Raw genomic sequence first — 72089 nt, 5'->3', positions numbered from 1 at the left:
GTCCGGTCTAACCGTTTTTTCCAAAATGTGCTTAATCTCCCGGTTAGAAATCTCTACTTGACCACTCGTTTGAGGGTGGTAAGGTGTAGCAACCTTATGAATGACGGAATACCTAGCAAGGACGGATTTTAGATAACGATTTCGGAAATGAGATCCGCCATTACTAATGATTGCTCGGGGCGTACCAAAACGACTAAAGATGTGAGACTGAATGAAATGGATCACGACTTTATGATCATCGGTTTTGGTAGCCTTGGCTTCAACCCATTTAGACACATAATCCACCGCTACAAGGATATACTCATAGCCATAAGAAGATGGAAATGGTCCCATGAAGTCAATCCCCCACACATCAAAAATTTCAACAATTAAAATGTTGGTGAGGGGCATCATGTCTCTTCGGGACATGGATCCAAGTTTTTGACATCGTTCACACGATTTGCAAAAATTGTATGCATCCCGAAACAAGGTAGGCCAAAAGAATCCGCTTTGAAGAACTTTGTTAGCGGTCTTTTTGGCACTAAAATGGCCTCCACAAGCAAGAGTATGGCAAAAATTTAGAATGTTTGTGGCCTCGGTTTCAGGAATGCATCGCCGTATGATTTGGTCCGGGCAATACTTGAATAGTTCTGGATCTTCCCAAAAGAAATGCTTGACTTGGGAGAAAAACCGGTCCCTCTCTTGTTTGGACCAATGAGCTGGAATTTTGCCAACCGCAAGATAATTGACAATATCCGCAAACCATGGAAGAGTAGAATGTGAAACTTGAAGAAGTTGCTCATCCGGAAAGGAATCACGGATGGCTGCAAATTCTGAAGATTTCTCAATAAGTAAGCGAGAGAGATGATCGGCGACAACATTGTCGGTCCCTTTTTTGTCCCAGATATCAATGTTAAACTCTTGAAGTAAGAGGATCCATCGAATTAAACGGGGTTTTGTCTCTTTTTTCGCTAACAAATGCCTAAGAGCGGCATGATCTGAAAAGACGATGACCTTGGAGCCAAGAAGATAAGAGCGAAATTTATCCAAGGCGTACACCACAGCGAGCAATTCTTTTTCAGTGGTGGTGTAGTTCAATTGGGCATCGCAGAGAGTTTTGCTAGCATAATAAATGACATGCGGAAGTTTATCCACACGTTGGCCCAAAACCGCCCCTAATGCATAGTCAGATGCATCACACATGATCTCAAAGGGAAGAGACCAATTAGGGGGTTTCATGATTGGGGCGGAGGAGAGGAGAATGCAAAGTTTGATGAAAGCTTCCATGCAAGCGTCATCAAAATTGAACGGAACATCCTTGGCTAAAAGATTACACAAGGGACGTGAGATTTTGCTAAAATCTTTGATGAAGCGACGATAGAATCCGGCATGGCCAAGAAAAGAACGGATTTGACGGACGGAATTCGGAGGAGGAAGATTAGAGATTAACTCAACTTTTGCCTTGTCTACCTCGATTCCCCGCTTAGAAATGACATGTCCTAAAACAATGCCTTCTTGGACCATGAAGTGGCTTTTCTCCTAACTTAGAATGAGATTCGTCTCTTTGCATCTTTGGAGCACAAGAGATAAATTTTCGAGACACGAGTCAAAGGAGGAGCCAAATACGGAAAAATCGTCCATGAAAACTTCCAAGAACCTTTCAACCATATCGGAGAATATGGACATCATGCACCTCTGGAACGTTGCCGGTGCATTGCATAGACCAAAAGGCATGCGTCGATAGGCAAAAGTACCAAAGGGACATGTGAATGTTGTTTTCTCTTTATCTTGGGGGGCGATTGCCACTTGGTTATAGCCGGAATAACCATCAAGAAAACAATAGAAGCTTTGGCCGGCTAACCTTTCTAGGATTTGATTAATAAATGGGAGTGGGAAATGATCCTTCCTAGTTAATGAATTGAGTTTTCGATAGTCAATGCACACACGCCACCCGGTGGTGGTTCGTTGTGGCACGAGCTCACCCGCTGAATTTTCAACAACGGTGAGACCGGATTTCTTGGGGACAACTTGTGTGGGGCTCACCCACTTGCTATCAGAGATAGGATAGATGATTCCCGCATCTAGCAATTTGATCACCTCTTTCATGACCACTTCCTTCATATTTGGATTTAACCGGCGCTGGACCTCTCTAGTAGGCTTTGCGTCATCCTCCATATGAATGCGATGCATACAAATGGAGGGGTCAATTCCTTTCAAATCTACCACTGTCCAACCAATAGCTTCTTTATGCTCTTGGAGCACCGCTAAAAGGTTGGTCTCTTGGTCTTTTTGAAGATCCGAGGCAATAATGACTGGAAGGGTTTGCTTTGGACCAAGGAACACATACTTGAGATGGGCCGGGAGCGGCTTAAGCTCAAGTTGTGGCAGAGATAACAATGATGGGACCGGAGGAGTGGTGGAAAGTTGGGGAAGTGGTTCTTTTTGGAATTTTCCAAGGAGGTACATCCATGATAGCATTAATATCAAGCAAGGAATTTACTTCTTGAATGGCTTGATCAACATCAAAGTTTGAGAAGTCAAAATGGGACATGCAAGTTTCAAGAGGATCTTTGCTTAGAATGAAGGGGAGAGATTCTTCGACCACTTCATCAATGACATCCACAAGAAAACAATCATCCTCATTGGAGGGATGTTGAGTTGCATGAAAGATGTGGAGTTTGACTTGCATGTTTCCAAAAGCAATGTCCATCACCCCGGTTCGGCAATTAATTGATGCATTAGCCGTAACTAAAAATGGCCTACCAAGGATCACGGGAATGTGCTTTTTTGGGTCATGGACCGGTTCCGTATCAAGAACCACAAAATCTACCGGGAAGTAGAATTTGTCCACTTTGATGATAACGTCCTCGAGAATACCTCGTGGATGCTTGACCGATCTATCGGCAAGTTGCAAAACCACAGAAGTCGGCTTAAGATCTCCCAAACCAAGTTGTAGGTAGACTGAGTATGGAATTAAATTCACACTAGCTCCAAAGTCAAGGAGGGCCCTCTCGATTTTGCTGTCACCAATGACGCAAGAGATTGTGGGGGCACCCGGATCCTTATACTTCGGGGGAGTGCTGTGCTGAATGATAGCACTAACATTTTCAATCAACCTCACTTTTTTTAGCAAATGATTTTTAGAAGTGCGCTTTTGAGTGCACAAATCTTTGAGAAATTTTGCATAGGGAGGGATTTGCTTGATAGCATCCAAGAGGGGCAAGTTAATCTTCACTTGCTTGAAAACTTCCCACATGTCTTGAATTTTACAATTCTTGTTCCCAAAATGTGTCGACTCTTGAAGACGTTGAGGAAACGGAGCTTTTGGCTCATAAGCAGTTTCCACATTTGGGGTGACATGTGTGGGATTTCCGTGAATGGTATTTGGACAAGAATTTGGATTAGAAGAGCTTGAATTTGGATTTTTCAAAGGAGAAACTTCCTCTCTTTTGTCTCCATCGACCTTGTTGTCAACCACTCTACCACTCCGAAGGGTGGTGATAGCTTGAACTTGTTCATGAGTCGGCCCACTCGGAGGAGGGGTTTCGTCAATCACATGCATTCCTCTAGGATTTTCAAAAGGTTGAGAGGGAAGCTTGCCCTTGTCCTTTTGAAGCAATTGATTCACCGAGTTAGCTATTTGGCCCACTTGATTTTCGAGATTAGCTATGGATTGAGTATGAGAGTGAACCATTTGGAGAGTAGGCTGCAAGGATGTCAAGAGTTGCTTGTTGGCATCCATTATTTGCTTATTTAGTGATTCCATCATTTGCTTGTTTGCAGCTACTATCTCGTCAGTTGGACACACAGGAGGTTGATTGGAGACATTTGGATTGTAAGGAGGACGGTAGCTTGAAGAGGCTTGGAAAGGTCTACCCTGATATTGAGAAGAGGGCTGATTTTGCCGCCCTTGGTTTTGGAATTGGGAATTTTGTGGGGCTTGTTGCCGCCACGAGAAATTCAGATGATCTCGCCAACCCAGATTGTAGGTGTTGGAATATGGATTGTTCCCGGGCCGCGAGAACATGGCATTAGCTTGCTCTTGGTTGGGATTGGGAAATTGATCCGGTGTGGGGCAATCTTCCGAGAGATGGAATGGACTAGCACATGAAGCACAAACTGAACTTGCCGAATTTTGAGACAATGAAGGAGGAAGATCAATTGGTAGAATTTATGAGCGATGGCATCCACTTGAGATGATTCCTCCCTTATTGACTTTGGTTGACAAGGGTTGGTGTTGTTTGGAGTGGTTGCGGTCGGAGCCCTACGAGAATTATGTTGAAGTGAATTTTCACTCAAATTCTCAAGTAAGGTCCAAGCCTCATCCGCATTCTTGGACATGAACATCCCACCACAAGAAGAATCAACCATGAATCTATGGGTTTCGGTCAAGCCAGCATAGAAAGCTTGCACTAATTGCCATTTTGGGATCAAATGATGAGGACATTTTCGAAGAAGATCTTGTAGCCTTTCCCAAGTCTCGTGGAGTTGTTCTCCATCAACTTGAGAAAAGCTTAGAATGGAACGCCTCATTTGGTTGGTTTTACTCACCGGATAATACTTCTTAAGAAATTCTTGTTGCAACTGAGCCCAAGAAGTAATAGAGTTAGGAGCGAGGGAGTTCAACCAATATTTTGCCCTATCCTTTAGGGAGAATGGGAAAAGATGGAGATGAAGTGCATTGTCCGGAAAACCTCTCAACCGGATGGTCGAACAGATTTCAAGGAACTCATCAAGATGCTTATATGGATCTTCATTATCAAAGCCATGAAATGATGGAAGCATTTGAATGGTACTAGACTTGATCTCATATTGAGCTGCATCGATGTTTGGCATCACTATACAAGAAGGAGAAGCATAGGTGGTAGGAATGAAATGATCTCTAAGAGTCATTGGTTCTACATTAGGAATTTCAGCCCTTTCATTCTCCGGATTTCCTAAGTTATCCCCCATTATATTGAATTCAGTTTCAAGATCCCTTGTAAGAGTGGGTTCCCTAAGGTTCCGTCTAAGAGTTCTTTCAAGTGAATTTATATCAATAAGCGAGTCAAGTGTGGGTAGAGAGAGTGACCTACGGCCAAACATCAACAATTCACAACAACATTATCACAACAAATCTTTATCATCAACTCCACATACGATGTTCCCTTTCTCCTCAATTATCAAGACAGAAAATAAATGGCCACGACAAGGACCGATGCTTGGAATTGAAACTACACAATTGAAATAGCCCCGACAAGGGCTTGTAATTTCTCTACTTCTAAGCTTAACACATGCACGATATTCACAATTCGAAACTAAAAGTCACGAGACTTACCTGGGGTCCTCTAGACTTACAATTTGCTAGCAATCCCACGGCGAGCTTCGAGTCCCTAGAATCTTACAACACGAAGATGATCAAAACACACAAGGAATATTCACAAGACACAATATGCACAATCAAACTAAAATTTAACCCTAGAACTTTGGTCGCTAAACCGTTTGCAATCCCCGGCAACGGCGCCAAAAATTGATCGGTTGATCAACTATACATCAACATTCGCAATAGCACGAATCATTGTAAAATAGGGCTATTGGTCGGGTAAGTCGAACCACTGGGACTGCGCTAGTCTTACGGCAACCGTAGTGTCTAGAATCTTTTTAGAATGATGAGGGGGTGTTTATAAAGGTTTTGTTTGTTGTCACTTAAATTAGGAATTCAAAGCGCATAAAACACTAATTTGCATGGAATTTAGGATGAAATAGAACAATAGAGAAAAGGAGACTAGGGAAGTGAATCCACCTCCATCCCTATACATATGCTAGATTAGACCTAAATTTGGGGAAAAACAACATATGATGGTCAAGACTTACATAGCAACACATGGTTGCCATATAAGTAATCAAGAGGTACATTAGGTCTCAAACAAGTATAATCCATCAAAAGATAAACATGCTTAGACTACCTAACTAAGGTGTAGCTTATACACATTTACTTAAATGAGAGACTATCAAGTTCTTGACAAAATGATAAAGCACATGGAGTTAGAGATTAAGCATCCACCATCAAAGGATTTCCTAAGCAATGGTCTATCAAAGTCACCTATCAACATGCCATGAAACCATTTCATAACCTTGCTTCCACTCTCACCATGAAAAACTCATGCAATATGATTACTCTAAGACATCATCTAAAGCAAGATAATCAACTTAAAAAAATCATCCATACATGTATCAACATTCATTACAACAAATGAGGTGCTCTTGGTTATGAAAAGACCATAAAATATACATGGAAAATCCCCAAAATAGATTATCCTAGGACATGCTTACAAGGGAGGGACTTCATCACCTCCCTAGAGAAAGAGTTAGTTACCCATTGCTAAGCTAGAAGAAGGAAGAAGCTCCATCTTCATGGCCATTTTCGTGCAACCTTCTTGGTGCTTAAAGAACACACCTCTTTTGCTCCCTTCTCTCTCCTCTAATCTTGTAGAAAATGTAGGATAGCAAATGTGTGGCCTTTGGTAGCCTTTTATCCTCCAACAAAACCCCCTCTCCCCTCTAAGGAACACCTCCAACCACTTCATAAAGAAGGAAGATGGCATTGAGGAAACCAATGTGCAAGTGGCTGAAATTGAGCCATTTCCGAGTGCAATCTGCCTGATTTTCGAGCACTCGAAAAGTGGTCTCGAGCACTCTAATTTAGTGTAATGTGCAACATGCTCTTCTTGCTCAGCACTGACCTACTTTGGTAAAACTGCTATAACTTTGTGCCCCAAACTCCGAATGATGATCTGTTTGAAGATTTGGAGAGCTGATTCAGTGCTTTAAAAACTTCATGTTTTGATGAAGACCCAATTCTCAAGTCTGGTTGGTCGAAAATGGGGAGAAAGGCAGTACTTCAGTGCTGCCAGGCAGTTCTGCGCACCTCTGTTAAGAAGATCATAACTCTCTGCTCCGAACTCCGAATAATGAACTGCTTGAAGATTTGGAAAGCTGATTCAGATATCTAAATCTTTTATGTTATGATGGAAGTCCAGTTCTTGAGTTTGCTAGGTCGAAAATGGCGACAAATGTCAGGATCACTGCTGCCAGAAATTCAGAAATGGCACCCTTTTTGTTCAAAATTCCACAAGGCATCATTTTTGCTTCCTTTTTGCACTTTAACCTGAAAATGCACAAAAACATGCAAATGTAGTTAATCTTCATAAAATAATCACTTAATGGACTTTGTTAATGTAATTTAGGGCGCTTGAATATACAGTATTCAGCGTTTATCAGTAGCACGTAGACACCGTCACGGCACCAAATGCAGACTTGACGACGGGGCCGGTCCATCTCATGTTCGGGATCCTATCCCTGAGCATACACAGAAAAGAGTCCGATAGCGGACAAAGGAGACTACACAGCCCTCCCATACAGAGGAGCCATTACACCCTACTCCACCCCAGTCGCCAGCTCTTCCAGCATTCACTCCATCACCATCTCCACCGCATAGAGGCGATGAGCAGCCAGTTCAGCCAGCTCCTTTACAACGCGACAGACTCGCGCCTCAATATACACACATAACTTTCGACCACGAGTCATCATTCGACACTGCATTGTTCTCCAGACTGGTGCTGACTCGATCTGCCTACCAGGACATCATTCAGCGGGGCCTCTCAGCTATTCTTACCCCAGTCACAGAGCTGATCTACCCGCGACTGGTACGATTGTTCTACCAGAACCTCCGACCGTCGCTGCGCACTACAGCCGAGCTTATCACCTTTATCGATGGCCATGAGATTACCATTACAGTGGATACTCTAGCCCGTTCGACTCGCTGTCCACATCGGTGCCCGCCCGAGCTACAGGAGACATATCCCAGGCTCCACAGGCCTTCTTACGCCGATATGGCGGTTTTTCTCACAGGTTACCATGCCGGTGGTGAGACTTTTGCCACCCGCACATATCTTCCAGACGACCTTTGGTTCATCGATTCCGTGCTTTTCCGGAACGTATACATGGCCAGACACAAGATTCAGAGGCGAGGTGACTATCTAGAAGCCCTGTACGCCTTCTATACCGGCCATTGGGTGTCTATTCCTGCGCTTATCTGGAGCATGATGAGGAAGCTCTACGATGAGTACGTCAAAAATGAGGCGCCCAAAAGGGCCAAGTCTCTTCCATTCAGCCACCTCATCACCCAGATTCTAACAGACCAGCGCTATACAATCCACCCGTAAGAGGATCCCGAGAAAGGTTCCTGTCACTTCCTCAAGAAGGACTGGGACAAGAGCTACAGACCTATTATCACTCGTCTGCAGACCCATGCCGTACTGGCGGCTGCAGAGCTGGAGTTAGAGGAGGAGGCAGCAGCACAGGCAGCCCCTGCACCAGCAGAGCCAGCAGCAGCAGCTCCCGCAGCGGACTATGCACCAGTCAATCCAGCTGCTGAGCATAATGACATTGATATAGACATTAACTTGGAGCACTCAGCAGATGACGCAGTTCAGCATTCTCCAGCCGCGTCACCTATCCACGAGCAGGAGCAGACCTAGGAGCTGTCTTTTGACTCCTCCATACCAGACTTGACCCCCGGCTTCGGAGTGCATCTGCAGATGCTCGAGGACACTGTTGTTGCCATCAGAGATGACCTCATGGCCCACAGAGCGGAGTTTGCTACCTTCTGCACGGATGTCACAACCATGTTCAGAGATTTATCCAGAGACATCCATGGAGCAAGACCTGCCCATCCTACCTCATCTTCCTGAGCTCCCACTCTTTTTTATCTTATGATCCCTCTCTCTTTTTGATACTTTATTATTGTCACTGTATTATTTTTACAGCCGGTCTGTCGACTTTGATATTTTTGTTGTACCTGCACTTTCTCTATTTTATATATCTATTTTTGCTATGGATGTCATCTGATTGTATTCTCATATCTGTATGTTTAACTCCAACAGGTGCATCACAATGACTTCAGTGAGAGAGTGTTACCTAATTTTCAAGACTACCCTTATACCTCTCTCATTTCATTTTCTGTTTATCCCATTTACAATTGCATGTTCACTGTGCACTGATTATCCCATTTTGTTATCTGATGAGTTTATCCAAGTGCCAATTTTCAGGACCACAGTTCATCCCAAGTTTGGGGGGGCCATGCCACCCACTTCGGATACTTCAGTCCTGACATTCTTGCCTAGTTACACTGGTAAACTCTTTCCTTTGTTCTCTTTGCACATTGAGGACATTGTGCAATTTAAGTTTGGGGGGAATGGTGCTCTATAGTGATAGTTTTAAATTCAAATTTTTAGCATGACTCATGTATTTAAGGGATATTTCTATAATTGGTCCATACTTAGCTATGATTTTGATCTTCTGAGGACTATATTGCTTAAAATTTAAAAATTACTTGACTTGAGAGTCCAATACTCCTTGTATGCCTTATGAATACCATTTAGGAGTAAATTCAAATTTTTAGCATGACTCGTGTATTTGAAGGATATTTCTATAATTGGTCCATACCTAGCTATGATTTTAATCTTCTGAGGACTATATTGCTTAAAATTTAAAATTTGCTTGACTTGAGAGTCCAATACTCCTTATATGCCTTATGAATGCCATTTAGGAGTAAATTTTTCAAAAGATTGATATCTTGCTTGCACTTGTGGTCCACATCATCTTAATTTTGTGATTGTTTTGAGATTCACTCTAGTCTTCTACACTACCACAGGCGCACACTAGCATTCATTTGTGGGGTACATGTTTTGTTAATTATTGAATTAGTTATATCCCAATTGAGCTAGTAGTGCATTGAAAGCTTTCATTCTTGATAAAGGTGGATAACAACCCATTTTCACTAAGTAGCCGGGATTCTAGCCTCATCAAGCACTGAACTTCTCGCGCTGAAAGGTGGAGGGCCCAAACTCTAAGTTAATAATTGAACTTGTTTGGTCAAAAAAAATAATAATAAAAATAAAAATAAAAAAATAAAAAAAGTGAGGACTTCTCCCAAAAGGTGAGAAGTGGGAAATGATTAGATGGAAGTTGTCTTGATTTGTAGCCTAGTTGATTTGAGCTTGTAAGTCCGAAGGGGTATTTGAATGCCTAATGCCCTAAAGCCCTCTAGTTTGGGAGTCATTGACCTAACGCTCGATCTCATGAATCGCTAGAAAGCTTAATAGATCAATACATTGCACTATGCTTCCATCTTTGATCCTATATATATATATATATATATATATATATATATATAAGATTAAGCCCACCTAGAACAATAAAACTTTAATAAAAGGTCCATTTTTTGTCTTAATGATCGGGACTAGATTTGTGTGCTAGTTTGAGGGTAAGGATGTGATTAATTCTTTAGTTGACTAAGATGGCAACACACTGATGCCGGTCCACTCAAAAGAATTCTCTAGTTGTTTTGATTTGCATGATCATTTTCTTAATGTGTGGAGGACCATACTTGCTTGCTTGATGTTGAGATTTTGTGAGATTGCTTGGAAAGGGCTGAAAAATTGCATACTTGAGGTAGTTTTCTCCCAATGCTTGTTTGCAATATTGGTACCTCTTTTGAAAAAATGAGCTTAATGTTTGTGGGTACTATTTCTGGAAACCCTCACGAGACTTCACTCGTCCACTAGGGGTAACCTAGGGGTTTAAAAGGCTTGTTGTATATGCTAAATGCAATCGTGTTCCCTACGAAAGTGGCATTATCCATTTATTGTTTTCTAGTTTATAGTTGTATAGTTGTTCATTTCATTCCTTTACTTTCTAGTTCATTGCTAGGGACTAGTAATATTTAAGTTTGGGGGTGTGATGAGCACTGAAAAGTGCATATTTAAACCCCTTAAGCTTAGGCATTCTAGTACCTTTATCTATCTTACTTTACCGTTTTACATTGATTACGTATTATTTCCATTTTCAGGCACTCGTCCCGAAAATAAGCTAACTCAGCAAAATAAAAGCTTAATTGAAACAATTCTGAGATTAAACAAAGAAAGGAGCAGAGTGGAGGAAGAAAGAAGCAAAATGAAGCAAAGCAGCAAGTTCGATCGATCCAAGTCCAAGGTTCGATCGATCGAACATTGATCGATCTTAGCACTTCAAGATAGATCCAAGCCTTGACCCAAAGCACTTAAGTCCAAAAGTTCGATCGATCTAATATCATTCTTCGATCGATCGAACACCTTTGTCCTTATCCAAATGATTGATCATATCAACGGTTGTACCACACACCAACAACTTTTGTCCTTTTCCCATAAATATCTCCCATAAATATCTCGGATTTGTCTTTTTCCAAAAAAACTCAGCCAGTTGCATCGATCCAGCCTAAGTTCGATCGATCTCACTTACTTTCGATCAATCTCACTTCCTTTCGATCGATCGAACTTCCTCCAATACAAAAAAGTTAAAATTCCAGCTCATTGAAAGTTGTCTTTTTTCCAATCATTGGAGAATATTGTGTGCACGACCCCAGCTCATTTTGGGTGTCATTTTGACCTACCTATATAAGGAAAAGGATTGCTTTTTCAAAGGGGAGCAAACATTATTTTTGATATCATCTCTTGGAGAGGAAGTTTAAAGGGAGGAGGAGGCTAGAGACACCATTGGAGATCTTCATCAACAAGGAGCAAACCTCTTCCATGGAGTTAGCCCTTGAGGGTTGGAGCATCCTCACCATGAGTGGCTAGACATCCTCTTGGGGCTAGAGTTAGCCCAAGCATGCTTCCTATATCTTAATCTTGTGTATTATTGAGGGATTAGTGTTGTAATTAATGTTTTGACACTTTGATATTTATAAATCTTGTTTAATCAATGATTTGTGTGGTTTAATGCTTCCAATTGATCATTTCATTCTATCCATATGTCTATGTATGCTAGAATTGATGTTCATGTTCTTATCTCTAGATTTTGTGTTGTTGATGCATGTCTATGTGTATGGATGCCATGGATTTAGGGATTGTCAAAACATAGTGCTTAAAGGAATGCTTTTGTGATTCTCTTGATGGTTTATGCTTATCTCTTGATGGATTGTGCCTCTCCCCTAGTTTATTTTCATGCTAATAGCTTAGATGTAGTGTAGTTGTAGTGTAGTGTTAAATGGGAGGACAATCTATGCTTATTGTTTGATGATCCAAGCTTTTGAATGCAATTAGCATATGTCCCTATCCTTGTGTTGTATTTGGATTGTGAGCCTAATGAAAGGATTAATAACTTGTTTTGATTTATTGTACCTTTCACATGTTGTTTAGATAATATATGCTTCATTATTTAGATATATTGTGCCTTTCACATGATGTTTAGACAATACATACTTAACTAGTCATTCTTGCTTGTTGAATCAACCAAATACACACACACACCAACATTGCAACACCCTAATTGCCCTCATTAATCACTTGTCAATAATATAGAAATGCATTGTTTGGTGGTGATCTCTAAACCCCGAGACTCTCTTCTCTCTCTCACTTACTCTTAATTGCACTCTTTTGCTATTACTTAGTTTAATTTAGTTGCTCTTTAATCAACCAACCAACCAATTGTTTGATCATTCGACCTACTAGCCCTAATTGCAATTCCACAATCAACTCCGACATTGCTCAATCCCCATAATCCCTTGGGACGATCCCTACTCGCCCTAGCTATATTTTTAGTGAAGGTAGTAGTGGCTTTATAAATGTAAAACTTGGCCCTCGCCTAAATTGCATGCTTCTCCAAGCTTGTGGTCACCGCGACCTACAATATAAGGACCAACACAATGTGGCCAAGTTTTACATTTAGAAATTGCCACTACTACCTTTCACTAAAAATATAGATAGGATGAGTAGGGATCGTCCCAAGGGATTGAGGATCGTACTAGGTTGAGGAATCAAAATTAGGGTTAGTAGGTCAAGTGATCAAATAGTGGTTGGTTGGTTGAATTAAACTAGATGCAAATTAAACTAAAGTAAGCAATAATGCAATAAAGAGAATAAAAGAGAGAGAGATCTTGGGGTTTAGAGATTACCACTATGCATAGCTTTTCTACACCTTTAATGAATGATTAATAAGGGGAAGAACATGTATTACAACAAAATATGTGTGTGTGGTTGTTTCAACAAGCATGGATAAAAAATTAAGCATATATTGTCTAAACAACATGGTGGATAGCACAACATATCAAACTAAGCCATTAATCCTTTCTTTAAGCACACAATCCAAACACATCACAAGGTTAGAGATACATATAACTTGCTTTCATAAGTATGGAACATCAACAACAAGCATGGATTATCCTCCCATTTAACAACTACACTACAACTAAGCTAATGACATGAAATTAAGCTAATTAAACTAAGGAAGAGGTACAATCCATCAAGAAATGAGTATGAACCATCAAATAAACCACAAGAACATGACATTAAGCACTATGTCTTGAAAATCTCAAGATCTATAGCATCAACACACACAGACATGTATCAATAACACAAGAAATAGAGACAAACACATGAACATATATTCTAGCATACATAGACATATGGATAGAATGAAATGATCAATTGGAAACATTAAACCATATAAATCATTGAAGAAACAAGATCTATATATATAAAAGTGTCAAGACATGAATCACAATACAAATCCACTCAAAAATACATAAATCAAGAAGTAGAAAGCATGCTTAGGGCTAACTCTAACCCCAAGAGGATGTCTAGCCACTCATGGATGATGTCCTCCAACCCTCAAGGGCAAGCTCCATGGAAGAAATCTGCTCCTTGGTTGATGAAGAGTCTCCAATGGTGTCTCTAGCCTCCTCCTCTTCTTTGCTTCCTCCCTAAGAGTTCTACAAGGTATGATATGATATGGTGTAAAAAGTAATCCTTATCTTTATATAGGTAGGTCAAATGACACCCAAAATGAGCTAGGGTCGTACAGCAAATATTCCCCAATGATTGGATAAAGGACAACTTTTTGTGAGCTGGAAATTTAACTTTGTCGCACTGGAGGAAGTTCGATCGATCGAACTTAGGCTAGATCGATCCTCAATGGCGGTGCCTTTTTGGATAAAAACAAATCTGAGATATTTTGAAGATATTTTTGGGAAAAGGACAAAAGTGGTTGGTAGGGTGGTACAACTGGATAATATCAATCATTTGGATAAGGACAAGAATGTTCGATTGATCAGAGAAGGAAGTTGGATAGATCGAACTTTTGAGATCTTTGAACAGGGACAAATATGGCTCAGATCTATCTTGAAGTGCTGAGATCGATGAAATTTGGATCGATCGAACTTTTCTTGAGATCGATCGAAGTTGCTGAAATTCCACCCCTTGCTTCCTTTTTCTTTACTTTGCTCATTTCTTTGATTCATCCTAGAATTGCATCAATTATGCTCTTATTTAGCTGAGTTAGCTTATTTTGGGGATAAGTACTTGAAAATGGAAATAACACGAAATCAATACAAAACGGTAAAATAAGATGGATAAAAGTTCTAGAATACCTAAGCTTAAGGGGTTTAAATACGCACTTTTCAGCGCTCATCACACCCCCAAACTTAAATATTGCTAATCCCTAGCATTGAACTAGAAAAGTAAAGGAATGAAATGAACAACTATGCAACTATGAACTATAAAGTAATAAATGGATAACGCCACTTTCGTAGGGAACACGATTGCATTTAGCATATGCAACAAGCCTTTTGAACCCCTAGGTTACCCTTAGTAGACGAGTGAAGTCTCATGAGGGTTTCCAAAAATGATACCCACAAACATTAAGCTCATTCTTTCAAAAGAGGTACCAATATTGCAAACAAGTATTGGGAGAAAACTACCTTAAGTATGTAATATTTCAAACATTTCTAAGCAATCTCCTAAAATCTCAACATCAAGCAAACAAGTATGGTCCTCCACACATTAGGAAAATGATCATGAAAATCAAAATAACACTAGAATCCTTTTTAAGTGGACTGGCATCAAGTGTGTTGCTATCTTAGCCAACTAAATAATTAATCACATCCTTACCATCAAACTAGCACACAAATCTAGTACCGATCATCAAGACAAAAAGTGGACCTTTTATTAAAGCTTTATTGTTCTAGGTGCGCTTATTCTTTTCACTCGATTTTTTTTTTTTTTTTTTTTTTTAGGATCAAAGTTAGAAGCATGGTGTAATGTGTTGATCTATTAAGCTTTTTAGCAATCCATAGGGTCGAGCATTAGGTCAATGACTCCCAAACCAGACGGTTTTAGGGCACTAGGTGTTCAAACACCCCTACGGACTTACAAGCTCAAATCAACTAGGCTACAAATTAAAACAATCTCCATCTAATCATTTCCTACTTCTCACCTTTTAGGAGAAGTCCATTAAGACAACCTCCATCTAATCATTTCCCACTTCTCACCTTTTGGGAGAAGTCCTCGCTTTTATTGCTTTTGCAACTTTTTTCTTTTTTTTTTCTTTTTTTTTTTTTTTTTTGAAGTTCATTTATTAACCTAGAGTTTAGGCCCTCCACCTTTCGGCACGAGAAGTTCAGTGCTTGATGAGACTAGAATCCTGGCTACTGAGTGAAAAGGGATTGTTATCCACCTTTATAAAGAATGAAAACTTTCAATGCACTACTAGCCCAATTAGGATATAACCAATTCAATAATCAACAAAACATGTACCCCACAAATGAATGCTAGTGTGCGCCTGTGCTAGTGTAGAATCCTAGAGTGAATCTCAAAACAATTACAAAATCAAGATGATGTGGACCACAAGTGTAAGCAAGATATCAAGTTTTCAAAAAATTTACTCCTAAATGGCATCCACAAGGCATACAAGAAGTATTGAACTCTTAAGTCAAGTAATTTTTAAATTATAAGCAATATAGTCCTCAAAAAATCAAAATCATCGCTAATATGGATCCCAAATCTCAATCATACATTTAAAGTCTAACACTTACGAAGAATGTAACAAAGTCACCTTACCCCCAAACTTAAACCACGCATTGTCCTCAATGTGCAATGAGAACAATGGAAAAGATGGAAAGAGTATACCGTGGTGATGTAGACATGAACCCCGGTAGCGATCTAATTCGAAAAACGTCTCCCCAAAACTTGGAATCAGCAACCTACTTGATTAACCACACTAGGAAACTCACATCAAATATCAAATGGGATAAGAATAATCAAATCATGCAATCTAAGGCAATATAACACAAGATGAAAGAGAGCTATGAGATCAAGCCCTAATTAAAGCATGAAAGTATGAATATACATAAGGGCATAAGATTTTTTTTTTTTTTTGAAAAAACAAGAATTTAAGAAAGTATGAACAATGATTGTTAAGTTTAACGTCTCTAATTAGACGTAATGCTGCTTTGAATAAATAAGTTTGAAATTCAAAAAGGGAAGAAAAAGGTCCAACCAAAGATGTTCAGATTAATCAAGGCAGATCTATCACAAAAGATTTTCGATTGATCGAACATGCATGAACCTATAGGAAAGTTCTAATGATGAGACAGAGAGGTCTTTGGATGCAGGTGGATGCAGGTTCAAAATTTTTCTAAGTGTTGGAACTCAAGATCGATCGAACTTGAAGTTTAGATCAATCTAAGGACTTATGATCGATCTGAGAACAAATTCGATCGATGGGACAGGGAGGTGATTTAGATGCAAGTGGATGCAGGTCAAAAATTTTCTAAGTGTTGGATGTAGGCATGATGTTCGATCGATCGAATAGACAAAAACTCTTCTATTTGCATTGCATCCCTAGATATCTTCATACACAGGGTCTATTAGATGTGCAGCTTCTAAATGTCTTTGGAAGACCTGTCCCTCAATGTATGGTTTTAATCTCTGTCCATTAACCTTGAAAATGTTCCCTTTTTTCAAATTTTGAATTTCAACTGCCCCATACGGTGCAACAGAGATGACTTCATAAGGACCCTCCCATTTGGTTCTCAACTTCCCCGGAAAGAGTTTCAATCTAAAGTTGAAGAGCCAAACTTTTTGACCGGGTTTTAAAGACTTCTTCACAATATGTTTATCATGAAAGGCTTTAGTTCTTTCTTTGTAGGGTTTGGCATTATCATAAGCATTATGTCTCAACTCTTCCAACTCACTCAGTTGTAACAACCGGTTCTCTCCGGCCTTATCAAGGTCAAGATTGAGCTTCTTAACCGCTCACAAGGCTTTATGTTCCAACTCAACCGGAAGATGGCAAGGCTTTCCATATACAAGTCTATAGGGAGACATGCCAATGGGAGTCTTATATGCCGTCTCGTAAGCCCACAAAGCGTCATTTAACTTCCGTGACCAATCTTTCCGGGTGATGTTAACCGTTTTCTCAAGAATATGTTTAATTTCCCAGTTAGACACTTCTACTTGCCCACTTATTTGAGGATGGTAAGGAGTGGCTACTTTATGAGTAACGGAGTACTTAAGAAATAAATGCCTTAGGAATTGATTACAAAAATGCTTTCCTCCGTCACTTATCATAGCCCTAGGTATACCAAAACGAGCAAAGATATTGGACTTGATGAATTGAATAACCACGGAATGGTCATTTGTTTTGGTAGCACATGCTTCCACCCACTTGGAAACATAATCAATGGAAAGAAGAATGTATTGAAAACCATAGGACATAGGAAATGGTCCCATAAAATCAATACCCCATATGTCAAAGATTTCTACAACAAGAACGTTGGTCAAAGGCATCATATCTCTTTTCGACATTGAACCCATCTTTTGACATCTTTCACATGACTTGCAAAAATTATAGGCATCTCTATAGATAGTGGGCCAAAAAGGCCCACTTTGAAGAACCTTCAAGGCGGTCTTCTTTGCACTAAAATGCCCACCACATGCAAGTGTATAACAAAACACAAGGACACTTGGAATTTCACTTTCCGGAATGCATCTCCTCACAATTTGATCCGGACAATAACGGTACAAGACAGGATCTTCCCAATAGTAATTCCGGATGTTGGCAACAAAACGATTCTTTTCGTTCTTTGACCAAGAAGTTAGAAGTTTGCCAATTGCCAAATAATTCACAATGTCGGCAAACCAAGGCATTTGTCCATTAGAAACTTGGAAAAGTTGATCATCTGGAAAAGAATTATGAATTGGTGGACTAGGGAAAGGTTCTATCGATAACCTAGAGAGATGATTGGCAACCACATTATCGGTGCCTTTCTTGTCCTTGATTTCAAAATCAAATTCCTGAAGAAGCAAAATCCATCTAATCAATCTAGGTTTTGTTTCTCTCTTTGTCAAAAGATGTCTCAAGGCAGCATGATCAGAGTAAACAAGCACCTTAGACCAAAAAGATAGGATCGAAATTTATCAAGAGCATACACTATGGCAAGTAATTCTTTCTTGGTAGCGAAGTAATTCAATTGAGCTCCCGAGAAAGTTTTACTTGCATAGTAGATGGCACAAGGAAGCTTTCTTACTCTTTGGCCCAAAATCGCTCCTATGGCATAATCAGAAGCATCACACATAATTTCAAATGGCAATGACCAATTGCGAGGTTGCATGATAGGAATAGATGACAATAAATCTCACAATTTATGAAAAGCGTCTAGGCATGCTTGATCAAAGACAAAAGGAGTTTCCTCGGCAAGGAGATTACACAAGGGTCGAGCAATTTTGCTAAAGTTTTTTATGAATCGGAGATAGAAGCCGGCATAACCTAGAAAGAAGCGAACCTCTCTCACCGTTGAAGGTGGTGGCAATTCAGCAATAAGCTCCACTTTCGCTTTATCTACCTCAATCCCCCTCCTTGAGATGACGTGACCCAAAACGATACCCTCTTGATCCATAAAATGGTTCTTTTCCCAACTAAGAACATGCTTTGTTTCATAACATCTCTTAAGCACTAGATCCAAATTTTTAAGGCATGCATTAAATGAAAACCCAAAGACAGAAAAATCATCTATGGACACTTTTAGATACTCTTCCACCATATCTAAGAAAATTGACATCATACACCTTTGGAATGTGGCGAGGGCATTGCACAAACCAAAAAACATCCATCTATAAGTAAATGTGCCGAATAGACAGGTAAAGGTGGTTTTCTCTTGGTCCAATGGGTCAAGGGCTACTTGATTATACCCCGAATAGCCATCAAGGAAGCAATAGTACTGTTGTCTGGCCAATCTTTCTAGAATTTGATCAGTGAATGGCAAAGGGAAGTGATCTTTTCTAGTGGCAGCATTTAATTTGTGGTAATCAATGCATACACGCCATGAATTGGCGGTACGCTTAGAGATTTCCTCACCCTTTGCATTCTCAACCACGGTAATCCCCAAATTCTTGAGAACTACTTGAGTTGGACTCACCCATTTGCTATCGGAGATTGGGTAAATGATTCCGACATCTAAGAGTTTAACAACTTCCTTTTTGACTACCTCCTACATGTTGCGGTAAAGTCTTCTTTGGGCATCCCTAATGGGTTTTGCATCCTCTTCCATAAGTATGCGATGCATACAAATAGAAGGGTCAATTCCCTTAAGATCCGCCACACTCCATCCTATGGCTTCCTTGTTTTCTTTAAGCACATTTAAGAGAACGTCTTCTTGGTCTTTTTCAAGACTTGAAGAAATGATAACCGGAAGAGTCTCTTTTGGTCCTAAGAATGCATACTTGAGATTGGAAGGTAGAGTTTTAAGCTCAAAAGTTGGTGAAAAAACTAAAGATGAGACCGGTGGAGTGCTAGAGAGTGGAGGAAAAGGTTCTATTGGAGTTTTCCAAGATGGAAAATCCAAGCTCGCAACAGATTCCATGAGATTGCTTACTTCATCCATTGATTTTTTATCATCAAACCCACAATTTTCATACATTTTAAGAAGACAAGAAGCAAGAGGATCATCGAATATGAGAGATGAAAGGTTATCCTCAATTGGTTGTTTTATGACCATGGTAGGAATTGATCCCTCAACAATCTCATCCAAAACATCTACAAGACAACACTCATCTTCATCTATGGGATGTCGACTTACGTTGAAAACATTAAGCTTGACCATCATGTTACCAAACGAAAGGTCCATAACCCCATATCTACAATTGATGGTTGCATTTGCAGTGGCAAGGAATTTCCTTCCCAAGATGATAGGGATGTAATTGGTGGGATTGGCAACTAGTTCGGTATCAAGAACTACAAAATCAACCGAAAAGTAAAACTTATCAACTTTGATGAGGATGTCCTCAACCATGGCCCTAGGTGTTTTGACGGGTCTATCGGCCAATTGAAGAACCACCGAGGTTGGCTTTAACTCATTCAAACCTAGTTGCACATACACGGAGTAAGGAATCAAATTAACACTTGCACATAAGTCAAGAAGAGCTCTACGAACTTCATGGTTCCCAATCACATATGAGATGGTTGAAGCACCCGGATCTTTGAACTTAGGTGGAGTGTTTTGTTGAATAATGGAGCTCACTTGTTCTATGAGGAACACTTTTTTAGGGCTTGGTCCCTTGCTCTTCCTCTTTTGTGTGCAAAGTTCTTTCAAGAATTTTGCATAAGGTGGAATTTGCTTAATAGCATCCAAAAAAGGAAGATTGATGTTTACTTGCTTAAAAACTTCCATCATGTTATGTATTTTCCCTTCTTGCCTCCCATAAGGCGAGGTTTCTTTTAAAGCATAAGGGAATGGAGCTTTTGGCTCACAAGACTTTGCAATTTGAGGAGATGATTGAGAATTCCGGTTAGGAACATTTTCATTCAAGAAAGTAGGAGTGGAATTGGGAATTGGATGGGTGACAACTTTAGGTTGCACCGATTCACTATCTTCCTTTCGTAGTTCAACCCTATAGTCCATTTGTTTACCACTTCTCAAGGTGGTGATGGCTCGCACTTGAGCTTGGGAAGAACACCCCGATGTAGGGTTTGCTTCCACACAAAATTGGGCTTTTTGGATTCCTCTCGAATTGACTAGGTAATCTCCCAATTTCTCTTGCATTCAGTGCATTAGCTATAGTCCCTATTTAGGCTTCTAGCTTTGATATGGATTGAGAATGGGAATGGAACAAGTTGGTATTCATCTCTAAGCTACCCAAAGCTACCAAAACCTTATCTTCAAATGTAGAATTGCTAGAAAGTTCATAAGGATAATGAGAGTAAATTTGCGAATCATACATTTGAGGATGTGAAAAGTGATTAGTTCTTTGATGAAATGAAGAAGAAACAAATCCTTGGGAACCTCCTTCCCTTTTATGAGGTGGAATATATTTGCCTTGAAATTTCTTAACTTGATGGAAATTCAAGTTTTCATCCCACATTGGAACATATGCACTTGAGTAAGGGTGAGTGAATGTAGCATTGACTTGTTCAATGCGTTCATTGAATGCATGTCCATAGGGACAAGCGAAAGTGGTATGTAAAACACTTGAACATGTCATGCATGGCTTACTAAAATGAGAAGTATGATGAAAAGAATGTGACTTTATAACTGGTTTTTGACTCAACAAGAATTGATCAAGTTTTTGAGAGAGAGTCTTAACCTCGGCTACAATCTCTAATGGATTCTCTATTTGACAAATTTGCAAGTCTCTTTTCTTTTCCTTTGAACTATGGTCAAACCGAGAAGTATAATATTTTTGCAAAGAGTTTTTGCTCATTTTCTCAAAGAGGTGCCATATGTCTTCCTCACGTTTTCCAAAATATGATCCTCCACATGATGTATTGACTATATCCTTATGAATGTCGGATAAGCTCTCATAGAAATATTAAACAACTTGCCATTTTGGAATGCCATGATGTGGACATTTGCTTAGCAAGTCATTCAATCTTTTCCAAGCCTTATGCAACCACTCCCCTTCCCTTTAAGAAAATTCTCTAATTGAAGCACGTATTACATTAGTCAAACTTATGGGGTAAAATTTTTTCAAAAATTCATTTTGCATTTGTGCCCAAGATGTTATTGAATTTGCCCCCAAAGTATTGAACCAATGCTTTACTTTGTTTTTGAGTGTGAAAGGGAAGAGAAGTAGCCTAAGAACTTCCTCCGGGACATCCATATATCTTACGGTGGAACATATTTCAAAGAATTCATTTAGATGTTTATAGGGTTCCTCATCATCTAAGCCATAAAAGAGTGGACACATTTGAATAGTCTCAGGCTTGATTTCATATTGATTTGCTTCAAAATTAGGTAACACAATACAAGTAGGTGCATGATATGCATGAAGATTGTAATGATCACGAATGACCATTGGAGGAATTGGAGCTTGAACTCCGGGGCCATGTTGATTAAGAGGGGGGTTTTGCATAAAACGTGGGTCAAAGTAGCCAAGATTATGCTCTAGATTTTCCATGTGAATGCCTAGGAGGAGTGATATGACAATGAATACCCCAGACTTCTAGTGACATACAAAACACAACAAAACAAGCAAGCACTTCTCATTCACAACAAATCAACAATCAACAAACTTCCTCCACATACAATGTTCCCATACTCCCATGCTTTAACAATATGCAAGAAAAGTAAATTGCCTCCACGCGGGCTCACGATTTATCTAAGAATTGAAATCCTAGCCTCTACGCGAGCCGATGATTTAACTAAGGGATGAGTAAAGAAAAGCTCACAAAGGTCCTTTAGCACTTCAACTCCAAATTTATAGCTTTGCTTAGCAATTTTTTTATGATTTTAGCATTTTTTCCTTTGCTTGCTTAGCTCATTTGCTTGGATGCTCCTTTGCTTGCTTCCTAGCTCAATGCACCTTGTCAAACAAGAACAAACACAATAAGTAACAAAATTGAAAACAAAGTAAAGACACGATCAAAAGAGTACTAATTCCTAATTGATTCCATAAATACGACGTTGCCAATCAATCAATCCCCGGCAACGGCGCCAAGAACTTGGTGGTTTGCCGCACACTGAACCAAAGTTTATGCAATGTGGCCAAGAATTATATTTAAAAATTGCCACTACTACCTTTCACTAAAAATATAGCTAGGGTGAGTAGGGATCGTCCCAAGGGATTGAGGGTAGTACTAGGTTGAGGAATCAAAATTAAGGTTAGTAGGTCGAGTGATCAAATAGTGGTTGGTTGGTTGAATTAAACTAGATGCAAATTAAACTAAAGTAAGCAATAATGCAATAAAGAGAATAAAAGAGAGAGAGAGATCTTGGGGTTTAGAGATCACCACTAAGCATAGCTTTTCTACAACTTTAATGAATGATTAATGAGGGGAAGAACATGTATTGCAACAAAGTGTGTGTGTGTGGTTGTTTCAACAAGCATGGATGACAAATTAAGCATATATTGTCTAAACAATATGGTGGATAGCACAACATATCAAATTAAGCCATTAATCCTTTCTTTAAGCTCACAATCCAAACACATCACAAGGTTAGAGATACATGTTACTTGCTTTCATAAGTATGGAACATCAACAGCAAGCATGGATTGTCCTCCCATTTAACAACTACACTACAACTAAGCTAATAACATAAAATTAAGCTAATTAAACTAAGGGAGAGGTACAATCCATCAAGAAATGAGTATGAACCATCAAATAAACCACAAGAACATGACATTAAACACTATGTCTTGACAATCTCAAATTCTATAACATCAACACACATAGACATGTATCAATAGCACAAGAAATAGAGTCAAACACATGAACATCTATTCTAGCATACACAGACATATGGATAGAATGAAATGATCAATTGGAAGCATTAAACTACATAAATCATTGAAGAAATAAGATCTATATATATAAAAGTGTCAAGACATAAATCACAATACAAATCCCCTCAAAAATACATAAATCAAGAAGTAAAAAAGCATGCTTAGGACTAACTCTAGCCCCAAGAGGATGTCTAGCCACTCATGGATGATGTCCTCCAACCCTCAAGGGCAAGCTCCATGGAAGAAATCTGCTCCTTGGTTGATGAAGAGTCTCTAATGTTGTCTCTAGCCTCCTCCTCTTCTTTGCTTCCTCCCTAAGAGTTCTACAAGGTATGATATGATATGATGTAAAAAGTAATCCTTATCCTTATATAGGTAGGTCAAATGACACCCAAAATGAGCTGGGGTCATACAGCAAATATTCCCCAATGATTGGATAAAGGACAACTTTTTGTAAGCTGGAAATTTAACTTTTTCGCATTGGAGGAAGTTCGATCGATCAAACCTTGGACTTGGATCTATCAAACTTGGCTGAGATTTATCGAACTTAGGCTGGATCGATCCTCAATAGCGGCGCCTTTTTGGATAAAAACAAATCTGAGATATTTTGAAGATACTTTTGGGAAAAGAACAAAAGTGGTTGGTAGGGTGGTACAACTGGATAAGATCAATCATTTGGATAAGGACAAGAATGTTCGATCGATCAAAGAAGGAAGTTGGATCGATCAAACTTTTGAGATCTTTGAACAGGGACAAACATGGCTCAAATCTATCTTGAAGTGCTGAGATCGATGAAAGTTGGATCGATCGAACTTTTCTTGAGATCGATCGAAGTTGCTGAAATTCCACCATTTGCTGCCTTTTGCTTTACTTTGCTCCTTTCTTTGATTCATCCCAGAGTTGCTTCAATTATGCTCTTATTTGGCTGAATTAGCTTATTTTGGGGATAAGTACCTAAAAATGGAAATAACACGAAATCAATACAAAATGGTAAAATAAGATAGATAAAGATCCTAGAATACCTAAGCTTAAGGGGTTTAAATACGCACTTTTCAGCGCTCATCAGCAAACAGTATAGGTAAGTTTTCATTGTTATTTTTATAACAAATTAATAAGTCCTGAAGATATCAGACTTACCCTGTGTACCGTTCCACCTCTGCATTATTGAACAAGACATAACGGTGAGCAATCTGTAACATATCATTCGACATGATTTTCAAAATTCCCTTCGAAATTGGACGGCCATCTATTGTTGTCTCACCTTCAAAATCCTCATTTTGAGAATGTCTCACCCGTATTTTAGAAGTTTGTTTGATGTGCTCACTACAAAATTTCACACACTCATCAGCCAAATAGCCTTCAGCTATGCATCCTTCAGGTCTCGCCCTATTTCTAACATATCATTTATAAACCTTCATCATCCTAAAATACATAAAAACAAAAAAAATTATATATATGTTATAATATTAAGTATCTAACTACATAAAAGAAGGAAAAGTTGACATTAGTACCTCTCAAATGGGTACATCCAACGAAATTGTACTGGTCCACAAATACGAGCTTCGCGTGCGATATGAATAGTCAAGTGAATCATAATGTCGAAAAAAGATGGAGGAAAAAATCTTTCTAACATACACAATGTCTCAGCAATTTCATTTTCCTATCTTTCCATTGAGTTCCTATCAATCACCCTTTGGCATACTTCATTAAAATATATACATAGGCGAAATATGGCATTCCTTACACCCTTTGGTAGAATTCCCCGTAACGCTACCAGTAGTAATTGTTGCATTAGGACATGATAATCATAAGATTTCAAGCCTACAACCTAGCATTCATCTATTGATATATGTGTCCCAATGTTGGAACTGTAGCCGTCTGGTAGCTTTAATTGTTATAATCGCTTACAAAAAAGCTGTTTTTCTTCCTTCTTTAGTGTATGAAGTGCTGGTGGCAAGAAATGTTTCCCTTTTGAATCTTGTGGGCGCAAATCCCCCCTGATGCCCATTTCCTCCAAATTCCTACGAGACTTGAGTCCATCCTTTGATTTTCCTTTTATGTTCAATAGGGTGCCAATAATACTCTCATAAACATTTTTCTCAATATGCATGACATCTAAGTTATGGCGAACGGGTAATACCTAAAACACAAATAATGGAATAATAGTTTTTTTAAAACATATTATAAACTTAAATAAATAATATTTTATTTTTAAAAAGCTGGGATCAAAAAGGAAACATCAGAAGAAGGAAACTGGAAACCTGATGCATCTAGGACTTCTTGAACTGGTTCAGCCATCTTGAACCGGTTCAAGATGGACAGTAAAGAATCCCACGGATTCTTGAACCGGTTCAGCCCTGACCATCTTGAACCGGTTCAAGATGGACAGTAAGGAATCCCACGAATTCTTGAACCGGTTCAGCCCTCTTGAACCGGTTCAAGATGGTCAGTCTTGAAATTTTAGCATTCTGATGTAGTTGAACCTGTTCGATAGATCTTGAACCAGTTTAAAATGGATAGAATGTAAAACCTTGTTCCGAACCTTTCAAAACCCTTCCTAAATGTTCTCACTACCTCTCAAAACTTCTTATAGCGTTGTTCTCATCATCTCGGAGTGTAGTATACCATGAACACTTGACCTTCTTCAAATCCGCATCCGATCTTTAATCTTTGAAATTTCGTACTGAAAAATTACAACTCGATCGGACTTGTTTTGACATCGAAATTAGCCAATTACAAAATATATCTCACAATTTTCACGCCCTATGGTTTTGGGGTGTGACAGTAAGTTGGTAATGAAATAACTCTCACTACAAGAAAAAGAGGTATTAGTGACAATCTTTTAGGGACAGTACAAAAAACTGCCCCTAAAAACACTATTTTTTGGCACAGGCCATAAGTTACCGTCCCTAAAGCCCAAAAAAAATTCTCCCTGAAAATTTTGCTAGCGGGAAATATAGCGCCAAATGATTTTATGGAAATATGAATTTTTTGTAATAAAAAAAAATTAAATGCCTTTGGGGACGATAAATTTACCGTCCCTGATTCACTAATAGTAATGAAGTAATGCTACCTTCATAAACGACTTAGTTTTTGCCTATTAAGTACTATATACATTTTTGACTATTAAGTATATACATCTCTACTTTATCTCTCAAGTCGAAGACTACCTTTTTCTCTATACTCTCACAATGCATATTCAATATCAGATTAAAGTCCAATTTTGCTTTTTCTTTTCGATTGAAGCCCCAATATCTCACTCTCACTCGGTTAAATCTCTCTCTTAGAGGCAATCCTTTACCAGGTATTTCTTTATCTAAATATATATGTGTGTGTGTGTGTGTTGTGTGTGTGTGTGTGTTTGTGTATCACACACAAGCACACACTCTGAGCGTATTTTAGTTTATTGATTTTGGTCCTTAATTTTCTTGTTTTATTTTGCTTTGGTATGGTGTTGGTGGATAAGATCTTATGTTGTAGATGTGTGGCAGAGTTTGGGTATTTTGCGTTATTTTTAGATATTATTTTTCGTGTACGCATATATGTGTGTATGAAAGTGCAGATGTATAGGTTGTTCTAGGTGTTATTTTCATAAATTATTTTGATATGGTGTAGATGTATGAGATTTGATTGGAAGCTAACTTATTCAAGTTGTTGAAGCTGTCAGACATGAGTTTCTGAAACAAAGATCTCCATAAAAGAACCCTAATCCTTACCCTAATTTAAAGCAAAGTTTGACAATTCATTGAGGGAGGCATCGAAGATTGCTTGTATTTGTTCGTTCTATGAAGAAACTAGGACTCCTATTTTGAATCCACAATTTCTTCAAATTTCAGACAGCTATACACATCAATTTGGAGCAAAAAATCAAGGTTCGTCAATCTCTTTCTATATATGTATCTATTAGTTTTGATTTTTTGATTAAGAGTGTTTTATATAATTTTAATTTAAGTCAATTCCTATTCAAATATGACCCTCATTGTCCATAAGTTAGAAATGCTATCTATCTTAACAAAATCAGGACATTTTTCTTAATAGTTTCCCATGCTATCATGTAAATTGAAAAGAGCAATGAGAGAAAAGAACACAAAGAATGATTACCGTACTTTGAATTACATCTTATGGGATAAAAGGCGTAGCGTGGAAGAGCATACCTTTAGAAGAGCAGGAGTCCCTTTTTCTCTAATGATAGTCCTAACACAATCAAATATACCGTTGTACTGGTTTGCTGCCCTGCAAAGGTTGAAAAGATGAAATAAATAAGGAATTTGCATTACTCCCCTTCTATGAAAAAGATTAAGATAGAAAGAAAAGTAAGAAAAAAGATCCATTATCTGTACCTAAACCATAAATCTAGTTTTTATGACATCAAGAGGAGTTGTTATAGCTCCAGTAATTGCACCTGAAAATATACAAGATTTGATTTTAAGAGATCCTCAACAAGTAGGGCATTAAATTGAAGCACGTTTTACATTAGTAAGAGTCAGTAACATACATGGTTGTCAAAGTTACGATTTGAATCAGAGGATCATACGATCCTACCTGTTTGATTTTTATTTATTTTTTCTCTCTTCTTAAAATTTGTTGGGCGTTCAGCTTATTGTTATATGGTTTTATGGACTTGTTCAGCTATTTTAGGTATAAGGCCCGCCATTTTAAGCTCACTTGCTACTTTAAAAAAAATAAAAAAACAGAAACTTGAGTGCTCTTTCGGTTCTTCCCTTTGTTCGGTTTTTCCCCTAACAAAAATTCCATAACCACATTGAAATTAATTTGGATCCTCTACTGTAGAGACTTTAAACGTAGTTAATTCATGTTTCAATACATTAATTTTATCGGTCGAGACCTAGAACAAATGTGTTGAAAATCTCTGCTGACCCACTACAGCAAAGAATTCAAACGCCATTGAAACGACCTGTACAGAACCTTCGGTCTAATTCGCATAACATACCAAATACATATAATAACTCAAGAAGAGAGAGATGAAATTCATCCGTCGAGGTCTAGATGAAATTCTCTCTACCAGTGATTTAAGGTACAATGAATGCAAAAGGTGAAACATGGAGTCTTGATTTCAAAGAAATATATAGTTTTTCACTTAAAAATGAAGAAAAGTAGTGAATGAACCAGCACAGTATACACATATATGCATATATATGTATATGTACCTGGAGCAGAAGCATCGGTGTGTTTATTTGCCATATTGAACTACTACAACACTGGTAAGCAATAAATATATATATATATATAGCATAAAATGGTATAAAAGAATTAGTAGTCTAATAAATACTAAAATTTGTAAGAAAGAAACCAAAAAAAAAAAAGGGAGGGGGGGGGAGTTGCGTGACCTATATGATGGAGTCATGCAATGCTCTTGGTGACAACAACATATAATACACACACACACACACACACACACACACACACATATATATATATATCAATTTTCAACTCCATGACTCTTTCAAAGCTCAAAGTGATGGAAAAGAGATCATTTCATGGCCCAAATGAAAAGAAAATCATACTTTAGAAGGTTGAAAAGAAAATCATACTTGAAAAGAGATCATTTGCACACAACGGAACAAAATACACAACACTACAAGGCTTCTTCGCCGAATCGCTTCATTTTTTGATTATATAAAACACTCTTAATCAAAAAAATCAGAACTAATAGATACATATACAGAAAGAGATTGACGAACCTTGATTTTTTGCCCCAAATTGATGTGTATAGCCGTCTAAAATTCGAAGAAATTGTTGCTCCAAATGATTATTTGTCGTGTCTAAACCAAAGAAATAACTCGAATAGAGAGGCGAACCAGAGAGATAACTCGAATAGGGAATCTACAACATCATCTCCATCTTTTTCGTCTAAAGAGAGAGAGCACAGAGAGAAAGTTAGGGCTAGCTTCAACGTGAGAGAAGGAGAGCAGAGAGAGAAAGGGCTTAGACATGATATATAAGGTATTGACAAAAACTACGTCGTTTTTGTCAAATTTTTAATTATGTTTTCTATTAAAAAAAATTCATTTATTTTGCTATTTGGCGCTAAGTTTCCCACCAGCGGGGAAAATTTTATTTGGAAAATATTGCTTATCTACGGAGAAAAAAGGCGCCTTAAATATGAAATTTATTCACGACATCTTTACTACACCGTAAAAGAACTTAATTATGTTTAATAATGTTTTTTAATTAAAAAATTCATTTATCTGGCGCTAAGTTTCCCGCGAGGGGAAGGCTAAAAATAGTATTGCTTATCTACGGGGCAAAAAATACGCCTTAAATGTAAAATCTATTCACGGCGTCTATAATACACCGTAAAAGAACTTAAGTTCGTGTTTTTTTATTATTTTCTGTATATATTTTTAAAGTAATTTTAGTAATTTAAGTTCTATTGCTTATTTACGGGGAAAAAAAAAAAAAAAAGGCCTTAAATGTAATATTTATCAACGAGCAACATTTATCCCGTTAAAAATATACAAATATGCCGTAAATATATCTAAATATTCACGACCTCTTTAATACACCGTAAAAAAAAATTTCTACGAAGATTTTACTAAATCCTCGTGAAAACATGTAACAATTACGCGGATTCTTTTAAAAACTCCGTAAATGGTGGTAATCACGAGGCAAAATAAAGAAACTCCGTAAATACTATGTCGTAAAAGTTCACATTTCTTGTAGTGACTCCGACTAGCGATTCAGTCCCTCGGGTTCAGGCCGTTACAATGACACTTTAAATATCTCTGTTTTTATTTCATTTTAGTTCTTCTAAAATGTTTTTTGTGCTACCCAATTCTTATTATAGGCTTATAGCATGTAATATAGGGTAATTCCAATATAATGTTGCAGTTTATGCGACAGTGACACTGCTATGAGATATGCCTCTTGGTTACATATTGACATGCTACAATTGACACTACGTCTCTGTTTTAATTTCCTTTTGGTTCTTCTAAAATGTTCTTTTGTTTATTCGAAAATGTTCTTTAATGGGCTCAAATACTTCTCAATGGTTATTGCAGTTGTTTTGAGGACAGGGTATGATCTGAAGTGGGGAATGCCTTTACTCCATAGAAAAGCCGTAGTTGCAATTATTGCGAGTCTGGAGATCATTCGTCTGTGGAATTTTGAAATTTCTTCAGGTTTGATATATACATATATATATGTTTCATTTTCATCGCGCGAGTGTGTGTTGATATGGATGTGGAGACGGGTCTTCCCTCATCGGTTCCTTTGTGGGTCTCATCAGACAACCATATGGTAAAATAATATATGAATAAGTACTAATAGTTGTCCTACATTAAAATAATAAAAATAATAAATCTGCTTGTGACAATCCCAATAATTGGATCAATCTGTTCAGTTCATGTTTTGAAACACTGCTTCTAACTGATGCTATTTTGATTGTGTTCCAACTCTAAATTCATGAATACAAAGACTTAAATAATTACTTAAAGAAATGGTTTATTTTTATAACTTCAACAGCATTCAATCAGTTTTCATCTTATTCATATGGTTCTCCGCCATCTGAATGATAGAATTCTTGAAGCCCATCAATGAATGAAACTTCACATTGAGGCAAATTAAGTGGGGGATCGCGAATACTTGTTTCCGGAGTTCCACCATTCTTCACTATAAAAACTGTACTCATACCCCAAGTTAGATGTCGAGAAAAATGACAATGCCATAACCATACACCTAGCAAGAATCATCCATGTTAGTATCAGTCTGTTAATGATATTCACATAAATGTCAGGAATTCAGAATCAATTGCAACCTGCAACTTTTAGGTCACAGTAGAGTAGCTTTACCATTGATCCAGACCCTCACACAAAAATTCATGTTTTCAGAAAGAATTATTATATACCTGGATTATTGGCCACAAATCTGATGGTCATCCATCCAACCTTAGGGACCGCAAATGTATTCACTCGAGGTGGATCAACTAAATTGTACCCTTTGGGGTCAACCTCTGGGTCAAAATTCCCAACTCCTGATCCGACCACATAATAGTCATGACCATGCAAATGCATCGGGTGAGACTCTGATGCATTCATGATATCCGTCCCTTGGAATGTTATCTCCACTGCTTCATTGTAATTCAACATCTTCACCTTAGTCCCCAGAACAGTTAGTTCACTCGTCTCGTCCGATGTGAAGTTAAAGTGAGTAGGAGGTTGGTCTGGAAAATCAGTGCTGTAAACCCCACTCATGTTCCTGTATATCATATCAAAATGATGTTAATTATCATCATTCCTCAATGACCAGAAGCAAAAATTTACTCTTTAACAGATCATGAAAACAAAAAAAAAAAATACAAGATAAACATTTGTACATAATGACCATAACTTGTTTTTATTTATATTTTTTTTGGTTACTTTTCTAAAACAATGAATCTTCCTAAAGGCTTAGTTTCTTTTAGAATTAAAGAAACTAATTAAAAGAGGCAAATTTTAATTTTAATGCACCAATTCCTTCCCCTAAAATTAGTTAGATGTACCATTAGTTCATGGACCATCCTACTAAGTTAATAGAAAAAAAATGTGTCCTAAAAAAAACATGAATTAAGTTGCAAAAAATCATCAGATGCCTAGATTAATTCTATTAATGTTTCTCTGAACGATGATCATTATTTATTGTTATTTATGGACATAGCTATATGATTAAATTTAGGAAACAGAAATTGTCAAAAATAAAAAAAAAAACAACGAATGGAAGGAAGCATACCAATAATAGGCGTGCAGCACATCGATATTAGGGTTCGCAAAACTAACATTGTTTAAGCTAGAAGCAAGCTTATCTTCATATGAAGTATTTGCAACAAGACCAGTATTCATGGAAACTGCTATAAACATACTGGCAGTTATATTTTGGGGTACATCCACCGGGTGGTCATGACTTGCTAAGCTCCTTAGGAGGAACAAGAATTTCGTTGCAGAGATAATATCATGATAAGAAGGAAGGTCAACTGGGTAGGTAGGGTAAGCGGGAGGGGTATAATTGCCTCTATACTCTAAAATCGCGGTAGCATTTGTTTTGTCATAATAGTCGAAGTTCCGATAGCCAGTAAAATATGTTCTGGTGGCCATGTAGTAGTGGCCAAGGGACTGGTTTGCTGTGAGTAGAACGTCCATGGTTTGTCCAGGAGAAATCACAATATAAGGTGTTGCTATAGGTTTTAGATAGTTTCCGTCCATTCCAACCACTGCGATGTTGTGTTCAGCAATAGCAAAGAAGATATCTGCATTCATCCCTGCATTGACTATGCGAAGAAGATAGGTCTTACCATAATCAATCACCCTGCGATACGTTGTTCCTGTAACATATGAAATATAATCAATGTATCACTGATGTCCAATTTCATTTTATACTTTTCGCTTGGCCATAATATTATGCACTTGTATTTTTGTAAAACCATGCATGCTAGAAATTAAACTCATTATTAATTTGCTCTTATTTTTGTATACTTGCACTCCACTGATATAAATGATATGGAATAACATAAACATCCCTTAAAAACATCCTCACACTCCATTATTAATGGAAAGAGTAACCTTGGGGGGCGGGGGTGAGTAAAAGTAGAAAAGTGAGTTGGGGATATCACATGCTTTTTTCTTTTAAATTTTATACATATATTAAAATTATATTGCAAGGGTAGAAAAATACGATTATAATTTTTTATGTTTGAATTTTAAATATTTTTATGCATGCTATTAGTTTGGCCTCCCCATGTGACAATTTCTGGAAAATGAATTTTGTTTTCATACGATTATAGAAACAAGTGGATTTTATCAATTAATGACTTAGTGTCCTCCAAAATACATGATTTTGCATGTAACCAACGTTAGGGAAGCTAATATTCAGTTCTGGAAAACGTACCATTAGAGCAATCACAAAAATCTCCTGGTTGGCCATTGATAAGATGAGCGTCTGACTCTGGCATGCCTACACCAGTTTGGAGATCCTCCAAAACTTCTTCGTAGAGATCTCCTTCATACCAAGAGCCTGCAATGAAGAGAGTAAGGTGTATATATATATATGAGTAATGTCTCGGAAGGACTAACTGGACATCCATTTTGCAATCTATAGTTTCTTTAATTTTAAGATCTTTTCTATTCTCATTTTATGATTATGAATTGAATACTCTCACCTTTCTTGAGGTTTGACCTAATTACACTTGGATAAAATTTTTTCAAAATTTTGCAATGACCTCCCCTCTAGCTTACTATGTTAATTTTTAGGATGAAATGACCTTTGTGCCCCAATATTTTAGCATGCAAAAACACCAAAATATCAACTTATCGGGCAACAACCACTTTGCCCCTCTTCTTCCATTTTTCTCTCTCTCTTCTCTGCGTTCTTTGCCCTCTTCATCTCTCTCTGCTATATCCAATCTCCTTTTCACTTCCTTTGGCCACCAACAACCTCTTCTATTTGTTCTCCACATTATCCCACGGCCGCCCAACCTCCCACCAGTGACGGACCCAGAAAATTTGGTGAGGGGGGGTGAATTTTTAATTTGTGGGTACAAAATTATATGATGGGTTTATTTTTGTAATTTCAGTAGGGTTTTTTTCATAAATTTTAAAAAAATTTAAGTATAAAATGAAAAAAAAAAAAATCAGTGGGGCAAATTATAATTATAGTGGGGCATCTTCATAAATTATCAAAATTTGAAGTATAAAATGCTAAAAAAAAAAAGAATCCAGTGGGGGCGAATTGTAATTTTAGGGGGGGCATTTTCATAAATTTTAAAAAATTAAGGTATAAAATGAAAATATTAAAAATTCAGGGGGGCAGCTCCCCACCCCCCCCCCCCAGTCCCCTGCTGGGTCCGTCCGTGCCTCCCACCACCACCTACTTCAACCATTGCCACCACCCATTTTCTCTCTCTTCTCCACCTCCTCCACGGTCGCCCCAACTCTCACCACCACCCCCCAAGTCTTTCTTATCTCTTTTTGAATTCACACACACACATATACTTATAATGTATTCAAATTAGGTTTAATTTTTAGTTTGGAGATTTGGGGGTTTTGATTAGGATTTTGAGAAGATCCACAAGAATGTTGTCTAGGTGGTGTTTGGCTGATGGTCTTCTGTTGCCGACAACGAGAAGGGACAAAGGCTGGGACATTTGATGGTCGTATAAATTTCATGAGCAGCGACAAGAAATTGGATCCCTGATGGTGAATGCTGTATGAATTTGAAAATGTTTCCTTTGAAGGCCCATTTGTAGGAGTGGAAAGATAACAGAGAATGTATGTTGAATACCATAGGAATTTGAAGAACCATTTGCATTTGCAAAGGTTTGTTAATTCAGTGAATGAGAGTTGGGAATGGAAGTACAGGTACAACCCATATATAATATATTTATATACACATATACATATACATATACATATACGTACATATATATGACATCACTAAGTACCTAAAAGTTTCTGATGAAGCTAAAATTCAAGAATTTAATATATTTGCCACTTAAATTGTGTAATCAATATATTTGCTTTTCATAGCAGATGCTGGATAGCTCAGTGGTTAGTGTCTCTAGTAAATTTTGAGGGTGTCCGATTTTGATTCTTTACACCTACTAATCTAACCTCTAACCCTTCTTATTTTGTTAAAACAAAAAAATCCTAATCAAAAATATCAGATTTCAAGAATATGGGTGATTTTGCCATTCTCTCTCTTCCCTTCACTTGGATAAGATTTCAAGAATATCAGATTCAAAGTGACCCCACTTCCCACCATAATTTCAAACCTATATAAACAATTTGTTATATCTTCTACTATTTTATGCCATCTACTCTAATCCCAATCAATTCAAATAAAAAAACACTTAATCCCATGTAGAGTATCTGATTTCTTCACTAGAAAAGGGTAAACAGAGGATAACCTAAATTTGGCTGTGAAATTTGAAGTGTTGGGTTGATCTTCTTTTCTGCTTTGGTGAAAGGATTGAATGGAAGGACGTGGTCGACATCGTTGTGGTGGCGTCAGCAAAGAGAGAAAGAGGATGTTTGAGATAGAGAAAGTGATTGTATGGGTGTGGTGTGTGTATACATGTGTATACATATATGTCTGTACATATATAATAGAGAGAAAGTAGTGGGGGAAGAAGAGAAAGAAGGGGAATACTCTGTTGGTGGTGGCCGTGGGTGGGTGGGTAGGGGTGGGGCAACTGTGGTTTGAGAGAGAAAGAGAAGGGCAATTTTGTTAGTAAAAGTAAGGTATTTTGGTAATTAAAAGTTATTTTAAGGTTACCCAGGAAAAGAAAAGTCATTTTAAGGTTATAAAAGTCATTTCATGTTGAGGGATGGGCATTTTGGTCAAATTATTTATTTATTTTTTTTTGGAAAGAAGGGTTATTAGTAGCAATTGAGCAAACGTGAGGGGAACACGGTGCAAAATTTTTGAAAAGTTTCTTCGGAGTGTAATCAGACCAAACAGAGCAAAAGCACTAGAAGAAAACAAACAAAACCAAAGCAAGAGCTCACTGCTCTCTAACACGTGGAATGCCTCGGAAAGTCAGAAGCTTAATAAAGGAACTTGGAAGAGACTAATCTGCAGGCAGCAGCAATTTTTCTAGCTGAAATAGGGTCCTTGATTTGCAAGAACAGAAACATGAAAATTAACAGAATTCAAGATAAGTTTGAGAACCTGAGGGAGAAGAAGCAATTTTTTGCTTCACTCCAACTCAAATAGCATTGACAAATGGGATTGACAATCCAATTTTGTTGATTAGTATTATAAATAAAAATAAATTTTAGTGGACTAAATTCCAAATTGATTATTATTATTGTTATTGTTTTATTTTTATTTTTATTTTTATATTTTTTACTCCTAATAATGAATCCAAGAGTGCAGAGCCATAGGAGAAGGTTATGGGAATTTCAGTACCATAGGGTAATTTTAGGAATTTTATATGTAGCTAAAGAATTGTTAGGATTGATATGTTGTGCCTTACAAAGCCATTGATTGTAGTTTTAACGTCTAGATTTAATAAATGTTGTTTTATTTATCGTCATACATATATGGTGAATGCTTGTATTGATTAGTTCATAAGTTATGAATTAAGTGTCCATTAATTATGCTAGGATGATTTATGTGCATATGGAGTGGCCTATTCTTAGGGAATACTGTATAAATCATTGGTATTCATAATTATAAAGTTGTCTACATTCATTAATAAAAAATTTATTTATTTTTTTAATTAAGAAGAATGTAACACATTGGTTTCTACCTGTTGTGTTGCTTATCTCAATCATTCAGAGTATAAAACTCAAAACCAGATGTGTTGGTGTGTTGGACACACTGAACTAGATTGAGGATTAGTTGACAATTACTTGAGCCATTATGAGTATTTTCCTTATCAATTACTAAAGCAAACAAAATATCAATCCTGAGAGATTTGTGGACTCTAGTTCATGGTCATGTTACTACTTTTAGTGTTATTCAAGATCCAAGGCTCACCAAGACGCTAAAGGTCCTTTGAAGCTTTAGGCGTGAGGCGCATGACGAGGTACCACCTGAGTGAGGTAAGGCGCATGATTGAAAATTTAAACTACCATTAAAACATTCATATCTCATAAGTCATATCAATATTCTTGAAAGGCAAAGCAGAATTTATTTTTTAGAATGGCAAAACAAAGCACAAAAAGAAATAAATCTGTTATGAAGAGAGAGAAGTAGAGAAGGAGAGAGATAGTGTTAAAAAAAAAAAAAAAAAAAAAAAAAAGGAGAACTAGACGAAGAGAGGATGTAAACAAAAATAAGGAGTAAAGGAGAATAGAGGAGAGAGAAGTAGAGGAAAAGAGAGAGAAGAAGAAGAAAGAACTAACGTTGCTTCGTCGTTTGTCTCACGGTCTCACTCTCTCTGTTCGGTTGACACTTCGACTTTTAGATTTTCTTATTTGTTTATTCTTTTGAACAAAGTTTCTTCTCTCGTACGCTTGGACTTTCTTATTTATTTATTAAGTTGCCAAAAGAACCTTTTTTCCAAAAGTACCTTTTTTGGCTTAAGAAATAGAATAATCATACTTTAAAAAAAAAAAAAATCAGTCAGGCTAACAAATAGGGCGAAGCGTAACCAAGGCGTGCGCATAGTAAATATCAATGAGCCTGAAATGACAATAAGTTCTAGACCTACACCTCAAACCTAGGCGCACCTTTAACAACCCTGGTTATTTTGATTTACTTGAGTGGGTCAACACACTTCGTCTCAGGTATTTTGAGTAGTGGCCAAAATATGGATTAATTAATATATTGAATTTTAGTAAAACTTCCATAATGTCAGTATTACCCTCCTATTCTGAACAAAAAATAAAGAATTCCACCTGTATCCCTTTACATGGCAATGTAACCTAATCGCTTTCAGAGACGTCAAACTAAGAACAGTAGCCAGAACCATCGATTCTCCAGCTGGAGAGAAACCCAGAAAGGTCAGAGAGGGAGAATTATTTTCTCATACGACACTTTTCTGGAATTGAAGAGAGAACAGAACAGCAAAAACGTAGAAACCAAGTTTAGGGTTTTAGTGCAAGTGTAAACAGATGGTGATGCTTTTCCATTGCAGCAAAACAATGTTCTCTTGAAGATATTCCAACCTCTTCCATCTTTTACAGTTCTTTTGTGTGCTTTAGACTTTTAGTGTTCTATTCTCTGGTTGTGGAGGTTAACGGGAGGAGCCTCTGTTGCAATACTTGATGGTGTGTTCAATTTGAAGTTTGATTTGTTAAAATTATAGTGTTGGAATTGCTGATATGTGTGTGAAAGTTGGATGTTTTAGAGTTTGAATCCACGCTGGTCTCTTGAATTTGAATAGTTTAATTTTAATATCAAAAGCGTGTATAATGTTTTTCGGTGGTAAGACTAAGATTGGGGATTTTAAATGTTGATACATACACTGTTCGTTGGTGATTCTAAAATTAAGATTATGATGAAAGAAGTAAACAACTATTTGCTGATTCTAAATGCTTGTTTCTTCAAGTTCTGGTTCCCCCATCAACACTTACAGTTCTGAATGCAACAACAAAAGTGCCAAAATTGTGCTTTAACACACACACACACACACATATATATATATATATTGATGATTTGGTTCTGAATTCTTGTTTTTTATATAATTTTTGTTACTTTTTATCTCTTTCATGAACCATAATTTGCTTGTTTGCGTTTTTAGTGGGTTTTAACAATGATAAACTGAAATTGATGTCCAGTAATGCTAGAATGAAATAGGACTTAGTGATTAGTTGTTACATCATCTTCAACTCTCGTCCACCCATTCCATGATGGCTAGATGACACACTAAACTGTCATCCTCAAGTGTTGATATATAATCTCCACCTTTGATGGAGTGTTAATAATCGTCTCCGGTGCTTGAGAGGATCCAAGTCCATTTATTCACACAAAAGCAATTACACTACAAAAAGAATGATGTTACCTAGTATGACGATTTCTTCTTCATCAGGGGTGGGAAAAGGATAACTAATTCCGGCGGGCGGATGTATAACAATGGCACCGTGAACACTGTTCCGAGTCCAATCGCTATGAGCATGCCACCAAAGGGTTCCTTCCTCTGTAGAAAGTATGACCTCATAAGTGAAGTTTGCACCAGGCTGAATGGGGCATTGTGTGATGTACTCTGGCCCATCTGACCATGGATTTCTTGGTTGCAGTACTCCATGCCTGAAAGTTACATCAATACCCTTTAGCCAAACACTTTCATATATTTGATATTTTGCATCACTAGAGTGGTCCAAAGAGTCAGCAAGAGATGCAGACAAGAATCTGCATAGGTGACTCGGGTGTCGTAATTTCGGAAGTTATAAATTCAACTATTATTGAGTGTAAAAATATTATGTGTGATTTGCCAGTTATTGCACGTATTTAAAATTCATGTGAGTTTCAGAGAAATATGTATGAACCTGATCCAGACTTGTGTAATTGTATATCTCTCTTATATATATATATATTTTCTAGGTCACTGGACAAGGGGAGAATGCTTTTTCACAATTTTTTCCTTTCTTGTGTAATTTTGAGTGACTGTAGTATTTGATTTATTGATGTTGGACCCATATGAATCCAAAATCAATGCATGTAACGATTAAACACCATTCAATCAATGCAACTCCACCAGTTACTTTAAAGTATTTGATTTATTGATGTTGTACTCCATGCGAAACCAAAATCAATGCATCTTACAACTAAACGTCATTCAGTTAGACAATTCACTACTCATTAAAAATAAAAGTAGAGGACCTCACTCTCTTATTTGTTACATAAATAATCAATTAAAAATAATAAAGTAGAAGAATCATTTTCTTAAACCCACACGTTTTATACGTAGAAGGGGGCAATAGTGAGATTTTTTTATAATTTTAGAGGGACAATATTAAAATTTTATAAGTATATAATACAAAAAAATTACTAATATAAATACTATAAAAAAAATACTATTATATATATAGTGGGGGCAAATGCCCCAACTGACCATATAGTAGATGGGTGCCCGTATATATATATATATATATATATATATATATATATATATATATATATATATATATATATGTAAGAATTTTTAATTTCAAAAAAAAAAATTGATTTTGATTCAAAGTGAAGATATATATATATATATATCAAAAAGGCTGCCGTACAAAACAAACTACCAAAACTGTCAATTACACTTTATTACTTTATCACATTTTTTACTTAGCCTATACCTTTATTCAATCTCTAATCTCTCTCCTCCTTAATCTCTTCCATTTTCCTTGTAATCTCAATTACTATCGCCATATCCACACCGTCACAGTCACCATCTTCACCACTATATCCACAACACATCATTCATATTCATTCTCCAAAATAGGATTTCAAGGCTACCAGATCCAGGTCACTCCCTCTTTCTTTCTCTTCTTTTAGCACTTTGATTTTTTTATTTTTTATTTTTTTGCTCTCTTAATTTTTTTTCTTCAACCCATTATTCCACACTTTTTTTAAGGTTCAAAGGATACCAATTTTTTAGGATTCGTGAATAAGCTTTTTTATTTTTTTGCTCCCTTAATTTTTTTCTTTTCAATTTAGGGGATTGTTTGTCTTTTGCGCTTTTATTTTTTATTTTATATTTTTTTTGCTCTTTTAATTTTTTTGGCTTGATGGCCTGACTTATGTCACGGGCTTAGAGTTTCAGCACCACTCTAGCTACTCCCATGCAGCACCAAGACGTTGTTTCCATTCTCGCAAGGACTTGGTCAGCCTAACTCTCGTGCACACCTTAATACTAGTGTTGTAGTGGCCCTCGCCCTCTCCTCACTTGGCTTGCACACTCACACACACTAAGGCACTTAAGTTGGCAAGGAAAGAACACTTCTATTACTTCAAAGAATGATTTATACAAGGCTAACACTCAAACTCTCTACAAGGCTCTCAAGAATCACTCTAGGACTTGTTGCTTACAAAATGAAGTTCTACCTCTATTTATAGGCATCCACATCCCTAATGGATGGCTAGGATGCATTCTAACCAACGGTGGAGATTGATTCTCTAGAATCTTCTCCCACTTTCTTCACACTTCCATACTTATCTACAAGTATCTACAATATTCTAGAACTCTCCATACTACTCCACACAATTCTGGAGAACTCTAGAATATACTACACATATCTAGAATCTTCCACACAATTCTAGACAACTCCGAAAGACTCTAGAAACTCCACTCGCCATGCAGTTGCCATGCAGCGTCCTCCTCAGCGTCTACGTGTCGCCTGCGTGGCACAACCTCCATAGGCGGGGCGGGACATTCTCCCCCACCCATTTTCGTGACGCCCTCGTCACGGTTTCTTCAGCTGACCTAGCCTCTCGCAGGTCATCAGCACTTGCGCATATGTCCTTGGTCTAAACGTACGAGCCCCCTTCGGGAGGTGTGAGGTCCTCACAAGCTTTATCGTGTTGATTGCCACCTCTGGATTCTCCTTCCTGCCCACAAGCGGCACCATGCATACGGCCTTGCCTTCCTCGCCTCCAAGTATCATCAACGCACCAAGGCATAGTAGTGGCGCGGCGTCGTTCCTGTCCATGAACTCCAGCCCCAGTACCATGTCGTGGTCGTCCATCTCCGCAACCTGGAAGTCGGCCTTGCCCTTCCATCCTTGCATGCATAGCTCTACCTCCTTGCACACTCTACTCGCGCGTGCCTCCTCGGAGTTGACGGCCTTGATCCAGCCCTCCGTCTTGCGCATCTCCAAGCCAAGTCGTTGCGCCTCCTCCAGGGTAATGAAGTTGTGTGTGGCGCCCGTGTCCACCAACGCTTGCACGACTTTGCCACCAACCTGCGCATCCACATAGCGCACCCCAGCTACCTTCTTCGCCTTGCGCTTCTTCTTGGTGTCATGCGCCATGCTACTCAGCATCTGTATAGCCTCCATGCACTTATCTTCGTCGCTGCCCGCATCGTCCACCTTGCCCTTACCCTTGTCCTTCACAAGGGCGCTCATGGTCTTCTTGTTGGGGCAGTGTCGTAATATGTGCGGCCCTTCGCACAAGTAGCACTTTGGCTCCCACTTGCCCTTATCGCAACGCTCCCCTTTGCCACTAGCCTTGGACCTCTCTCCATGGTCCTTGCTCTTATCATGGCGTGAGCGTCTCTCCTCATCTCTGTGCTTGTCATCACTAGACTTGGGCGAGCCCCCTTTCTTAAAGCGCCGATCTCCCCCACCTTTGTCGTGGTCCCTCCTGGGAGACGTAGCCCTCTTGTCATCACACCTAAAGTCTTCAAGGCGCTCCGCTATAGCCATTGCGGATGCAAAGTCTCTAGGCTCCCTCCTTCTCAGCTCTGTGGCTACCCAAGACTGTAACCCATCAATGAACAAGCATACGCGTTGCCGCTCTGGCATCTCTGGGATCTCCAGCATCAAGTTGGAGTACTCCTTCACATACTCCCTTATGCTGCCCTTCTGCTTTAGGGGCCTTAAGTTGATCATGGTGAGGTCCTCGACGCACTCAGGGTAAAACTACCTCTTGAACTCCTCCCATGTGTCAACCGCTCTTGCGCCCCTACCAGTGAAGCACTGCCTCCACCATAGAGCAGCGGTGTCTGTGAGGTACATAATGTCTGTCTGCACCTTCTCCTCATCATCCTCAATCTCCATGCACTCGAAGTACCGCTCCATGTGCCAGAAGAAGTTGTCAATCTGGCGCGCATTCCTCGCCCCATCGTACTCCTTGGGCTCCGGCACCTTCTTCTTCCTTGGCTTCACCATGACCTCGCGCGCCTGCGAGAACTCCTTCTTGCACTCGGCAATCTCCACACGCAAGTCGTCTACCCGATTATACAAGTCCCTTTCCTTCTCTTGCGCCTTGTTGGCGATGCCATCAATCAGCTCATAGAGCTCCGCCATCCTTCTCTCGAGCCTATTAAACTTAGTCTCCGTGTAGACCAAGTGTGTGGCAAGCTTCTCTTCCAAGCTCTGCTCCAAGATGTGGACTTGGTGGTCTCCTCCGCTAGCCATGTCTACTCCAACAAAGCTCCCTTGACAAACCAGCTCTGATACCAACTGTCACAGGCTTAGAGTTTTAGCACCACTCTAGCTACTCCCGTGCGGCACCAAGACGTTGTTTCCACTCTCGCAAGGACTTGGTTAGCCTAACTCCCGTGCACACCTTAACTAACACACTCCCCTCGTGCACTTACTAGTGTTTTAGTGGCCTTCGCCCTCTCCTCACTTGGCTTGCACACTCACACACACTACGGCACTTAAGTTGGCAAAGAAAGAACACTTTCATTACTTCAAAGAATGCTTTGTACAAGACTAGCACTCAAACTCTCTACAAGGCTCTCAAGACTCACTCTAGGACTCGTTGCCTACAAAATGAAGTCCTACCTCTATTTATAGGCATCCACATCCCTAATGGATGGTTAGGATGCATTCTAACCAACGGTGGAGATCGATTCTCTAGAATCTTCTCCCACCTTCTTCACACTTCCATACTTATCTACAAGTATCTACAATATTCTAGAACTCTCCATACTACTCTACACAATTCTGGAGAACTCTAGAATATACTACACATATCTAGAATCTTCCACACAACTCTAGACAACTCCGAAAGACTCTAGAAACTTCACTCGCTATGCAGTTGCCATGCAGCGTCCTTCTCAGCGTCTGCGTGTCGCCTGCGTGGCACAACCTCCATAGCGGGGCGTGACACTTAGCTCTCTTATTTATTTTTTATTTTTTATTTTTTTTCTCTCTTAATAAAAGTATTGGCTAAGTATGGTAAACTGACTATTAAAGTTAACATTATTAACTATGGTTAAGTTTGATAGAGTAATAAAGTGTAATTGAGTAATTGAATTTTGGTTAATTGGACCAAGAGTCTTCTTCATATATCCTATCACTATATATATATATATATAAATATATATAGAGAGAGATTACCAGTGCATTGTAACACCGTAATACCCTTGATTGTGAACATTTACATACACAGTATCTCCTCTGTAAACACGAATCACAGGTCCCGGAAAACTGTCATTCACAACTAGCATGCTCTTCGTGCTACACAGCCTTGTAAAATTGGCTTCTCTCAGCTATAATAAAATATAAAACAAAACATTAATAAATATCGAGATTAAAATTTAGAAACAAACAAACAAGTTATCCTAGAGTAATACAATGAAAATACAATTATAAAACTAACTCATAAACTATATATATATAAAGATTTAAAAAAAAAACTACCACATTGTTATTTGTTTGAATTGTTTTTTGTTCCAAGATTATATATATATATTATGTTGTATACTTACCACAAAGTCATAGTAATGGACGTGGGCCTGAGCCATGAAAAAATATGCCACTCCCAGAAACACAAACCTGAGAACCTCGTACAGAGCCATCGAATAAAGTGACTGAGTTTGATCTCTGCGGAATCGCAGCTCTGTTGGCTAATTTATCACGTGAATTTCAGTACATGTTTGTGTCGAAAAGTTTACGTCCACATATTTCTCTTTTTTTTGTATAGATTGTCGAAAAGTTTACGCATATTTCTCTTTTTGTTTTTTTTTGGTAGCTAATGGTCTGAAGCTCGCAGCATTCATAGATTTACAGGTGTAACTAATAGTCCAATGGTATCAGTGTCTGCTCTCTGACTCGAGAACCATTTTTCTCACTAGCTTCGCCAATTAATTAATTCTAGGTTTGCTTTTTCCCCCCTCCTATTCCGGAAGAAAACTCATAATGTGACCGAGGAGATTAGACTCTATACATGGGCTTACTGTTGCTATTGGCCTTGGAACTTGTTTATAAACTATAAACTATTAAAAAAAACTACCACATTGTTATTTGTTTGAATTTTTTTTTTCCAAGATTATATATATATATATATATATACTTTTTAACTGTTGTTATTAGAATTTGTGATTTACAGGAGTATTATGTTGTATACTTACCACAAAGTCATAGTAATGGACGTGGGCCTGAGCCATGCAAAGAAATGCCACCCCCAGAAACACAAACCTAAGAACCTCGTACGGAGCCATCAAATGAAGGGACTTCAGAGTTTGATCTCTGCTGAATCGCAACTCTGTCGGCTAGGACAACATATACACACACACACATTACCCGAGAAGATTAGAAAAATGTCGACGTCAATTTGTGTCAGAAAGTCAACATATATTTCAATTTGTGTCAGAAAGTCAACATATATACACTATCAATTTGTACCTGCACTTTTGTTTTTAGCTAACGGCCAAAAGCTCTCAGCATTCATATATATTTACAGGAGTAGCTAATAGTCCGATGGTAATCAGCGTCTGCTCCCTGACTTGAGAACCATTTTTCTCACTAGGTACGCCAACTATTAATTAATTAGGAATTAGTTCAATTACAATGAAGTTAATTTAAAAATAACTACTGTATGCGTGCCGGTATTGTTCTTGTGGTAAAAAAAGACAGGTTTAAGGTGTCCTCATCCCCATTAATTCTATGTTTGATTCTCCCCTTCCTTTCATACATTCGAAAGAAAACTCGTATTGTGACCTAGGAAATTAGACCCAGGGGTGACAAATGGATGGATTGCGTAGAATTTAGGTTGGATTGAAAATAGACGGATCAATAATTATTATTTTTAATTTTTTTATACTTTCAGGAAAATAATGAAAACAGAATTTTTATAACTATATTTCCGTAATTTTCATAACTATATTTCCTAAAATTTATATTGAATCTTATTTTCTAAAATTGGTAGTTACTACAAATAAATGAATTTGTTAGAAAAACGGACATCTCAAACAAATTTGCAAAAAATATATTGATTCTCTGCTTGTTCGTTGTAAAATATATCGCTCACTATATATCTTATATATACATCTATTGAGTAATATATATATATATATAAACCTAGCTAGGTACCAAATCTGTGGAAGAATAGGTCGATCAAAAGATAGAGAAACAGAGGAGAGTTTTACCAGTCAAAGTCCAAAGCCATATCTGAATAAGGTCGAAAGCAGAAACAGACCGATCAGATTCTGAAAGTCATGATCAGATTGTGTTGAAATCCTCCTTTATTTTTATTTATTTTTTTAATTTTTTTAATTTATTTTAAAAAATTATTTTTTTATTTTTTCAATTTTTTTTTTTAAAAATTAATTATTTTTATTTTTAAATTATTTTTTTTAAAAGGTTTTAAAATTTTTATTTTTAAATTTTTAAATTTTTTATTTTTTTTAGTTATTTAAAATTATTTTTAATTTTTTAAAATTATTTTTAATTATTTATTTTTTTAAAAGAAATTTCTAGAGAGAGAAACTTAGAGAGGGGATTGATGAGGGACAAATTTACAGAGAGAGGATTGTGAGAAAAAATTTTAGATAAAGAAATGAGTTGAGTATAATATAAAATAGATGTGTGTTGTATATTTATTATGTAATAAATGATATATGGGTTAAATATGGTTAATCATATTTAATTTATTTTGACCCTTAAATTAAATAATTAAAAATTACTTAATCCTTTTGACCCTCAAATTAAATATGATTCATTATAATTATTAAAAAACAAACAAATATGAATGGGTTGATTGTTGCTGAACTATTTTATCACCCTAAATTAAACCCTATACACGGGACTTACTGCTGCTCTTGGCCTTGGAACTTGCTTTGTAAATTGGGTCTGATCCCGATTAACTATTAATTATTGTTAGGCTAAAAAAAAATATCTAAAATAAAAAATAACAAGTTTAATTAGTAATTGACCCTAAGATCTTCAGACTCTTGGCTGCAGTTGGTCCTATGACCTTCAGACTGTTAGGTCACTTGCTAAGTTGTGTTGTGGGGCAACTTGATTTATGATCCATACAAAAACAAATGGGCCTCACACCTTTTTTTTTCCCCCCGAAGGTCAAAACAAAAAACAAAAAACCTTTTCAATTTTGTCACGTTCTTTTTATCACGTTCTTGCGTAAGGATGACCTTTTTATGAGGAAGACAAACCTTTTCAATTTTATTTGTTTATTATTATATTTTATTTAACTCTTGAAATTGTATCATATTCGCACAACTCTTTTTGCATTAATTGTTTGCCCACAAATAACCCAAAATTCAACTAATTTTTTCATGTTTGATTAGATGAATTATAAGCTAGAGTTGTTATATTGAAAAAAATAATAATAATAATAATAATAATAATAATAAACAAATAAACAAGAAGTTAAAGTGGTTATATACATATAGCAATCATGCTTTTCATGCTCTCACATTTTGTGACTTGTGTATTTCTATACCTTTCTCATTTATAAATATTACTGTACATAATAAGTGGTTGTTTTCTTGTAATTTTTATTAATAAAGGTTTAACTTAAATTGTCGTGTCATTGTGTCAATGAAAAAAATAAATAAATAAATTTTTTTATTTTCTTTTTTCCCGGCAAGTAGCATATTATATATTATTGAAAGAAGACCTTTTTAATATGCAAGTGTTACATATCTTTCTTTGGTGGAAGGCAACATTCATTACTATATTGACTTTTATTGTAATGCTGTCACGGGTAGAAATTTGGATAGAAGGGAGAAAACAGGAGATAAATAAAATATTTCTAGAGAAAAAGACTATGCCTCTCTTACTAATTGTTTGGGTGAATGGAAGAAAAGAGAATAGGAAAATACTCATTTTTTTTTTTTTTAGTTACGAGAGAATAAAAAAGAAAGTACTAATTATAAGGAAAATTTTGTAATTTAAAAACATTTATAATGGCATTGCCTTTAGTGTATTCGGCCCATATTTGGAGGAATAAAAATTTCTTCATAAATATAGTAGAAACAAATATTAATTTGAGTTTTGTTGAAGCAAAAATCTACACATTCAGGAGCCGATGGTCAAGCTAGTACTTTTTCATTTAATCTCCGAAAAAAGGCTTCACTATAGAATTTATGACGTACCTTTTTAGGTTGCCCAATGACTTTTTTTATAGACCGATGACTTTTTTTATAGAAGGATTTATTTTCCTTGTCCATTACGGATTGTCAGAGTCATTGGATAGGGTAGTAATTGTTATTTCTATCTCCTTAAGTTTATTCATACCCTTTGAGTCTCCATGTCACATGGAATTCTTATCTAGTCGAAATATTCTGTATCAAGTTCATTGTAATTAAACATAAATTCATATTAATATCGGTGACTTATTATAAGGACAAGTTAGGGCTAGTTTGGTGTGGTGGAATGAATTGGAATGAAATGAGAATGGAGGTGGAAATCAAATGAGAAGAGAATGGAATGAGAATGATGATTCTTATTCTACCGTCTGCTTACAAACATGGAATGTGTAAAAATGAAATGTTCATTCTCATTTATGTGTTTAGTAAGAAAATTAGAATGGAATGAATTTATATTATTTCTTTAAATTACATTTTACTATATATTAAAAAATTTAACTAAAAAAATTAACATCTGCAAAAATAAAAGAGAGAAGATATAATAGAGAGAGAAAATAGACGAAGAGATAAAAGACTAGAAAAAAAATGGTTTCTAATTGAGACCACCGATCATATAGCAGCAAATCAAGACGAAGGTCCAATGTACCATGACGAACACAACGTTCCAAAGAACAGCCCCATATGGCGCTACACGTACTAACACGGACCACCTGACTCGCGCGACGAATTTTTCAAACATCTTCTCCAGCGATGTTCTCCAACGACTTTTAGCAAACTAGTCCAGATCATTCATAGTCGCCGCCATTTCAGTCCACTTCATCACTGGATCAAACCCTCTTCTTGCTCGTCGGGGTCGGCTTTGCTTTTTTCTTCCTTGTTTGTTGCCGGTGTGTTTACAGGATTGATGTGGGTGTGTTTATAGGATTGATGTGGGTTTGTAATTTGTTGGGGATTAAGCTTTATATATATGTATATATATATATATAGATATATATTTAGTCATTGTTTTTTTAAAGTGGGAATGGAATGGTCATTCCTTTTGTTTGAAAGTGGAATGATTTTGATGGAATTGTCATTCTCCAATAATAGTGGAGAATGATGAATTCAATTTTAAAATTGCACACCAAACACGAAAAAAAAAAAAAAAAAAAAAAACTATTCCATTCCACTTTCTTTTATTTCATTCCATCACACCAAACTAGCCCTTAGAGTGAGGAAAGTGAGTACATATGCACAAGAAATTGTTATACATACTTGTTGAGAATATTATATTCGACTTCAATTGCACCCATGTGTCAGTCTATTATTGGACCATGGATTATTCAATTAGTTTATTTGTCTCTCTCATTTGTCCATGTCAGCATTGAAGTGGCGCCACATAAGTTGCCAATTTTGTATGGCAATAAATCAATATTTCTTTGAGTTTTGGGAACTAAAGAAAAGACGGAGTATACTTAAAAAACAAAAAAAAAAGTGAATCCCACCATTGCTGTGAGTGAAGTGCACCATAGACTCGACTCAAACAAGTTTTTCTCGAAGTATACTACTCTCTGTGCTGCTTCAAGCATTTAGGAGCTTCACTGTGTATCCAAGTTGTTAATATTATCCGTAAGTATAACGTAATTACATGAATTTCAAAATTAACATTGAGACTTTCCACCAAAACATGATCGGACTTACATCATTCTAGCATGAATTGGATGATTCTGATGTGGTATTAATCATTTGAATTTGAACCTTTCCCATAAGTGTTGGTTAAATAAAATATTATGAACCACAAATACAATAAAGGGACATTTTATTCTAATACAATAAAGTTTGGAGCACCAAAATCATTACCTTTAATTTATATTTCTTTTCTATCCGAATGATAAAATTGTCGGAGCTAATTAGTAAATGGAACTTCATACTGAGGCAAGTTAAGCGGGGGATCACGAACACTCATCTCAAGAGTGTCACCATTTTTTACTATAAAAACTGTGCTCATACCCCAATTTAAATGCTTAGCAAAATGACAATGCCAAAACCACACAGCTAGCAAAAATATCCAATATTTTAGTGTTAGTATGCTCAAAAAATACATAAATACACAAAAAATAATGTGGCATACCTGGATTGCTGGCCACAAATCTACTGGTAAGCCATCCATACTTAGGGACTGCAAAAATAGTGAGTGTACTTTCCACTGTTGGTGGTGCACGGTCCTGTCTCCCATCTGGAACAACTATATAAAGCCTTGCACCTCCGTGCTGCTGTGGTGCTTGAACTTTCTGTTGGTCATCCTTACGAGGCTTGGGACAATTAGAAGCCATATGTCATTTCTCATGACAATTGTAGTAATGCCCGATGAACTGATGTGGCTATGTATCATGAGGTGTAGCTAGTACCAAAGCTGTGGATTAATCACCTTCACCAACTCTCTAGCGTTTCCCTACTGGCTAATCTTATCTGTTTCTCTGCCAAGACTGATCCTACCAATTTCTCTGAGTCTGCTGTTGTTGAGCCATCTGATTCTGTAGAGAGTTGCTAGCCCCCTTACTTTTCTGTTCTGCCTTACGTTCCTTCTGTTTCTAAAAGATAATGTTATTATTCTCCTCTATCGCCATGGCACATTCCACAACTTTAGCATATGTGTCATAACGATGACCAACCAAAAACTTCTTTACATAAGAGATCAACTTTCACTCGAACTTTCTGACCTTGTGTAACTCATTCGCAACATGTAATACCCCTAATTTTAAAAGGATAGTCTCGGTATTTTAATTAATGATTTTATTGCATTTTTATTGAATTATGTTCTTATTTGCTTAATTGATTAATGGTGTATGTATTTAAATTAATTGTTTAATTGTAATTGTTTATTTATTTTCATTTAATTGTTATTTAATTTAATTATTTGATTAATTGGTGTTTCAATTGACGTGTTTTATTTAATGGCTTGTATTACTTAATTGGTTTATAATTTTTATGTGTCGTATATAGTTTAGGTTTAGGGTTTTATTTTATGAGGTAGTGGTAGCCGACTTGTAATTCATTTAAGGTTTAGAATTAGGGTTTAGTGAAAGCTTATATATATACTGTATAATTCGACTTAGGGTTTAGCTGTATATATATATTTTTGGTTATGTCTGCTAGGGTTGGAGAACCCTATTCACGTACTGTGAGGCAGAGAGATACAGAGAAGGATTTGGGAGGAAAAGAGAGAGAAACTTGAGAGGATAAGGAAAGGGAGTTGTTCATGGGTGGAACCAAGAGGCAACAGAGGAGGAAAACAGTGAATAGAAGTGGAGAACAGTCTTAGGATTCGCCGGAATTCAAAGACGGTGGCTTAAGGTTTCAAAACTGAAACCGAAGGCAAGTTTTATTCTATCTCCTTCCCTTAAACCTGTGTTTTGTGCATTCTATATAGTCTCCAAGAATTTAATTAAACTTTAAAATGGATGTGTGATGCATGATAAATTAAACTGTAATCCGTTGTATGCCTTTGTTTAAACTGTAACTGTTTCGATCATGATTTAAGCTTCTGTCAATTAATTCATACTGGAATTTGAGGAGTTTCTAGGACTGTTGGAACTTAAATTGAACCCTAAGAACTTTTTTAAAAAATTGGGACAGAGACGTTGAACTTCGCCGGAAGCGAAGAAGAAGAACAGATGCGGAGAAGCTGGGCTCTTAGGGAAAGAGTCGGGTCCCTAATGGAGGGAGCCGGCTCCCTAGGTGAGAGAGCCGGCTCTCCATGAGGGGGAGTTGGCTCTAGAAGGGAGAGAGCCAGCTCCTATGAAGGGGGAGCCGACTCTCCATGAAGGAGAGTTGGCTCTAGAAGGGAGAGAGCCGGCTCCTTTGCTAAAACACCTACGGGTGTATGTTTTTGGTATTTTTTCGACTATAGGGGCTGAAATAAAATTTCTGGAAGGTCACCAGGGGTCTTTAAATCATTTATATAGTATATTTAAGGCCAGGAATATTAGTTTATGCTATATTAAGGGACATCATAGAATATGGAAAAATAATATGCGTGCTGTCAAGGAAGGAGAAAGATTTGATTACTAGTTGTTTTAGCCAATTGAATGGACTGAAATGAAAGATATTTTTTTGGGATTTTATATCAAAGATATATATCATATAATTAAGGCCCAGGAATGTGGGTTTATGATCTGGAAAGGGACGTCATGAAATTTAGATATTAATTTATATGCTGTCAGGAGTTGAGGAAGTTTTAATCGCTGGTTTTGTTTTAGCAAATTCAATGGATTAGTATGAAAATACTATTGGGGTTTCATATAATGTACAGTTTAGACATTTAAGTGTCATTATATCATGCACAGGATTTATAGTTAAAGATTAAATAGACGTCGTGAGATTTAAATAGTAATTTGCATGCCGTCAAGGATTGAGGAGGATTTAATTGCTGGTTTTAATTTAGCAAATTAAATGGATTAGTATGGAGGTATTTTTGTAATTATAGTATAATGTGCTCAGTTTATAATTCTGAATATTATTATACCATCCTATGGATGTTAATTGATGAACTGTTTTAATTTATGTTTTGTCAATTATATGAATATGGATAGTTTAAATTATTTATCATTACTCTAGCAATTTAAATGGAGGTTCTATGATTATAATCATATATTGGATGCATAATAGGATCTTGTCTATATCTGATTTCTATTATGTTTGTCTCTAGATGTATTTGATGTTCAAATGAATGTGCATCATTTATGGAACATATGCATTATATGTACCAGTATGGGACGGTGGCATATTAGAGATGGATTAGATCAAAACGCTAATGCCTACCCATTCATACATACAGAATGGATTAACTAAAACAGTTAAATCCTACATGGATGCATATCTTGTCAACTAAAACAGTTAAACAACATATCGGATGTTTGTTTTATTTTTCTGTATCAGGAAGGATTTATATATATACTTATGGTACCATAATATGAGCTTGAGCCTCAGGATCATAGATAGGGTGCGTATATTGCAAAGGATGAGTAACTAGATATTGCTGATGTTCTTTGATCGGTCTAGGTGCACATGCACACCGTAATGTGTGATTTACATGTTACCTTCTATTCAGGCTGAACTACACTATAGGCTAGTGAGCGTCCTATAGTGTGTATCTATATCTATATGGACTATTTTAGTTATTACCGAGCTATCTAGGATGTATCTGCGTATCGGGTTTCTGTATGGATTATAGTAGGATAGAACTTGCATGTGCGCCTGACCCACTCTTATTTTTAGGTATTCGTCAGTTTCAAGCTTAGAACTTGATCGTGCTGAGCAGATACAGTCACTCACTCCTTCAACTATATAGGATTTCCGTTCTTATTTTAGTTTTGAATTTTGGTTCTGTAGTTTACTTTCATTTTGGATTATTAGGGGTCCACTATATGGATTCCCGAGTTGTGCGGATTGGAAAGTTTAAATTATATTAATGTATAATCTTTTGGAGGATTTTCATATTTAGAATTCTTTTCAGGTTTAAATTTATTTGTTAATTCTTTAGTATTCTTGCTTGTTTACATATTAATTGTTCGGTATCCCTCGAATCTATGCTCAGACTTGATCACCCGTGGCTCTAGAATCGAGGGGTATCACAGTTGGGATCAGAGCACTCCAGGTTCTAGTGTCCTTAGGAGTGTCTTCCGTTATATGACTTCCGCGTTGCGTCTCTTAAAACTTAGAGCCATATTAGGATTCGTTGTACTCTATTTACGGTTTGTTAGGAGGAGCAGATGTCAATTATATTCCATAGTTATGGAATAGTTGACATTAGGAGGAGGATGGAGTCCAAGGCGAAAGCGATACAAACCCAAAGGAGTAAAGAAGTACGTTATCGAGTTCTTTACCAGAAGCAGAACTTGGGATCGAGGGTTTAGTTCCGGTTGGCACTACTTTTAAAAGTATAAGCCAATGAAGGATTTAGGTGTGTGTGATAAGTCACCGCATCTTAGGCCTATACGATTTTAGTTTTCTCAAAAAGGAGAAAATCGAAGAGGATGAGGCTGAAAAGATATTGAATCATGAAGATGAAGGATCGCACGAGAGTGATTTTATTCGTTAGTAGTATAGTGAATGATACTGATAGAGTTGGTGTGGATTAATCTATATATAGTTAAAACTTTCGTTTTACCTTTAAAAGAGGTAGATAAAAAAACTCTTCAGGAGTTTAGGAATCGGATGGAGGTTTTATTGGAATGAAGCAATAATTTTATATCACGTTCCGGAGAGTATGTGGATTAGGTTGTGAGAGTCTAAGTTGTTGTACAAAGCTACGTTAGACGATTTGCATTCTGCATATAAGGAGGATGAGGGTTAAGCTTTTGGTATTTGCTTAGGCACATAGATTTTGTTTTTAAGCTATGTTTAAAAGATATGGTTCGAGGTTGGGTAAGTACCTATGAAACTATAAAAGAAAATTGTGAATCAATCTGGGAAGGTTAATTCCAAAAGAGACTTTCTTTTCTAGAAAGAACGATATTTTAGGTAGGGTTATATTTTTGTTTATTATATGTATCTTATGTGTTTAATTTTCGTCAATTATTCAGGATTGGGAATGTAGTTTAGTTGGGAACACAAATGTGTGATCAACCAACTACTGTTTTGGAGGAATAGCGTTACTTACGCTAAGATTGTGAGCATGTGATCATAGGATTTGGTAGATATACATAATTTTAGCCAATCTATTGAACCTAGACAAGCGTAATGATAGTATGTTTTCAGAATGGGATAATTAAACCAGTAGTATGAGTCAAATAATCTGGTACGATTAGTTTGATATACTTTAACGCCACGATGATGTATCGGATGTATTGACTTTGCTGAACATTTTTTTAGAAATTTCAAAGGTTGTTCCCAAGTCGGCAGGAGGATTTAGTATTAGTTTAAGTACTTATTGGAATGACACCGACTTAGGATAGTAGACGGACTAACTATTCATTAGTCTATTCTTAATCAAGAATCTGATTCATGAGGGCGTGTCATTAGGAGGAATTGCCAGGGTTGTATATCGAGGAGGAAGAAAAGTCTCTTCATTTGCACAAATAATATGGGAAATTTTTTTTTTATAGGTCACAGTTCACAACAAATAGTTGTTGCTAGGAAATTGCTGACTTTTTGGAGGATAGAAAGATTTCATATTCTTTTGAAGTTAGACAGGAAGTCTAATAGACACTTACTTATGTTAGAGCAGTAGGATGTCAAAGACATGAAGGTGAGACCGAACACCTAAATAATGAAGAGGTGCACGATGTATGTGGAAAATTTGTAGTTCGTAGACTTTTGATAAATAGAATTACCGATTGACTTTCTATATCGGTAAGTTTATCATGGATCAGAATGTATTGATTTAGATGCAGAGTTAGTTTTTCACGATACTCCAAATTAAACAATGAGTGCAGATGAAAGTTGGTGGTACCAGATTACCGGTACTTTCCGTAGACAAATTGGACGGAGGATGTAAGGACTGAGGTTCACAACTCTTAGTTCTTTATTTATTCTGGTGGACACATGATGTTTCATGGAATGAAGCAAATGTTTGGAGGACAGGCAAGAGGAGGGACATAGTGATTTTGTCTCAAAGTCTAATATCTGTTAGATAATCCAGATGGACCACAGAGATCACTGGATCCTGGTAGCCATTTCTCATACTAGAGTGGGAATAACAGAGTAGGTTCCATGGATTTAGTTGAGAGATTATTGATTCTACACAAGGGTCAGGATTCTAGTTGGGATATTGTTTGACTGATAAAATTAAATCAGCTTCATTTTGTTTATTTAGAACTGGTAAGATATCAGTTCATACGAATAGCACGGATCACGAGACGGCTTAAATGGATAGATGTGGTGATTCGCACTTTGCATTAAGTTGCGTCTGGTGGAAGTAATAGGGAGGAAGATGATTTTATCAATCGATATGGTAATTGAACCTTCGGTGGTTATTGCGCAATCAGTTGAGTTTTAAAAAAAATAACACTTACTATTACCAAGGTAATTGAGAAGGTCACCTTAGAATATTGGAGCTGACCCTGGAGGAGATGGTACCTTACTCAGATGAGCTTAGGGTACTAAAGGATGATTAGTAGTTGGTCTAAATGATGCTAGAAAGGTCGGGATGACTAAGATGTAAAATTCATAAATTTTACGGTGCAGTCAAATGGTTATGAGTTGCATCACGTCATACAATATTAGTTTTGGTAAGTGGTACGGATAAGGATATGTACATAACTGTCTCTAAGTGTATCACTTGTTACCAAGGTGAAAAAATTGATACTTGGATATCATTAGAGGTTTTTAGCCATTTCCTATATCAAAATGGGAGTAGGACTAATCAGGAGTGAATAGTTGGTAGAAATTACCCACATTGGTTGGAATATTAATTCCATATGGCTTAAGAGTGTGGATAAAGCAAGTTTCGCTTGTGGACATTAAGTCTAGTAGTGTTTACTTTGGCTTTTCAGATCAGTTCTGCATTGCACTGATAACGGAGTTATAGCATGTGGTTGTTCATTATAGTAGATAAAAGGTGCGCTATGTCAAAGGAATTTTCTGAAGATGTGGGAGCAATAACTTTGCTTCGCATATCTAGACGGGAGAGTTGATCGAGACATTATATTTGATCATGGAGGATATGCTTAGGACATATATCCTAAGTTTGCATAGGTAATTGGAAGTGTTACTTCGTTTTTCAGTTATTATCTGTGCTATTGTTGGCACAAGGAGGCTAGGGTGACAACATTGGAGGTTTTGGATATTACGTAATGCAAATCTCTCACTTTTTAGTCTGACATGGAAGTGAGGGTTATATAATAAGACCTTAACTTTATTTAAGGATACATCGGAGAGAAATACTCTCTTTTGTAAAGGATTGTGCGCGGTATGGAAGCGGCAATCGGATTTTGTAAATAGTTGAACTCGTACATTAGAGTTTTCTAGCAGGAAATGGTTAATTGGGATGTCTTTCGTATAGGAAGCAATGTGTTTTTGTGGAAGAAGGTCAGTTTTACGTATTAAATTGACTTTTCACGGATTTTGTTTATCAATTTAGGTAGTGGCCTATAGTTTAGCGTTACCAACTTGTTAAGCGCTGCATCCATAGGAATTCTGTGCGCCCTTGGAGGACTATGGATTTGTACCTTGGTATAGATACCAAATGCAACATAATTGGAGCCACCAGGTCGTTTTGTCGACCGTCGGGATTAAATTATTCGATAGAAGGTTATCCCTTTAGTGCGTGTTCCGTAAGGTCACCACAATGAGGCTGAGTCTACCTAGAAACAGGAGGATGTCATTCGCTTGCAGTTTCCTGAAATCAAGGAAGAAGGTAATAGCAAATTCCGATGACGGAATTCCTTTTGTTAGGGGGGAAGAATGTAATACCCCTAATTTTAAAAGGATAGTCTCAGTATTTTAATTAATAATTTTATTGCATTTTTATTGAATTAGGTGTTTATTTGCTTAATTGATTAATGGTGTATGTATTTAAATTAATTATTTAATTAAAATTGTTTACTTATTTTAATTTAATTGTTTAATTGTTATTTAATTTAATTATTTGATTAATTGGTGTTTTAATTGACGTGTTTTATTTAATGGCTTGTATGACTTAATTGGTTTATAATTTTTATGTGTCGTATATAGTTTAGGTTTAGGGTTTTATTTTATGAGGTAGAGGTCGCCGACTTGTAATTCATTTGGGGTTTAGAATTAGGGTTTAGTGGAAGCTTATATATATACTGTATAATCCGACTTAGGGTTTAGCCATATATATATATTCTTGGTTATGTCTGCTAGGGTTGGAGAACCCTATTCATGTACCGTGAGGCAGAGAGATACAGAGAAGGATTTGGGAGGAAAAGAGAGAGAAACTTGAGAGGAAGCAGAGAGGCTCAAGGAATAAGGAAAGGGAGTTGCTCATGGGTGGAACCAAGAGGCAACAGAAGAGGAGAATAGTGAATAGAAATGGAGAACAGTCTTGGGATTCGCCGGAGTTCAAAGATAGTGGTTTAAGGTTTCAAAACTGAAACCGAAGGCAAGTTTTATTCTATCTCCTTCCCTTAAACCTGTGTTTTGTGCATTCTATATAGTCTCAAGGAATTTAATTGAACTTTAAAATGGATGTGTGATGCATGATAAATTAAACTGTAATCCGTTGTATGCCTTTGTTTAAACTATAACTGTTTTGTTCATAAAATGTTTCAATCATGATTTAAGCTTTTGTCAATTAATTCATACTAGAATTTGAGGAGTTTCTTGGACTGTTGGAACTTAAATTGAACCCTAAGAACTTTAAAAAAAATTGGGACAGAGACGTTGAACTTTGCCGGAAGCGAAGAAGAAGAACAAAGGCGGAAAAGCTAGGCTCTCAAGGTGAGAGTCGGCTCCCTAATAGAGGGAGCCGGCTCCCTAGGTGAGAGAGCCGGCTCTCCATGAGGGAGAGTTGGCTCTAGAAGGGAGAGAGCCGGCTCCTATGCTGAAACACCTACGGGTGTATGTTTTTGGTATTTTTTCGACTGCAGGGGCTGAAATAAAAATTCTGGAAGGTCACTGGGGCTCTTTAAATCATTTATATAGTATATTTAAGGCCAGGAATATTGGTTTATGCTATATTAAGGGACATCATGAAATATGAAAAAATAATATGCATGCTGTCAAGGAAGGAGAAAGATTTGATTGCTAGTTGTTTTAGCCAATTGAATGGACTGAAATGAAAGATATTTTTTTGGGATTTTATATCAAAGATATATATCACATAATTAAGGCCTAGGAACATGGGTTTATGATCTGGAAAGGGACGTCATGAAATTTAGATATTAATTTACATACTGTCAGGAGTTAAGGAAGTTTTAATCGCTGGTTTTGTTTTAGCAAATTAAATGGATTAGTATGAAAATACTATTGGGGTTTCATATAATGTGCAGTTTAGACTTCTGAGTGTCATTGTATCATACACAGGATTTATAGTTATGGATTAAATGGACATCGTGAGATTTAAATAGTAATTTGCATGCTGTCAATGATTGAGGAGGATTTAATTGCTGGTTTTAATTTAGCAAATTAAATGGATTAGTATGAAGGTATTTTTGTAATTATAGTATAATGTGCTCAGTTTATAATTCTGAATATCATTATACCATGCTATGGATGTTAATTGATGAACTGTTTTAATTTTTGGTCTTTCAATTATATGGATATGGATAGTTTAAATTGTTTATCATTACTCTAGCAATTTAAATGGAGGTTATATGATTATAATTATATATTTGATGCATAATAGGATCTTGTCTATATCTGATTTCTATTATGTTTGTCTCTGAATGTATTTGATGTTCAAATGAGTGTGCATCATTTATGGATCATATGCATTATATGTACCGGTATAGGACGGTGCCATATTAGGGATGAATTAGATCAAAACGCTAATGCCTACCTATTCATACATACGGAATTGATTAACTAAAACAGTTAAATCTTACATGGATGCATGTCTTATTAACTAAAACAGTTGAACGACATATCGAATGTTTGTTTTATTTTTCTATATTATGAATGATTTATATATATACTTATGGTACCGTGATATGAGTTTGAGCCTCAAGATCATGGTTAGCGTGCATATATCGCAAAGGATGAGTAACTAGATATAGCTGATATTCCCTGGTAGGTCTAGGTGTACATGCACACCGCAATGTGTGATTTACATGTTACCTTCTATTCAGGCTGAACTACACTATAAGCTAGTGAGCGTCCTATAGTGTGTATCTATATCTATATGGACTATTTTAGTTATTGCCGAGCTATCTATGATGTATCTACGTATCGGGTTTATATATGAATTATAGTAGGATAGAACTTGCATTTGGGCCTGACCCATTCTTATTTTTCAGGTGTTCGTCAGTTCTAGGCTTAGTGCTTAATCGTGCTGAGCAGATACAGTCACTCACTCCTCTGATTATGTAGGACTTCCGTTCTTATTTTAGTTTTGGATTTTGGTTCTGTAGTTTACTTTTATTTGGGATTGTTTGGGGTCAACTAGATGGATTTCCGAGTTCTACGTATTGGAAAGTTTAAATTATATTAATATATAATCTTTTGGAGGATTTTCATATTTAGAATTCTTTTCAGCTTTAAATTTATTTCTTAATTCTTTTGTATTCTTACTTGTTTACATATTAATTGTCTGGTATTCCTCGAATCTATGCTTGGACTTGATCAGTTGTAACTCTAGAATCAGGGGGTATTACACAACAATGTGAGGAGCGAATCGGGATAGCTCTGTAAACTTCCTATCGTACTCATTGACTGACATATCACTATTCTGCTCCAGCTGCATGAACTCAGCTGCCTTCTTCTCCTTGAACCGACCGTTATATAAGCAACCTAAGTCAATTGTTGTGGGTACGTTAAAGTAGTATGTAAATTATATAGATATATAATTTAACTCATCGCCGCCATAGAAGAGTCGGCCTTAACTTGCCAACTTTATACATCTATGATCGATCGTTATCTAATAGATAGATGTACATTGTTTTGGGTACGTTTGACAAATTAGATATTTGATGTGGGTTAAATTGGATCAAACAAGTTGTGAATGACAACAGGATCTAACATAAGATTATACATTAATATATATATATAAACCTAGCTACGTTCCAAATCTGTGGAAGAATAGGCCGATCAAAAGATAGAGAAACAGAGGAGAGTTTTACCAGCCAAAGTCCAAAGCCAGATCTGAATAAGGTCGAAAGCAGAAACAGACCGATCAGATTCTGAAAGTCATGATCAGATTGTGTTGAAATCCTCCTTTATTTTTATTTATTTTTTAATTTTTTAAATTATTTTATTTATTTTAAATTTTTAAAATTTTTTATTTTTTTAATTTTTTTAAAAAAAATTTAATTATTTTTTATTTTTAAATTATTTTTTTTTAAAAGGTTTTAAAATTTTTTATTTTTAAATTTTTAAATTTTTTATTTTTTTTAGTTATTTAAAATTATTTTTAATTATTTATTTTTTTAAAAGAAATTTATAGAGAGAGAAACTTAGAGAGAGGGGATTGATGAGAGACAAATTTACAAAGAGAGGATTGTGAGAGAAAATTTTAGATAAAGAAATGAGTTCAGTATAATATTGAATAGATGTGTGTTGTATGTTTATTATGTAATGGGTGAAATATGGGTTGAATATGGTTAACCATATTCAATTCATTTTGACCTTCAAATTAAGTAGTTAAAAATTACTCAACCCATTTTAACCCTCAAATTAAATATGATTCATCTATAACTATTAAAAAACGGACGAACATAAACGGGTTGATTGTTGCTGAACTATTTTACCACCCTAAATTAGACCCTATACACGGGACATACTGCTACTCTTGGCCTTGGAACTTGCTTTGTAAATTGGGTCTGGTCCCGATTAACTAATAATTATTGTCAGGCTAAAAAAAATATCTAAAACAAAAAATAACAAGTTTAATTAGTAATTGACCCTAAGATCTTCAGACTCTTAGCTGCAGTTGGTCCTATGACCTTCAGACTGTTAGGTCACTTGCTAAGTTGTGTCGTGGGGCAACTTGATTTATGATCCATACAAAAACAAATGGGCCTCACACCTTTTTTTTTACCCCGAAGGTTAAAACAAAAAACAAAAAACAAAAAACCTTTTCAATTTTGTCACGTTCTTTTTATCACGTTCTTGCGTAAGGATGACCTTTTTATGAGGAAGACAAACCTTTTCAATTTTATTTGTTTATTATTATATTTTATTTAACTCTTGAAATTGTATCATATTCGTACAACTCTTTTTGCATTAATTGTTTGCCCACAAATAACCCAAAATTCAACTAATTTTTTCATGTTTGATTAGATGAATTATAAGCTAGAGTTGTTATATTGAAAAAAATAATAATAATAAATAATAATAATAATAATAATAATAATAAACAAATAAACAAGAAGTTACAGTGGTTATATACATATAGCAATCATGCTTTTCATGCTCTCACATTTTGTGACTTGTGTATTTCTATACCTTTCTCATTTATAAATATTACTGTACATAATAAGTGGTTGTTTTCTTGTAATTTTTATTTTTAAAGGTTTAACTTAAATTGTCGTGTCATTGTGTCAATGAAAAAAATAAATAAATAAATTTTTTTATTTTCTTTTTTCCCGGCAAGTAGCATATTATATATTATTGAAAGAAGACCAAGTGTTACATATCTTTCTTTGGTGGAAGGCAACATTCATTACTATATTGACTTTTATTGTAATGCTCTCATGGGTAGAAATTTGGATAGAAGGGAGAAAACAGGAGATAAATAAAATATTTCTAGAGAAAAATACTATGCCTCTCTTACTAATTGTTTGGGTGAATGGAAGAAAAGAGAATAGGATAATACCTTCTTTTTTTTTTTTTTTAGTTACGAGAGAATAAAAGAGAAAGTACTAATTATAAGAAAATTTTTGTAATTTAAAAACATTTATAATGGCATTGTCTGCCTTTGCGATGTAAGCTTAGGGTGTATTCTGCCCATATTTGGAGGAATAAAAATTTGTAAAAAAAATTTGTTTCTTTCTTTCTATCTCCCATCCACACCTCTTCCTTCATTCCTACCTAAATAAAAAATGAATAAGTCATAAATATAATAGAAACAAATATTAATTTGAGTTCTGTTGAAGCAAAATTCTGCACATTCCGGAGCCGATGGTCAAGTTAGTACTTTTTCATTTAATCTCCGAAAAAAGGCTTCAATATAGAATTTATGACGTACCTTTTTAGGTTGACCAATAACTTTTTTTTATAGATCGATGACTTTTTGTATAGAAGGATTTATTTTCCTTGTCCATTACGGATTGTCAGAGTCATTGGATAGGGTAGTAATTGTTATTTCTATCTCCTTAAGTTTATCCATACCCTTTGAGTCTCATGTCACATGGAATTCTTATCTAGTCGAAATATTCTGTATCAAGTTCATTGTAATTAAACATTAATTCCTATTAATATCGGTGACTTATTGTAAGGACAAGTTAGGGCTAGTTTGGTGTGGTGGAATGAATTGGAATGGACTGAGGATGGAGGTGGGAATCAAATGAGAAGAGAATGGAATGAGAATGATGATTCTTATTCTACCGTCTGCTTACAAACATGGAATGTGTAAAAATGAAATGTTCATTCTCATTTCTGTGTTTAGTAAGAAAATTAGAATGGAATGAATTTATATTATTTCTTTAAATTACATTTTACTATTAGTTAAAAAATTTAACTAAAAAAATTAACATTTGCAAAAATAAAAGAGAGAAGATATGATAGAGAGAGAAAATAGACGAAGAGATAAAAGACTAGAAAAAAAATGGTTTCTAATTAAGACCACCGATCATATAGCAGCAAATCAAGACGAAGGTCCAATGTACCATGACGAACACAAAGTTGCAAAGAACAGCCCCATACGGCGCTACACGTACTAACATGGACCACCTGACTCGCCCGACGAATTTTTCGAACATCTTCTCCAGCGATGTTCTCCGACGACTTTTAGCAAACTAGTCCAGATCATTCATAGTCGCCGCCATTTTAGTCCACTTCATCACTGGATCAAACCCTCTTCTTGCTCGTCGGGGTCGGCTTTGCTTTTTCTTCCTTGTTCGTTGTCGGTGTGTTTACAGGTTTGATGTGGGTGTGTTTATAGGATTAATGTGGGTTTGTAATTTGTTGGGGATTAAGCTTTCACTACAACAAGTTAGGATTCTTGCCACAAGATACTTCGTGGCAAAAACCTTCAAATTTCGTGGCGAAAGTCTTTTAGCGACAAGAAATAGCTTGTGGCTCAGTCGTGGGCGTAGCCCCGTCACAGATTGCAAATAACCACGACTAAAAATTTTCGTGGCAAAATGTGAAACTTTTGCCACAAAATTTGAACTCATGATAAAATACCTCCTATCGCCACAAACTATTTCATAACTAAATAACAATACTTTCGTGGCAATTAGCAATCTCGATATAGTAATTAATCGTGGCTAATTCAATACTTTTGCAATGAAAATATATATCGTGGCTAATTTAACCCTTTCCCACGAAGTTCATTCATAGTTATAAATCTAATTGCCCACGAATATACGTCGTGGCAAATATCCAAAAAGGCCACAGAGTTCATTCGTGGCTATTCTATTATTAATAAAATAAAATTTAATTTAATAGCCAAAAATATATATTGTGATAAACACAAAAAATATGTCACATATTTATTGTGGCACAATAAGAATTTGTAACAAACCTATAAATTATTAACATTGTAAACATAAGAAATAATATCAAAAAAAAAAAAAAAAAAATTATCACATCAACACGATTATGCAAACAAATAAATACTTGATATTGCATAAGTTACACCAACCAAAAAATGTATTATTTACAACATACATAATAAATCCCATCGCGTAAAAAAATGAGTCTTCGCAACTAAAACAATTTCAACTCCAATAATTTGGACCAAAACAAGCTAGTATCTTAAATAAAATATTTCAAGATCTTAGACAAAAATGTGCTATAAATTCCTAAACAAAGGGTTTAAAGACCTGGACATACACTACTTAAACCATCTTAAACAAAAAGAGCTTGAAGTCTCGTAGCATGAGCCCATCCAAAAATCTGCAAAACAAACACTGAATAAATACAATTAGTGCATATGTCAAAAAAAAAATGAATCCAAGAAAAAGTATAAATAGAGAATAAGAATATCAATTCATCTCCTAGATGATAAGGAAAAGTACAAAATAGAAAAGACAAAATACTACTATTAAGATTTATCACTAACAAGCTAAGCTTTGAAAATTCAACATCCGTTTAAGAATATCTACTTTGTGAAACAAAATTGATCATCATACTTTTTTATAAGCTCGTCATTGCTTACTAACTTGAAATTTCTATTAGGTAGAGAATTAAACCATGAGTTTTAATAACTCAAATCACATAACCAGACTTTTACTATAAACTATTGGGCAATATATTACACCAAGCTAGAAGTTACTAACTTTATTTTTAATCAATCGACTAGATAGTTTTACATAATTTTTAATGTTAACTTTTTTTTTAATTTACTTTGGCTAAATAATTAATTTTTTAGACAATCAAAATTAACCAAACAAGAAGAGTTTAACCATTCCGTGAAACCAGACACAAGATCAATTCTGACATGGATACCTATAATTGTGATTTAGAAGGGGGAAAAAAAATCACTAAAATTTCATATATATATATATATATATATATATATATATATATATATATATAATAAAAAAATAAAAAAAACCTGCTTAAAAAGGATAAAACCTTAGCACGCCAAGAAAATATTGAATTTGACTATTAGTCACTATTTTCATTTGATAATGATAAGAAAAACCTACTCAAAAAAAGATAAAAACCTTAAACAATTCATAAGTCAACTCAAAAAAAGATAGTGTCCCTTATGTGGTTTTACAATCCAATTTTAACAAAGAATGTCTTTATAAGTTGAGTATCTCATTGATTATTCAATCCTAATTTCCATCCCTTCGTCGATCATATTATCATTAATTTAACCAATATTTTTATTTCCAATTATTGTCTAGACCAAACGTCACGAAGTTAGATGCAGACAACCATCAAGTTATTGACACAATTTACTAAGCACGTAGAATCATTATGATCATAATGTTCACTGAGAAACCAAAGTATGTATTATTTGATACAATTATTAGAATAAAAAGGAAGAACACAAAATTACCACATTACTTTCTGAGGAACAAGGGCTGCTAATAACCTTTGAAAAATAACTAAGAAAGTAGCGTGATTGACAATAACCCATTTTGATCTAGTTGTGTTATCCTCCCACTTTACCTGCAATGGAAAGGCAAATTTTTTATATAAAATCACTAACATTAGAGACTTCTCAACCAAAATAGCACTCTAATAACTTGTAAACAAATCCAAACCAGCTTGAAATTGGACAAATTTTAGTTTGGCCGGCAAGATCGTTTAGAATTGCCACCCTTAGCTGCAAGTTCTAACTAATATATCAAAGAGAACTTAAAGGTATGAGAGGCATATTTTCACAAGAACAATTGCTTACCTGAAATCTTACCAAGCATCAATTTGTTAGGTAGAAGTAAAAAAGAAAAATAGATGGGCCTTATCCAAATAGACATGGCATAGCCCTCATATCCTCACATTTATGGTATTTCCATGGTACTTGATTCCTAAATGAGACTTTTAGATGCCTACAACTTTAACTCAATTTGAATACAAATTACAAGTGTACTTGATTTCAGGTGCTGCAATGGAGTTGGTTAAGATTATAAATAATAGAACACAATAAAAAATAAAAATAAAAAGAACCATAGGGAAAAAGACTCCACAAAGATCTTTGGAATGACAGTTAAACTTGAGATATCTACCCACAAGATAACTAATAATGATTTTTTTTTCCCAACCAAAAAAGATGTACCTTTGTTTCTGAATTCTTCTCATCAGGTTCCCTCATGCACTTGCGTGATCTCAATGTATGGCAGATGTTTTCGAGTCAATCAATTAGAAATTGCTACAAAAAAAAAAAAAACGAAACTGATAGAATGAAATGTGATTCTAAAGCCACAAGCTTGGATTTTTCCAATTGAAACACTTCCATTGCACAATTAAGACTATAAACAATAATAAAAAATTAACGAAAAATAAAAAAGTACATAAATTTCCATTGAGACAATTTCTCAAACACTATGTATGCGCACAAGAAACTTTCACCTAAAGAATTCTAACGTTCAATCTATCTTCAATTATGGAAATCAAATTAAAAGAATACAAATACATGATATTCAACGAAAATAAAAATAAAAAATACAGATTATTAGACGATATTTGAAGAAAATATGAAGGAAAAAAAAAAAATCAACAAATATAAGATACTTGTCCTGCTATAATGCTCGTGAAGTAAAAGTTGAATAGTTTGCTTCATCCACCAATAATAAACCCTAGATTACATTCAAAACAAGAGAAAAAAATACATCAAATTTTTTTAAGAAAATTGAACAAATATTAAAAAAAAATAGAAATAAAATTGATTGAAATTTAAAAACCTGATATGCTTAGGCTTGAATGGATTTCAATGAAACTCTATTGCTCGCTTATAGATTTTAGAGAGGTAGAATCCTTCTCCATATTAGTTGCTGGTGCATCTCCTCCTCCTCTTGACCCCAACCAATGCCAACATTTCTCTCCAAAATTTCCCTTAAATTAATAAACCCTAACCAACTTATTGAACGTCAAAATCCGCATCAAATCCCCAATACAGAGTGAGAGTTCCTACCAGTGATAGAGAGATAGAGTGGAAGATTGAATAAAATCCCCAATACAGAGTAAGAGCTCCTACAAGTGATAGAGAGATCGAGTAGAAGATTGAATCAAATCCCTAATACAGACTGAGAGCTCTTTCTGGTGACAGAGAGATCGACTCGAAGATTGAATCAAATCCCCAATACAGAGTGAGAGCTCCTACCAGTGATAGAGAGATTGAGTGGAAGATTGAAGAACAGATCGATTAGATGTGGTATTCTTTCCGAAACCGTATGTTTCGTTCAGCATCCCAATAGGGCCTTTTCAATTGGCGAAATTCCAGGCGCGAAACTTTGGCGCTTTTAAAGTTGAAAAAATAAAATTAATACGGAATATAAAATTTTAATTATAAAAATTTTTAGTACAACATAATTTAATTATTTAAATAGCTTAAAAATTATCTAAATATTTTATAAAATGCTCTTCAAAAATTTGAACTAAAAATATTTACAATTCAAATTTTAAATTAATTTTATTTTTTCATTTTAAAAAGGCCAAAGTTTCATATTATCATAAAAATCAATCTAATTTTCATGTATTTAAGTAAATAATTTTAATAAAAAATAATTAATAACTCTAATTATACATAATTTTATTTTTGATATTTGGTTTCTAATAATTTTAAAAAATTAGTCATAATTTTAAATCATAATAGATCAACAACATAAAATAGTAAAAGATAAAAATAAAACTTATTAAGTAACTACGTGCATAAAATAATTTTAACTACTTTTTTGACTTTAGGTATGAAGCTTTAATACATTTTTTTATTTATTTGCTTGGACAAGGTAGCTCTAGCGGGCTTTTTATCACAATATAAGTTTGACAATGGAGTGATATTAGTGGTGATAATTTAAACCCACTATTTGTGAATGTTGAATCGTGAATAGTTGAAAAAATAGAGTATGAGATAAATATTAGAAAAGTAAATCATATTACAGAAGAATATTGATAGGAAACGAAGAAAATTAATAGGAAACTTTTAGAGAATGAAATTAGAAGTTTCAGTTGAAGGAATTCTCTTAATTTATTATAATTAAGTATCTTTGTATGGTAATAGTATAGAATTATTTTAGTTAGACTTTGCTTATTGATATTTTATTTAAATTATTTTTTAAAATTAATTATAAATTAATGATTTGAAATTCTCTAACCCCTGTACTTTTAAAAATAGTTAGTATATATATATACCGAAATCTCTAGGTTTATTAAAAAAGCTCATATAAATATATTATTGTCTAAAAAATAGATAAATATGTAATTTGTGTTAGAGTGGTAATTTGTAGTACAGTTTTATAAAAATAGGTAATTTGTGTTAGAGTTTTATAGAAATTATTATATTTTCTTTAAATACATTCTTGTCTAATAAATAGATAAATAGGTAATTTGTATTAAAGTTCTATAGAAACTCTTAAAAACTTTTTTTACATCAATTAATAAATATTTTTTTTTGTGATAGAGTTTTATAGAAATTATTTTACTTTCTTTAAATATATCCTTGTCTAATTAGATATCCTTTTATTAAAATAAAAAAAAAAACTCATAATAAATGGATGAATATAGGTTACATGTGATAGAGTTTTATAGAAAATAAAATAGGTAATTTGTGGTAGAGTTTTATAAAAATAGGTAATTTGTGGTACAGTTTTATAAAAATTATTTTATTTTCTTTAAATATATAATTTTTTAATTAGATTTCTTTTTAATAAAAAAACTCATAATAAATAGATAAAAAGGTAATTTGTCTTAGAGTTTTATAAAAACTATTTTAAAAACTCTTTTTATATCAATTAATAAATATTTTTTTATATTAATATATAAAAACAGAAAAATAAAAAATTAATTATTTAAATATTTTTAGTTAAATATAATAAAGAGAGAATGAGAAACCACTTTTTGTTGTTTTCCTTCTCAATATATTTTGGGATTTTTAAAATAATGAAATCACTTTTTGTTGTTTTCCTTCTAAATATCTTTCGTGATTTTTAATATATATATATATATATATATATATATATAAACCTAATTGGAAGTATTTTTAGTCCAATTTTTTGAAAAATATTTTATAAAATATTTTAAGCTATTTAAATAAATAAACTATTTTGTTAAATAGTGTGATATGAACTATAAATATCATATAAATCAAACTAATTTTCATATATTTAAGTAAATTAATTTAAATAAAAAATAATTATAAACTCTAAATATACATAATCTTATTTTTAATATATTTAATTTTCAAAAATTAGAATGCATATATGATGGGTAATTTGATAGAAAATATAAATTTTTGGAAAAGACAAACATCTAAAAAAAAATAAAAATAAAAATCATGTTTAAAATTATTTGAAGTATCAATAAGTGTGTTTATACCACACACACTAATTGATAAATGAATTAAGAATACATCAAACATTAGTAATGAAATACATAATAAGAATTAATCAATAGATAGATAGATGATATTTTACTAATAGGCTTATAGCCTTATACACAAAAATATCACACTATGTTTTTACAATATACCTAAAAGTCATCCTCTAGATGCCTTATATATAAGATAGTGCTTCAATCCTGCCCATCAAGACAAATTATGTTATGCACACTAACGTGTCCCAATAACAGGTTGACACTTCTTTTAAACTTAAAAAGATACAAAACATAGGTCATACCCATTTTTTAGAGTTAAACCCGACAAATATATTTTTTTCCTCTCTTTGCTCCCATCTATGTATCTTGCTTTATCTACATCTTTCTTCGGCTCAAGATCCCTCTTAAAACTTTTCCAATCCCACTATGGCACCTCCTTACGGGTGGAGAGCAAACCGGTACAAGAAGCACACCGCTTCTAATCTTCTTATTGAGAGAACAATCCTCTCTTAGACTTCTGCTGGATCACATCGATCCATACAATTGATTGTAAATACAAATTTGTTACACAGAATATATCTCTCAAAGATTGATATGCAAATCAAATCTCACAACTAGAGTATAAATGAATACAAATGAAGCTCAATACTCAATGAATGATATATGTATGAGATGATGAATAAGATGAAGAACAAAATATGTTTGATACTCAAGAAGGTTTCTCTATTTCTCTCTAATGCATCCCCACAATGTCCAAAATATTGTGTATTTATAACCCCTTGAAAAATATAGCCTTTAGGGGTAAATTAATTTTCCAAATCTGAAATTTTAGTCCATCTAATCGGTCACTTGAGTTATCTGTTGGTCTAAAGTGATCGGATATATGTTATATCTGTTCGGGCAGTTGGAGCATCTGATCAGTTAAATTATAGAAGTGATCAGTAGGATCAGATCTTGTTTTATCGCGCTTTCTAAAATTTGATCCATCTAATCAGTTACATAAAGCATTTGATCGCCCACTTGGACATATTTGATCGGTTACATTAGTGAACTGATCGGTCAATTGATAAACCACAAAAGATGCGAGTTCATTGGTTTTGGCATCCTATCAATAGTATGACTGATCTGGTCGGTCAAATGAAAAATAAATAAATTTTCTGGTTTAGTCATCTGATAAACAGCATGGGTTGTTACTTCTGCATACTTTATTTCCATTGAAAACATTTAAGTAAATAAGGAAGTACCCCTATTTGGATTCAATAAAAAATACAAGAAAATTAAAATCTAACTAAATAAAAAAAATTCAGTTTTAATACAAATTGGGGATCCCGAAAGTTTTGGTAAAACTTGATCCTCCATGTAAGCCTATGTAGAATTGATGAAAAATCCCATAAAATCAATTTAGGCTATTTAAAGTGTAAGGAGTAATTATCAGAAAAAATTATTTTGAAAATATCTTTATTTCAAAAAAATCATATTTTCCATACTTAGCTAAAAAAACCGAGAAACAGTTTTTCATAAGAAATGTCTGAATCGTAAAGTCATTTACCAAGTCATGGTAACAAAGGGTTTGTGGATGAAAAAGTAAGTTCAATGCCTTAAACTCTACTTTCTAGAGACCAAAATAAAACATATGATCAATTGGTGTGCATGGTCTTACCATTTCTAGCTCAAGTATTGAGTTCTTTCAAAGCTTATGCAAACTTGAACTAACTTATTCTTTTAGCAATGATTTCATGTGTCTATTGCTAGTGTATATAGGAACATGCATGTGAATGATGATATGATATGCATAGTCCTATAGAGATGAGTTTCAAATGGATTCATAAATACTTTGACATTGAATCCTAAACACTCACCATACTATTTACTCATTTCTTCAAGTTTTGTTCATATATGATTGTTTAGGCTTTGAGGTATTCTTATTTTCTTCCAATTTCTTTGAGTTGCTTGTTTGCTCATTAATTTTAGTCTAAGCTATCTTTGGATGGACTTGCAATATTTAGTTTCCTTGCAACTTAATTCATGTCTCTTTGTATCCATTCTTTTCCATTGATGTGATCGCTTCATTGAGGTCAATTTTTGAAGACGAATCATCTATAACACTCAATGTATATAATTAAACATTAATCCACAAACACCATTAATAGTTTGTAATCACCAAAATCACTAGATTGTCCTTGGTTAAAGGCTTTGTGCCAACAAAATCCTACGTACTTTTAAAATCTTTTATTCCATTTAATTCCCAAATAATTAAGTCTTTTATTAATACCCTTACTAAATAGAAGTAAAATTTTGTAGTTGTAAATTTATTTAAGATTTGATATATGATCTATATTTTTTATTATATCTTTAAT

General features: G+C 35.5%; 1 protein-coding gene and 1 long non-coding RNA gene across 3 annotated transcripts; both read right to left on the bottom strand.

The window, feature by feature from the left end:
• Positions 1-30922: 30922 nt before the first annotated feature.
• LOC132274246 (putative laccase-9) lies at positions 30923-44591 on the bottom strand. Its single transcript, XM_059775484.1, has 7 exons — positions 44365-44591; positions 43994-44145; positions 38998-39242; positions 33435-33560; positions 32283-32871; positions 31423-31772; positions 30923-31253 (listed from the first exon to the last, which is right to left on the bottom strand). Exons 1-7 carry the CDS (start codon positions 44452-44454, stop codon positions 31060-31062), a joined length of 1746 nt encoding a protein of 581 aa, XP_059631467.1. The 5' UTR covers positions 44455-44591; the 3' UTR covers positions 30923-31059.
• A 19829-nt stretch (positions 44592-64420) lies between these two features.
• On the bottom strand, positions 64421-67616 carry LOC132274245 (uncharacterized). 2 transcript variants are annotated; one of them, XR_009470375.1, is made up of 5 exons: positions 67107-67616; positions 66937-67001; positions 66482-66574; positions 65762-65874; positions 64421-64647 (listed from the first exon to the last, which is right to left on the bottom strand). It is a non-coding gene; the product is annotated as an uncharacterized LOC132274245 (long non-coding RNA). The 2 variants fall into 2 exon arrangements; XR_009470374.1 differs by having other exon boundaries at positions 66482-67001.
• Between the last annotated feature and the right edge of the window lie 4473 nt (positions 67617-72089).

Source organism: Cornus florida, unplaced genomic scaffold (genome assembly GCF_030987335.1).
Source record: "Cornus florida cultivar Cherokee Brave unplaced genomic scaffold, ASM3098733v1 CherokeeBrave_3.0.0_Hap2_Chr09, whole genome shotgun sequence".
In the NCBI taxonomy this organism is placed as follows: Eukaryota; Viridiplantae; Streptophyta; class Magnoliopsida; order Cornales; family Cornaceae; genus Cornus; species Cornus florida.
The sequence above is the reverse complement of the archived record's forward strand: the minus strand, read 5'-3'. Positions and strand labels throughout refer to the sequence as shown.

Coding starts and splice junctions, on each gene's coding strand:
- LOC132274246 (XM_059775484.1), bottom strand. CDS start 44,454: ATGGCTCTGTACGAGGTTCTCAGGTTTGTGTTTCTGGGAGTGGCATAT. Junction 44,146..44,364: donor TCCATTACTATGACTTTGTG/GTAAGTATACAA, acceptor ATTTTATTATAG/CTGAGAGAAGCCAATTTTAC. Junction 31,254..31,422: donor ATTTGTGGCCAATAATCCAG/GTATATAATAAT, acceptor GATTCTTGCTAG/GTGTATGGTTATGGCATTGT.